The sequence below is a fragment of the Arachis hypogaea genome, chromosome 14 (genome assembly GCF_003086295.3).
Source record: "Arachis hypogaea cultivar Tifrunner chromosome 14, arahy.Tifrunner.gnm2.J5K5, whole genome shotgun sequence".
Classification (NCBI taxonomy): Eukaryota; Viridiplantae; Streptophyta; class Magnoliopsida; order Fabales; family Fabaceae; genus Arachis; species Arachis hypogaea.
In genome coordinates, this window is record NC_092049.1 from 111,655,040 (window position 1) to 111,727,128 (window position 72,089).

The 72,089-nt window shown below is 32.5% G+C and overlaps 5 protein-coding genes, 1 long non-coding RNA gene and 1 other non-coding gene across 10 annotated transcripts; 1 reads left to right on the top strand and 6 right to left on the bottom strand.

Annotated features, from left to right (window-relative positions):
* Window positions 1-23,165: 23,165 nt before the first annotated feature.
* Window positions 23,166-28,829, bottom strand: LOC112743707 (uncharacterized). Of its 4 annotated transcripts, none has more exons than XM_025793016.3 (13): window positions 28,413-28,829; window positions 27,649-28,324; window positions 27,259-27,343; window positions 27,086-27,175; window positions 26,416-26,489; window positions 26,129-26,213; window positions 25,961-26,015; window positions 25,328-25,469; window positions 24,740-24,821; window positions 24,607-24,654; window positions 24,340-24,412; window positions 24,126-24,229; window positions 23,166-23,685 (listed from the first exon to the last, which is right to left on the bottom strand). In XM_025793016.3, exons 1-13 carry the CDS (start codon window positions 28,501-28,503, stop codon window positions 23,569-23,571), a joined length of 1,722 nt encoding a protein of 573 aa, XP_025648801.1. In that variant the 5' UTR covers window positions 28,504-28,829; the 3' UTR covers window positions 23,166-23,568. The 4 variants fall into 4 exon arrangements, with proteins under 4 accessions (XP_025648801.1, XP_025648799.1, XP_025648800.1 ...); XM_025793014.3 differs by having other exon boundaries at window positions 25,328-25,458; window positions 25,926-26,015; XM_025793015.3 differs by having other exon boundaries at window positions 23,166-23,661; window positions 25,328-25,458; window positions 25,926-26,015; window positions 28,413-28,828.
* Window positions 28,830-46,414: 17,585 nt separating this feature from the next.
* LOC112743708 (uncharacterized) lies at window positions 46,415-51,887 on the bottom strand. Its single transcript, XM_029292177.2, is given in 13 exon segments — window positions 46,415-46,887; window positions 47,320-47,423; window positions 47,534-47,606; window positions 47,767-47,813; window positions 47,896-47,977; window positions 48,953-49,084; window positions 49,427-49,516; window positions 49,630-49,714; window positions 49,904-49,977; window positions 50,277-50,366; window positions 50,450-50,534; window positions 50,834-51,509; window positions 51,598-51,887. Coding segments are annotated over 13 exon segments (1,746 nt in total). The 5' UTR covers window positions 51,689-51,887; the 3' UTR covers window positions 46,415-46,770.
* A 137-nt stretch (window positions 51,888-52,024) lies between these two features.
* On the bottom strand, window positions 52,025-54,132 carry LOC112742934 (uncharacterized). Its single transcript, XM_025792176.1, has 3 exons — window positions 53,106-54,132; window positions 52,546-53,025; window positions 52,025-52,101 (listed from the first exon to the last, which is right to left on the bottom strand). The coding sequence occupies exons 1-3, from the start codon at window positions 54,130-54,132 to the stop codon at window positions 52,025-52,027; spliced, it is 1,584 nt and encodes a 527-aa protein (XP_025647961.1).
* A 2,061-nt stretch (window positions 54,133-56,193) lies between these two features.
* On the top strand, window positions 56,194-56,264 carry TRNAG-GCC (transfer RNA glycine (anticodon GCC)). Its single transcript has one exon. It is a non-coding gene; the product is annotated as a tRNA-Gly (tRNA).
* A 115-nt stretch (window positions 56,265-56,379) lies between these two features.
* On the bottom strand, window positions 56,380-59,264 carry LOC112743709 (uncharacterized protein At5g01610). The gene is made up of 3 exons (XM_025793018.3): window positions 59,039-59,264; window positions 57,496-57,550; window positions 56,380-56,921 (listed from the first exon to the last, which is right to left on the bottom strand). The coding sequence occupies exons 1-3, from the start codon at window positions 59,123-59,125 to the stop codon at window positions 56,551-56,553; spliced, it is 513 nt and encodes a 170-aa protein (XP_025648803.1). The 5' UTR covers window positions 59,126-59,264; the 3' UTR covers window positions 56,380-56,550.
* Window positions 59,265-66,623: 7,359 nt separating this feature from the next.
* Window positions 66,624-67,267, bottom strand: LOC112740519 (uncharacterized). Its single transcript, XR_003171206.3, has 2 exons — window positions 67,136-67,267; window positions 66,624-66,902 (listed from the first exon to the last, which is right to left on the bottom strand). It is a non-coding gene; the product is annotated as an uncharacterized lncRNA (long non-coding RNA).
* A 516-nt stretch (window positions 67,268-67,783) lies between these two features.
* LOC112740520 (la-related protein 1A-like) lies at window positions 67,784-69,396 on the bottom strand. The gene is made up of 6 exons (XM_029292492.2): window positions 69,275-69,396; window positions 69,124-69,159; window positions 68,862-69,002; window positions 68,695-68,758; window positions 68,008-68,085; window positions 67,784-67,850 (listed from the first exon to the last, which is right to left on the bottom strand). The coding sequence occupies exons 1-5, from the start codon at window positions 69,280-69,282 to the stop codon at window positions 68,059-68,061; spliced, it is 276 nt and encodes a 91-aa protein (XP_029148325.2). The 5' UTR covers window positions 69,283-69,396; the 3' UTR covers window positions 67,784-67,850; window positions 68,008-68,058.
* Between the last annotated feature and the right edge of the window lie 2,693 nt (window positions 69,397-72,089).

A 72,089-nucleotide genomic window follows, 5' to 3' on the forward strand; every position in this document is an offset into this window, starting at 1 on the left:
TGTAACATATTTTTCATTATACTCTTTTCACCACTCTTGCATAGTATCTCTTTTTTTCAAATGGTATATTTTGTGGAGCTACAACAACTTGTTGACGTGAGAAAAGTGAAGCTTCTCATCATGTTAGAGGCACTTGTAGTTGTACATGAATAGTGTGGTTTGCTTGCTATAACTAAACAACTGAAGATTCAAGGCCTTGCTATATGAGTAACTTTTAATCTTTTCTTTCTTTTTCTTTTATTCTAGTTCTTATTACTTGAACTGCAAGGATATGTCTAATACGAGTACAATAATTTTATGCACATTTTATATATTATATTTATATAAATTATTAGATTTTATTAAATAAAAATTAAAAATTAATACAAAAAAAAATATTGATAGATTTTAATAAATACATAATTTCTTAGTACATAAATAAATATCTTTTAATATACAATACTTAATTTAAATGACAACATAATTTTTTATTTTTAAATAAATAAATATAAAACATATTAATACAAAAATATAAATATTTTTTATTCATTAAGTTAATTATTATGCAATAAAATTTATATAATATTAAAAAATTATATTAAAATAATATTTTAAATTTTAATATAAAAGTATAAAATAATTAAATTTTATTTTATATTACTTGACAATTAATTAGATTATTATCTTCAAAATTTGTTATCTAACTATTTTGTTAAAAATATTATTATATAATATAATTTTTCTCAAAATATTTATGAAATTTAATTTTTTTACTTTATTTAATATGTATAACGTAGGTTTTACATAGCAAGTTTATTTTTATAAATTTATCTTATTTATTGACTTTTTCCATATATTAGTTATCGTTACGAAGAAATAACTTTTATGCATGAATAATGATATGGTATAGCGGCTAATGTAATTATAGAAACTACTATTTGTATTGGAAAAGGTTTTGAGATCCAACACTGTTTCTGTCAATAAATTAACTAATAATAATTAAACACTAAAAAATATTTAAAATTAAAAATAATAAAAATATCTAAAATTCAAGTAAAAAATTTGAAAATAAAATAAAATAAAATAAATTTAAAGTACATAATTTAAAATTTAAGATTTAAATTTTAGAATAAAAAATTTAGGGTTAGAATTTTAAATTTAGAGTTTAAATTTAGAATTTAAAGTTTAAAACTTAGAACTTAGGATTGTCAAAGTAATGGATGGTCGGTGTGGGTAGCCAATATTAGTTAGTGATTAATTGAAATTGTATCGTTGAAAGAAAAAAAAATGTAAAAGGATAAATGAATAATTTTTTAAAAAAATTGTGAATATTTTAAATTTCACAAATATTTTGATAAAAAGTTAGATTATATAATAATATTTTTAATAAAAATAATTAGTTAATAAATTTTGAATATAATAATCTAATTATTTGTTGAGTGATATAAAATAAAATTTAATTATTTTATATTTTTATGTTGCAGTTTAAAATATTATTTTAATATAATTTTTTAATATTATAAAAATTTTATTGCATAATAATTAATCTTAATGAATAAAAAATACTCATATTTTTTGAATTTATGTGTTTTGTATTTACTTATTTAAAAATAAAAGATTATATTATCATTTAAAGTATTATATATTAAAAGATATTTATTTATATACTAGGATATTTTGTATTTATTAGAATCCATCAATTCTCTTCTTTTATATTAGTCTTTGATTTTTATTTAATAAAATCTAGGCCTGCACACGGATCGGATCGGATACGATATTCGCAATTTTTTAGGTCAAATTCGATCTGTATACTTGCGGATCGGATCGGACCGAATATCGATCGAGTATATCCGCATAATTAAAAAAAAAAAAAAACTGTTTTAAGACCTTGTTTGGCTGTTTTTACAAAAAAGTCCAAAAAATCTATTTTTTCACCCCTTTAAGCCTATTTACTCCTAAAAATATTATTAATAAAAGTTCTCTTAAATAACAAAAAAAAATAGTAATAACACAAGATCTAAATTTAATTATTTTAAGTTAAAGTACAACATAAAAAATTAAAAACAAGATATCATAAATTATGATATTTATATGAGATGTGCGGATATGCTGATCTACGGATCGGATCTACTGATATCACTGTCAAATTCAAAATCCAATTCTACTATAGTGCGGATAAGATAATATCCGCAAAATTCAGATCAAATGCGAATAATTACTGTAGATTATACGAATATTATCCGATCCATGTGCAGTCCTAATAAAATCTGATAATTTATATAAATATAGCATATTTAATATACACAAAATTATTATGCTCATTTTAGACATACCCAATTACAAGAATTAAACCTCTCCCTCACTTAAATCTGTCACAAACAGAACTCTTTAATATATACAGGGATTTTACACATTGATTCTCAAATTTCTTCCTATAATACATAAAAAGGATATAATATAACAATACTTTTATTCTGTATATAAGTCAAGTAAACCATCCCAAACCGACCAAAAAAAAAAAAATCCCAAACACTACGCTAGTGTGAGTCTAATATTGTCTCTTTCATTAAATTCGTTTAACAATTATATTGTATCTTACACGTTATTAAGTCTCAAAAAAGTCCCAAAATAACATTCAAGTCATTGTTGTCTTTTACTCTATTTCTCTTTTTTCTATCTTTCAAATTTTTTACGATAGCTACTCTGTTTGTTATTCTACGGTAGATCGGGTACTGGACGGTTTGATTTGGTACTTCGGTTGATGAGAGGGGGAATCACCTGGTTCCGGGTTGCTGGGTTGGAGGAGGTGTAACCGACGTCCCGAGTTCTTCGTGTGGAGAGAGGGGGTGTCACCTACAAAGACACTCCGACGCTCTAGTTAGTCAGGTGTGCAAGTGAAAAGTGAGAGAATAGTATGTGACGTACCTTGGGGGAGGAGTAGGACCCTCCCCATATATATATACTGTGTCAGAAGTGGGTCCCACAAGAGCAGGCCCACCTTCCTCGAAGCTTCCTCATACAGCTGTAATGGAGAGCTGTCAAGGACGCGTGTCCGGGTCGGTGGTTGAGCTGCTCGCACTCGACCGTTCGGGTCGGGTGGTCTATGGGTCGGGTCGGCCCGCAAGATATTTGGGCCAGGCCGTAACAGTGCCCCCAACGCGCCAGCAATGATCGTGAGGGCCATTGGTGGCGTGTTATGTCCTTTCTCGTGCGTTGTCGTTAGGTCGGCCGTGGAGAGGACGTGCCTCTTGCGCGCGTGTCTGTTCGTTGTTGGGGATAGTTGTTCGTCGCCTCGTTCTTCGCGCTGGGCATTTAATGCTCATAATGGGTCATTTCAAACCCTGCGAGTAAAGACTCTTTTACCCTTGCCTTTCGCGCTTCAAGTCAGTTTCTTAATCCCCAGTTAGTTTTACGCTTCATTTTCATTCCATTTCCTTGCTTTCTCCTTCTTTCCTCTCAAATTTCCTACTGTAATCTCTGTGTCCTTGAGCATTTCGTCCCTTCTTGCTTTTCTCCCAGCCATCACAATCAATCAGGTAAACACTCATCTCTTCGCTCTCTGCTTTATGTTCATTTTTCCTTTATTACCAGTGTTTCTGTGTGCATGCTGCTTTTCTGGTTTGATTTGTACGCTAGATGACCTTAGTGTTAAGTAGGTGCGTTAGGGGGGTTACCATTCCAGGGCATTAGCTTTTTAGGCTTTTACTTGGAATCTGCTTCAGCCATGCTTAATTTTAGTTATTAAATAGGCTAAATGTAGTTTCTGGGCCTTTTCCGAACTCCCGACCTCGTAGACTAACCGAGTGGTGTCCCCACTGTAGGTATGCCTCGCATCGTCTCACGAGCTTCCACCTCAAACATGGGTTATGACCAGTACGCTTGGGTGACCTCCGACGTGAAAGACTCCCCAAACCAGATGGGCGAGGAGGAGCTTACCGAGTTCTGCCAAGCCGAGTACTTGTGCGGCGGGACTGATGAGAAGGCCAACTATGACGTTTTCGTTCCCGCCCCCAGCGAACGGCTATACGAACTCAACTTCAACTCCCCCCGGGTTGCCGATTGGATTTGGTTCTACAAGTCAATGTTCACCCAAGTGGGGGTTCGCATTCCTTTTTCTTCTTTTCAAATGGTGCTCCTTAACCGGATCTCCATGGCGCCGTCGCAGCTGCATCCGAACAGTTGGGCTTCCATCCGCTGTTTCGAGATGGTGTGTGAATACTTAGAGCTACCGGTGTCCGTTGATGTTTTCCTTTATTTCTTCAACCTCATGAATCCTTCCAAAGAAGGGAAAGCGAGGAAAAGTTTCATGTCCTTCCGATCTGCCCAGGGTCAGAGGATTTTTGGCTTGTTCGAGGACTCTTACCATGGGTTTAAGGACAAGTATTTCAAGGTGCGTCCAGTCAAAGGTTGCCATCCCTTCTGGCTGTCGTTAGAAGGGGCACGCCTCATCCCGACGTATTGGAGTTTCGGGGCGGGGTCCAACACCTTTATTAAGGTGACTTACAAGGGGATGTCCGCTGTGGACAAAAAGATTGCCGACGTGTTGTTGGCCGTTTTTTGGGAGAAACCATGTGAATCTCCACCTTCTGATGGATGACCGGGAGGTCACCAGAAATTATATTTGTGAGTAGCTCTAACTTGTATTTCTTGCATTACTGCTGCTTTGATTGGTTATGCCGATTTCACGACTAACTTGTCTCCCTAATTTTGTTGTACTGGGAATGTCTACCGAGATGACAGGTCTTGAAAATTTGTACAATACTTTTCTGGCCAGTGACAGTGACGAGGAAACAGTCGACGGGAAGTCGGAGGTCCCGCCCAAGAATAAGGGGAGCGAGGTGGTGCCCCCACCTCACGACGTCAAGATGCCGGACCGTCCTGCTGACGAGGTGCACTTTTCTCCTATTCGTGAGGAGGTGGTCGATACTGGGGGATCGACCTCCAATACACAAGTCGAGGAGGATGACTTGAAGATTATCCACAATCCCAAGAGGCAGAAGTCATCCTCCAGCCCTGAAGGAGTCCTAACCGTGATGGAGAGGAACTTCGACGCCGGGAACTCCATAGACTCCCATCTGCTTCCCGGTACGGAGGAGCATTTTCATGGCTCCGATCTCGCGGGGCAGGCGAGATGGATGTATCGCACTCTCCTCCGCGGCGCCGCCATAGCTCGGAAGGCCGAGTTTGAGCTGTCAGGAATGTGGTCAATGCGTAAGAAGCTTGAGACTTCTGTTGAGGCCAATAATCAATTTAAAGTGCAAGTTGAGATGCTTCAGGAGCAACTGTCCAAGGTGGAGGGGGAGCTTAAAGCTGCAGAGGAGAAGGCCGCGTCTGCTGAGGAAAAGCTGAAAACTTCTGATGCCACCGTCTCCCGTCTGACCGAGCGGGAGATGACTTTGGAGAGCCAGCTCAATGCTGCACAGGGTTGGGTGGTCGCTTTGGAGAAAGAACGCGATGCGGCCGTCTCATCGGCTAAGACTGCTCAAGCTGAAGCTGAGGAGTTTAAGAAGAAGTACAAAGAGACCGTGCAACAGGGGAAGAGCGCGATCCTGATGACTGAGGAGTCCCTTAAGGCTCAAGTGAAAGTCGTGGCTCCGGACTTCGACACATCGGCAATTGGGGTTTTTAAAATGATCAAAGATGGCAAGATTGTCGACATGCCGAAGAAGTGATCTCTTGTACCTTTGCATAGAGTTTGTAATTTTGTTGTAGCTTGTAGAATTGTGATTTTTGGATTATTTCGATAGTCGCTTGGTCGGTTTATGATTATTGTCTTTTTTCGCTTATTCGGCAGCGTATTTTATTACCATTTTGTTGGTATTGGCTTGTCGCTCGTGTGTTGTTTACCGTTGTTGGTAATTTGACGAAGCCAAGTCGTGGCTTCTCTATCGCTGTAGCCGTTTGTTATGGCGTTAACTTGGTCGGTTTCTGGGGTGATCAGTCCCGGGTTACCGCGCCGTCATCCCGTTTAACATGTATTACAAGAAATTTGTTGTTGTGGGATGTATAAATGGGAGAGTTAAATTTAACAAGTGAACATTAATTGACAGTTGAACAGGTCTATTGCAATGATAAGTATTTAACTAAAGAAAACTGTTTGCTGGTAAAAAAGGGGAAACGGGGTCTTACTGAGCTCGTCAAACCGCCTACTCGGTGTGTTTGATCTAAGAGTAAAATCTTCTTAAGTTGCCCGCATTCCAAGTTCTCGGGACTTTCTTGCCATCGAGCCTTTCCAATTTGTAGGCGCCCTTACCGATCACCTCTTTGACCCTGTAGGGGCCTTCCCAGTTAGCCGCTAGTTTTCCTTCCCCTTGAGTCGGCAGCCCGATGTCGTTGCGTCGCAAGACCAGGTCATCCTGTTCGAACTTTCTCTTGAGTACTTTGGCGTTGTAGCGCAGGGCCATTCTTTGATTCAGTGCTGCTTCCGATAAGTGGGCCATTTCTCTAGCCTCGTCTACTAGGTCTTTCTCTACAGCTTCCTCTACCCCTCCTAAAAGTAACCGTGGACTCGGCTCACCGATCTCCACGGGTATCATTGCATCCACCCCGTACGTCAGGCGGAATGGGGTTTCGCCTGTGGACGATTGCTCGGTCGTTCGGTAAGACAAGAGAACTGAGGCGAGTTTGTCGGCCCATGCGCCCTTTTTATTATCAAGCCGCTTCTTGAGGCCTAGCAGGATGATCTTGTTTGCGGCCTCAACTTGGCCGTTTGTCTAGGAATGCTCTACAGATGAGAACTTTTGCTTTATGCCCAAGCCGGCGAGAAACTCTACGAACTTCTTGTCCGTGAACTGCGTCCCGTTATCAGAGATAACGGCTTCCGAGATGCCGAATCGAGTTATTACCTGTCTCCATATGAAATTTCGACAATTGGATGAGGATATACTGGCCAGTGGCTCAGCCTCTATCCACTTGGTGTAGTAGTAGATAACAACTATAAGATATTTGACTTGCTCCGGACCAAACGGGAAAGGTCCCAAGAGGTCGACTCCCCACTGTGAGAAAGGTCGGGAAGACGTCAACAGGCTTAGCTCGGAAGCTGGTGCCTTATGAAAATTGGCATTCTCCTGGCACTTGACGCATTTTTTTACGAATTCTTTGGAGTCCTTCATCATTGATGGCCAGTAATAACCAGCTCTGATGAGTTTTCTTGCTAGGGCTTTGCCCCCGATGTGATGACCGCAGCACCCCTCGTGGACCTCTCTAAGCACATAGTCCATTTGGTCGGGGTGTAGGCACTTCAACAACGGTTGGCTGAGTCCCTTTCTAAACAATTGTCCTTGTATGGTCACGTATTTGGCCGCCTCCCTTCTCAACGCTTTGGCTGTCTTCTCGTTGTCAGGGAGCTTAACGCTTTCTAAGAAATCGGTTATCGGATCCATCCAGGAGGGATCTTTCTTTGTCAAGTAGAGGGTGACTGCTGGCTCCTTTACCAAACCCTAAATAAGAGACCGGTTGCCCGCCCCTGGTTTTGTGCTCGCTAGCTTGGACAGGAGGTCCGCCCGTGTGTTCCTTTCTCTCGGAACGTGCTGGATCGTGACCTCCTCGAATTGTTTGCTCAAATCTTTGACCACCTCCAGATATTTTTGTAACAGGGAGTCTCTGGCTTGGTAGGTTCCATTTACCTGAGAAGTGACGACCTGCGAGTCACTGCATACTTCTAGCCTGGTGGCTCCGACTTCTCGTGCTAGGATTAAGCCACCCAGGAGGGCCTCGTACTCTGCCTGGTTGTTTGATACCGGGAACTCGAACTTGATTGATTGTTCATATATGACTCTAGCGGGGCTCTCCAAGATGATCCCGGCACCTCCGAACGTCTGGTTGGAGGCACCATCTACGTGGAGCCTTCACCGTATGCTCGTTGTGTCGGATGAGTCCCCTGTTACTTCTACCAAGAAGTCATCCATGGCCTACGCCTTAATCGCATGTCTGGGTTCATATTGCAAGTCGTACTGGGACAATTCGATAGCCCAAGTCATCATCCTTCCCGCTAGGTCGGGTTTCTGGAGTATCTGGCAGATTCCCTGGTCTGTTCTCACGACTATCTGATGACCTTGGAAGTACTGTCGTAATCTGCGGAAAGAGGTTAGGGGTGAAAGTTCTAATTTCTCTAGTTTTCTGTATCTCAATTCTGCTCCTTGCAGTGCTTTGCTCACGAAGTAAATTGGCTGCTGAATCTTTCCTTCCTCTCGCACCAAAACCGCCGCCATCGCCTCCTCCGTTATGGCCAAGTACAGGTAGAGTGGTTCTCCGACCTTGGGCTTCCCGAGCACAGGTGGTGTTGCGAGAATCTCTTTGAAATGATTGAATGCTTCCTCGCACGCCAGGGTCCATTCAAATGATATCCCCTTTCTCATCAAGTTGAATGGTAGGGCCTTTGCAGCCGATGCCCTGAGGAAACGGGATAGCGCAGTAAGCCTTCCTAACAACCTCTGAACCTCTTTGACACAGCCAGGGCACTTCATTTGGAGTATTGCTTGACATTTTTTAGGGTTGGCCTCGACCCCTCTTTGGGTTATCATAAACCCTAGGAACTTTCCTGCTTCCATGGCAAAGGCACACTTGAGTGGGTTGAGCCTCATGCCGTGTTGTCTGAGGGAAGCGAACACATTTTCTAGGTCGCTTAAGAGGTCTTCAGGTCGAGTGGTCTTTGCGAGGATATCATCCACATACACTTCCACCGTTTTGCCTATGAGGTCACTGAATATCTTGTTCATTAACCTTTGGTACGTGGCCCCGACGTTCTTCAGGCCAAACGACATTACCTTGTAGCAGTATATTCCTCCCGGCGTTATGAACGCTGTTTTCTCTTCGTCTGGCCGGTGCATCGGAATTTGATTATAGCCAGAATAAGAATCCATAAAGCTCAGATACCGGTATCCCGCTGCCGCGTCGACGAGCGCATCAATATTGGGTAGGGGGTAGCAGTCCTTGGGACATGCTTTGTTGAGGTCGGAATAATCCACACACATCCTCCATTTTTCATTGTGCTTTTTCACTAGAACTACATTCGACATCCAGGTCGAGTAGTCGAGTTCTCGAATAAATCCTGCTTCGAGGAGGCTAGCCGTCTGCCTGACCACCTCCTCTGCTTTTTCTTGTGACATTTTCCTTCTCCTTTGAGCCACCGGTCTGGCCTCCGCCTTAACGGCCAAGTGATGTGACATGAGCTGGGGGTCTATCCTTGGCATGTCGGCTGGCGTCCATGCAAACAGGTCACCGTTAGCCCTGATCATTTCTATTAGAGGTTCCTTCAGGTCGTGTGGGAGGTTTCTGTTCACGAAGGTGAACTTCTCCTCTGTGTCACCGACTCTGAACCTCTTTAAGTTCCTTTCCGGCTCGGGTCTTGGCTTGTCGCCGACTCTGGCGTCCAAGTCGGCGAGGAACACCCCGGAAGCCTCTTTAGATTTCTTCCTCAAGGAGAGGCTGGCGTTGTCGCAAGCGACTGCCGTTTCCAAGACTCCTTCTATGGATCCCACAGATCCATCATCAGCGATGAACTTCATTACCAACATCTTTGTGCTGATCACTGTCCCGAGGTCGTTGATAGTCTTTCTCCCTAGGATGACGTTGTAGGCCGTGGAGTCTCGCAGAACCACGAACTCGGCCATTACCGACCTCCGTCCCTGTCCTAATCCTACGGATATCGGTAGGGAGATTATCCCGTCTGGCTTGATGAAGTGGTCGCCCAATCTTACGACACCGTGTTGGTGAGTCTTTAGATCGGCATCCCGTAGGCCCAAGGCGTTGCGGAACATGATATTTGAGTTAGCCATAGTGTCCACGAGGATCCTCTTGACGAGGCCGGTTCCCACTCTGGCCGTAATGACCATGGGAAGGTTTTTCGTAACCTCATTGAACCATTGGTCATTCGGACCAAATGAGATGGTTGGGGGCCCTCTTGGTGCTTCACACGGAGGATGAGGAAACCGCCAGGACTTTGGCGTCTTTCTTGTGTGCCGACCTTGACCTTGGAGCCGCGTCCCTTGCTATTACCACGTTCACTATGGTAAGGCCGTGTTCGCTGTCCTCCGGCTCATGACGTCGCTTCACTGCGCGGGTCTTGTCTTCTCCCTCGTGGTCGCAATCTCGTCTTCTCGGCTCTCTGATAAGATGGGAGAATTCGGCCAATTTTCTGTCCCGGATCGCTTGCTCCAGTGCGTCTTTCAGGTCGAAACAAGCCTGTGTCTTGTGTCCATAGCCCTTATGATAATCACAATAGAGGCTTTTGTTCCCCCGGTTCGGTCCTTTAGAGGTCGAGGCTTCGACAAGATTCCCTTCTCGGCTATTTGCTGATAAACTTCTATGATGGGGATGGAGAGGGGGGTATAATTAGTGAACTTCCCGACACGAGGAAACGGCCTGGACGTCTTGCTCGGACCGCCGTCTCTAGCGTGCTCCTTCTGCCTTTCTCCACCACCTTGCTGTCGAGATTGATTGTAGGAGGGCTGCCGCTTGTTGGCAACCACGACCTGACTGACTTCTTCATCGTTGATATATTCCCTGGCTACGCTTTGGATCTCCTACATCGTCCACACCGGCTTCGTGGTGAGATGCTTCCTGAAGTCCTCGTTCAGAAGTCCATTCGTCAAGCACAGACTAGCTACCGAATCAGTTAGCCCATCGATCTCCAAGCATTCGTCGTTGAACCGGTCTAAATACTTTTTGGTCAGCTCGCCAGACCTTTGAGTCACCCCGAGCAAATTGATCAGGTGCTTTGCCTTTGCAATTCTGGTCGTGAATTGGGCTAGGAAAGCGCGGCTGATGTCCGAAAACTTGGCCACCGAGCCTTGCGGGAGGCTGTTAAACCACCGTATTGCAGGTCCCGCCAGGGTGACCGGGAAAGCACGGCATCTCACTTCGTCTCCCACTCCCTCCAGGTTCATCCTGGTCTCGAAGGCCGTGAGGTGCTCCTGTGGGTCTTGGGTTCCGTCGTACCTCATATCCGTGGGCTTATCAAAGTGCTTTGGTAGCCGGACCTCGAGGATAGAACGATGAAACGGGGTTGCGCCCATGATCACGGGTCGCCGCATTCTCCTTGGTCTTCCCCCGCCGTCTTCCCGGTCTCACTCTATGGCGCGTCTCCTTTCCGGCCTGGTGTAAATGACGGGGTCACGACGTCTTCTTGGGCGTCCTTCTTCCTCTCGGACGCTCTCGGATTCAGATCTTGGGCTAGGGGTTCGCTGGGAGTGACTTCTCGGAGGAGAACGGGAGTAGCTGGGTTTGGAAGTTCGTTGATGATGTTCCCGATCTGCCAGCTGGCACTCCAGGTTCCACATTCTGTGACGCAGTTCTTGCATTATTCTGGCGTTGTTGCTGCCTGTTCCCCCAAAGGGGCGTCTTTCTTGAGATCGTGAAGACGGCTCGGTTCGTCGTGTAGGGGACCTCGTGCGCTCCCGGGAGGAAGCTACCGAGGCTTCCCCTCTCCGCTCGGCCCCATGGCCTGGTTCTGTGGAACCCAGTACGACGTCCATTCAGGCGAGTTTCCCACAGACGGCGCCAATGTACGGTAGGTCGGGTACCGGACGGTTCGGGTTGGTACTTCGGTTGATGAGAGGGGGAATCGCCTGGTTCCGGGTTGTTGGGTTGGAGGAGGTGTAACCGACGTCCCGAGCTCTTCGTGTGGAGAGGGGGGGTGTCACCTGCAAAGACACTCCGGCGCTCTAGTTAGTCAGGTGTGCAGGCGAAAAGTGAGAGAATGGTATGTGACGTACCTTGGGGAGGGGTAGGACCCTCCCCATATATATTGTGTCAGAAGTGGGTCCCACAAGAGCAGACCCTCCTTCCTCGAAGCTTCCTCATACAGCTGTAGTGGAGAGTTGTCAAAGACGCGTGTTCGGATCGGTGGTTGAGCTGCTCGTATCCGACCGTTCGGGTCGAGTGGTCTATGGGTCGGGTCGGCCCGCAAGCTGTTTGGGCCAGGTCGTAACAGTTATGTAAAAATAATGTTTAGTGATATTGATATTTTTTAAAAAAAAAAAATACTAAGTTGAATATTTAAATTTCTATATATATATATTAAAGTAAACTCTACAATAGGTTTATAAATCTCAATTACGATTCTTTTCTTTAAAATTTTGTCTCCTGTATGATCCTTTTAATTTTGTTTAACTATCTTATTATTTTGCAAAGTTAAATAGTTAATATTTAATTTAAAAATATAAAAATTAATAAATTTTAAATATTTAAAATTTTATATAAAAAATAAATTCAACAAAAAATCGACACTAAGGATAGACACGATAAAATTGATGATATAATAAATTCATTTCAAATTTTAGCAATGTAGAGACTTGGAGTATGATTTATTTTTTAAACAGTTTATTATTACTCTTTGATTTGGAAATTCACATCAATTTCTTATTGTCTATCTTATTCCTGCTCTTTATTGTTTTTCACATTGATGTTATAAAAGTAAGTTAAGACATATGCAATTGACCATTTCACGTAAGCTTTTCTTTTATCTGTTCATCATCGATATAACTGGTTTTTCCTTAGCTTTACCATCAACGGAAGATACAACACATGCAATTGATCATTTCCCTGCACTAAAAATTAAAATTAAAAGAAAAAAATTGGATAAGGGAAATCTTTGTGCAGCAATCAGAAAATAAATTACCCTACATCTTTTATACTTATACCGATCGACAATGCATATAATTTTGTGCTGCACATTTATTTCTCTTTTGTTCCACCACAAACGCCCACAACAGCAACAATCAATGCGTACTTTCATTATCAAAAGGTAAAAAACATTTTTCGCTAAAATAAAACAAACATGATAAATACAATGTGACCTCAAAATGATAATGCATAGTTTTGAGATGACTTTATTAGTAGGCGAAATAAAATAAAATACAGGTCAACAGCGGCCATATGGCCTCAAAGTCGTAGAATTTAAGGCTGGTAATTAATGAGTAGGGTAGACTAGGTAAAGGTTTAATTCTATTCGATAGTCATATATTTGAATTTTTTTTAAAATTCAATCCTTTATTCGTCAGTGTAGAGTTTCTTAACTCTAATCTTACTTACATTTTAAAATTTATTGTCCAATTCGACCCCATTTTATTTGTACGTAATAAATTATTTTTTAATCAAACACAATATTTAATTATTCTATATTTCATAAACATAAAAAATACAAAATTAAATCTATAATAAAATAAAATAAAAACAAAATTATAATTAAATTTGTATAAAATTACAAATATAAAAAAGTAGGTTCTATCTCTATTAAGTTCATTATACATATGTATAATAATATTTAACTATATACTATACTATATTAAAAATATAGATTAGTCGGATAGAGTTAAGTTTAAACTCTCACCCGATTTTATTCACAATTTAACTCGCTCCGCTCTTAACATAATTCGTTATGGATTGAATTGTCAACTCTATCTAAATGAGTTGAATCGAATTGAATATCTGTAATAAAATTAGTATTGCTAATCCTAAGAAAATAATTGCAATTTAAAATGATTCGCTTGGACCCAAAAAAACAAATTTGCTTTAAGAAATATTTTTTTATTGATTTTTTAAGAAATATTCATTTTTACTTAAGTACATATAACATAAAAAACAATTATAATTTTCATATAATATTAAATAATATTATAAATAAAAAACTAGTTGTGGTTATTTCTTACATAATGTTAAAATAAATAATTACATACTGATAGAGAGAAGTTCTTGTCTTGCAAGCCATTTAGAAAAATACTAATGTTATTTATCACAAAAGTAATGTGTAGATAGATATATATCTCAACTAGGTGTATATTAAAATTTAAAATTATTATATGTACATTATAATCAATTATTAAAATTAATTATTAATATAAAATATATATTAGAATATAAAATATACTAAAAATAAATTAAATAATATATATTTATATATAAATATAATGATTAATTTTAATATACACTTAATATAATTGATTAAAATCAATTACAAAAATTAGTTATTAGTATAAAATATATATTAAAATATTTTTAATATATATTTATACATAAATATATGATAACAAATAATATTTTATTTATCTTTTAAATATAAGGATGAGAATGTAAATTAGTGAAAAATGAATGAGATTTACAGTGTTATCTGATAATAATAGTACTAATATAAAAATTAAATCGTTATTTATTTTTTCTTTTGCAAATAGCAATGTTATTAATTGAGGTTTGGAGTTGTTTGATTCATTATTCTTGTTGGTGCTTGATGTGTGCGATTGAGCATCGACATATGGCATACCCAAAATCAAGATCCAAAAATGGCAGTATGATTGTGTTGTGCTTGGGTTGCGTCCAGTGGAGCAATGGTGGGGATGAAGGTGCATACATGTTGAAGCTGCTGAATGCACTGAAACCCCCTGGCTGGTCCAACACCACCCACATGTGCGAGTGGAGAGGCGTGACTTGCAACAATCAAAGTGGAAGAATTGAACAGATCTGTCACTGACGGGAAGAGTTCCTTCAGGCCTCAACGACTCCCTCTCCCAACTCACAATCCTCAATCTCTACAACAATTATCTGAGTGGGCCAACCCCACCTTCCTCCGACAAGTGTACCTCGGCTACAACAACTTCACCTCCATCCCTCATGGTTGCTTTCATGGTCTAACTAGTTTGCAGTACTTGACCTTGAGTAACCTCAAGCTCCCACCATGAAACTTTCCTACCGATTTGATTGCTCACTCCTCCCAACTCCAATACCTCTACATACCTCTCTTCTATAAATCTCACGGGCTCCTTACCAAACATATCTCATTCCTTCCCAGCTATCAAAAATCTTTATCTTCCTAACAACAACCTCTCCTCCATCCAATCTAACCAATTTGGAGGCCCTCTATTTGGCCAACAACACCAACCTCCCACCATGGACCTTCCCCTTCGATTTGACTCATTCCTCATTGAAACTTTCCTACCTGGACCTCAAGGCTACAAATCTCATGGGATCCCTACCAAACTTGTCTCATTTCTTCCCAGATTTGTACCTAGTTTCACTCTCTAACAACCACCTTAGCTTCATCCCCCAAGGTTGCTTCCAGGGTCTACCCAGTTTGCTGAGGCTCAACTTGGGAAACAACACCAATCTTGCACCATGGACCTTCCCCAACGTGACTCACTCCACACAACTGAAAGAGCTCAATCTTGTTGCTACAAATGTAACAGGCTTCTTACCAGCAGACATATTAAAATCGTTGCCGAACTTGCAAACAATTCTTCTCTCCAACAACCACCTTACTGGGGTTTCGCCAGAGTCTTTCGGAGGATCTAAGGTTGTCACACTGCGTCTCAACGATAACGGCTTTTCGGGTACAATTGATGTGCTTTCAAACATGGTCGACTTGTCTGAAGCTTGGCTTCAGGGAAACTCCTTTGAAGGCCCAATTCCTGACTTGTCCCGTTCTACAGCTTTGCTAGATCTGCAACTTGCCCACAATCTGTTAACAGGGATAGTTCCAGATTCTCTAACAACACTCGATTCGCTGCAAAGCATTTCTTTGAACGACAACTTTTTGCAAGGTCCTTTGCCCCAATTTGCCATTTATCCTGAGGAGAATGTGAATCTTGGTGTTAACACCTCAAATGGCTTCTGTCACAAAAATTTTGGACCTTGTGATCACAAAGTGACCATTTTACTTGAAATTGCTGCAGAATTTGGGTATCCAATTTTGTTGCCACGTTCATGGAGAGGAAATAATGCCTGTAAAAATTGGAGTTTCATTACATGTGATGACAAAAATAAGATCAGAATAGTCAATTTGTCAAATCTGAAATTGACAGGCACAATTTCACCTGCATTCGCCAATTTAACTGATTTGCGGAAATTGTATTTGGATGACAATAATTTGACGGGTGAAATACCTCAAAGATTGACAACATTGCCTAAATTTGAAGTTGTGAATGTCTCTAACAACCATCTTTCAGGAAATATTCCCAAATTCTCACCAAAAGTCAACTTTATTGCCACAGGCAATGATTTTCATAGTGGTTCCGACCATAGAATCTCAATTCCTTTGATTATAGGTACTTCTTCCTACCTTCACATGTACCATATAAGAATTTTTTAGAGAAAAGTTTTAATTTCAAATTATTGTTTTTAGTTATTTAATTTGATTAAACAATATATAAATACTATAAATTATCTTTTACAGATTTAAAAATAAAACTAATTCAACAGTGATGCATGATAAATATGTTTGATTTGCTTGTATCAAAGGTTATTTTTGTGAAATTGTTGTTGAATTTATCTTAAATTTTTTGAAATATTAGCGCCAAGAATATATTTGATGCAAATCGAAAATTTTTGGGACAAAATTGAACCAAAATAAAACTTAAAAATATTTTTAAAATTTTTAACAAATTTTAGGACAAAAAATATATTTTATCCTAAAATTAATTCATAATTTTATATTACATGTATTTTTGGTATTTACATTCTAATTTATTTTTTTCTAACTTTTTTTTAATTATTTGCAAACAATAAAAACAATAAATAAAGATATAAGTTTTTATAACTCTAATATAAAAACATATATATTTTTTTAAATAAATAGATTCAAATTCCTGAAACAATAATATATAATTTAATTTATCTTCCATTTTAGTTGGATGATTATATAGAATTATATATAAATTATCAAATAAATATTTTATAAAATATTTTTAATATAAAATACTTTAAATTTAACATTAGTTTATATATGATCTAATTAATTTTAAAAAATATACTTTATAATATAATTAATTTATTTTTTTGAGCATGGCGTAGTCTCACTCTAATATTAAAAAAAAATTTGTTGATCCTTTGCTTTAGTATTTGAAATATCGAACTTGATTTTTAAATTGTGGAATCATTTTAAACTTTTATCAACTCAATATAAAAATTATGAATGATTGAAGTTTTAACTATCCTATGTATATATTAAAATTAGTTATTAATTAATATAAATACATATTAAAGTATAGAAAAAGTATATTATAATATATAAAAAATAAATTAAATAATATATATATTTATATATAAATATATTAATGACTAATTTTAATGATTAATTTTTATGTACAAATGATTTTTTTTTGAATTTTTGGTGCATGTTTCTTATGAATTTTTCTCAAACAATTCAAATTATTGTTTGTAATTGATCTCCACTTCCTTGCATTGTACACGTACATACAGGCTTATCAGCAGCCAGTGTTGGAATTTTTGTAACATGTGTTGTGGTTATTTACAAACGCAAGAGGTTGTGGAAAATCATGTTCAAGAAAACAATTGTTGATCACAATGTTGAGAATTTGATACAAAGTGATGGGTTTATGATGCAAAAACGATACAAGTAAAAAAAAATGACTAATTCATTTCGTGAAAAATTAGGATAAGGAGGATTTGGTGTTGTATATAAAGGAAGTTTAAGTGATGGTCGTCAAGTAGCAGTGAAGATATTAAAGGAGTCCAAAAATAATGGAGAAGAATTCATAAATGAGGTTGCAAGTATAAATAGAACATTTCATGTGAATATTGTTTCATTTTTAGGATTTTGTTATGAGACAAATAAAAGAGTTTTGATTTATGAATTCATGCTAAATGGTTCTTTAGATAAATTTATTGATTAAAGGGTATCGTTTAGCGTTGTGTGTAAATTAGATTGTGATAGACTTTATTAGTATTGCTCGAGGACTAGAATATTTATATTGGGGGTGTAGTACTAATATTTTACATCTTAATATTAAATCACAAAATATTCTTTTAGATGAGGATTTTTGTCCTAAAATTGTTGATTTTGGATTAGCTAAAATATGCACAAAGAAGCAAAGCATTGTATCTCTATAGTGCGCAAGAGGAACGGTAGGATATATTGCACCTAAAATATATAATCAAATATACAGCGGAGTTTCTCGAATTTCTCGTAAGTCTGATGTATATAGTTATGGAAAGTTGATTCTTGAAGTAATAAGATGAAAAGAGAATAATAATAAAGATTTACATACCAGTGAAATGTACTATACAGACTGAATTTATAAGGAACTGGAGTAAGATAATCTTTCAGCAAGATGCTTGATAAACACAGAGAATGAAATGATGATCTAGTAAAAAAAGATTGTTTTGGTAAGCATGTGGTGTATTCAAGAAACCATCCTAAAAAAAAGTGATAGAAATATTAGAAGGACCACTTAATTCTATCCCATTTCCTCCGAAACCAACGTGGTTTTCTCCCCAAGGATTAAAGTTGCAATCTTCAGAAATGGCTTATGACAATACACATGAGGCAAATTCATCAACTTCAGTGCAGAATGATTCCATCAATCCAAATGAGTTTGCCTAAGGCAACAAAATTTATGTAATTATTGTGTAACATATTTCTCATTATACTCTTGACACCACTGTTGCATGGTATCTCTTTTTCTCAAATGGTATGTATTATGGAGCTATAACAACTTGTTGACATGAGAAAAGTGAAGCTTCTCATTGTCTTAGGGGCACTTGTAGTTATGGTTGTGTATGAGTAGTGTGTTTTGCTTTCTTGATGCCTTGCTATATAAGTAATGTGTAATCTTTTCTTTCTTTTTCTTTCCTTCTTCTTCTTGTTTTTACTTCAACTACAAATATCAAACCTCTGTTTCACTGTGCAATCTGTCACAAACAGAACTTTAATATAGTTTTTTAGTTGGATTTTGATTTTACACCATTGATACTCAAATTTCTTCCTATAATACATAAAATGAATAATATTTAAATTTTATTCTGTATATAAGTTAAGTAAACCATTCCAAACACTACATTAATTTGAGTCTCTAATATTATCTCTTTCATTGAACGCATTTAACAATTATATTGTATCTTACACATTATGTTTTTGAAAAGTCTCAAAATAATATTTGAGTCATTGCTGTCTTATACTCTATCTCTAGTGTTTCTATCCTTCAATCTTTCTATGAAGGCTACTTTGCTTGTTATGTAGAAATAATGTTTAATGATATTTATATTTTCTAAAATGGATTCTTTGCTTGTTATTCTCCTCCCTCACTTAATATTCTTCTTGATAATGATTCAGATTCCTCCTTACTTAAGCTCCAATGATGATAACTATAGAGGTTGTGCTAATGCTCCCTATGATTGTGGGGAGATTAACAACATTGGCTTTCCATTCTGGGGAGGAAATCGTCCAAAGCAGTGTGGACACCCTCTTCTACAACTCAACTGTGATAGTGATCATGGCTTCACTACTTACATAATCATCAAGAGCATGAGATACCAGGTTTTGGAAGCATACCCGGAAAACCAAACAATGAAGATAGCAAGAGTGGACTACTTTGAAGGCCTATGCCCTTCTAAAGCAGTGATATCATTGTTCTTTAAATAATGGTTTCTCCAATTCTATCACGGGGTTTCTTAATTGTTTCTCAAATGGCACTTCCAATGAATACTTTTATGCTCATCTTGGGGATCTAGGTGCTCCTCCTTCTGCTGTAATATGCACAACAAAGGTGTTTGTTCCATTGTTGTTGCAATATGATGATGATGAAGTGGACTTGTCATGGAACAAAATAGAACGTGCTATCCAAAATAGATTCTGTGAGATGGATAGGAAGTGTAGCAGAATGATTCAAGTGTATGAACTCAGGTGGAGCCTGTGGCTATGATTGGAATCCGAATCAAGCAACATGTTATTGCAAAGACCGGTCTAATTATTCAAATTTGGGTGATGGGCTCATCAAAACTTGTGATGCTTCTGCTACCTCACCACCTCATCAAGATGATCTTGTCCTTCCAAATTCAGGTATGTAATAGAGCAGCTTATTTTCACTTGAGTCCGTGAAAAAGAATTTGTTGATGGTCCCAACTCAAGTGGGACTCGCACTTTAAAAAGAAAATGGGTTAATATTCAAATTTGTTCTTGTAAGATATTTTTATTTTCGTCCCGAATGATTTTTTTTAATCAAATTAGTCCCTGAAAGATAAAATATAAGTTAAAATAGTCCTTCTGTCAGTTGGACGATGACGTGACACGCCACGTGATAAGTCAGTGCCACGTGGCAAGTTAGTGCCACGTGGCGGGTCAGTGACACATGACAGATCAGTGACACGTGGCATATCACTTGACATGTGAAAAAAAATTTTATAGTCAAAATAGTCTTTAAAAGTTTAGACGTAAATAATTTTCATTCCTCAAATTTTAAAAATTAGTCAAACTAGTCCTTATATAATCTTTTTTAATTTTTTCATAATATTAAATTTAAAATATTTTTTTATACTACTAATTTTAATAAAAATGTAATTGACAAACAAAACATTAGTAATTATATCTTTTCTTCTTAAAAATTTTTTTCAATAAAATTATCTCTCTCCTTTAATTATTCTCAAAATCTCTCTTATACTTTTCTATTCTAAAACATTTTTCTTACATTATTACATTTTGCTGGAATATCTATATATATATACACTCAAAATTGAAATGTATGTATTTATTAACCTAAACAAAGTTATATGCTCAAAATCAAAATTTATGTATGTTAACCTAAACAAAGTTATACCACTATTTTCTTTCTACTACATATTTTTTTTTCATTACGATATTACTTACATATAGGATGTAATGGTAGTGATGCTTAGAGTCAAAATTTAAGAAGATTCACAAATTTTGCTTCAATTAAAAATGTGTTGTTTAATAATAATAATAATAATAATAATAATAATAATAATAATAATAATATTTATTATTATTATTATTATTATTATTATTATTATTATTATTATTATTATTATTATAAACGAATTGCTTCTTAAGCGTAATACGTTTAAAGATCATAATAAATTTTTGTGTGTTTCATATGTTTGAGATAGATTATATAATTTTTCTTTTAATTTCACAAATCAATGAGATAAAATAAAATAGGAAATATTATACCTATGCATAACACATACTACTCGCACTAGTACATTATATAAATAGATATGTTTCCTATTAAAATAAAAGGAATTTTATTATAATTTTTGAATCAAAGGAATCACTTTTTGAATCTTAATATTCTAATATAATTTTTTTAAATATTTCATTTAAACAAGTTTGGAATTGAAGCAAAATTTGTGATCTTCTTGAATTTTGACTCTAAGTATCACTACCATTACATCCTATATGTAAGTAATACCGTAATGGAAAAAAAAAAGATGTAGTAGAAAAAAAATAGTGGTATAACTTTATTTAGGTTAATATACATAAATTTTGATTTTGAGCATATAACTTTGTTTAGGTTAATAAATACATACATTTCAATTTTGAATATATATATATATTCTAGCAAAATGTAATAATGTAAGAAAAATGTTTTAGAATAGAAAAGCATAAGAGAGATTTTGAGAAGAATTAAAGGAGAGAGATAATTTTATTGAAAAAAAAATTTTAAGAAGAAAAGATACAATTACTAATGTTTTTTTTGTCAATTACATTTCTATTAAAATTAGTAGTATAAAAAAATATTTTAAATTTAATATTATGAAAAAAATTTAAAAAATTATATAAGGACTAGTTTGACTAATTTTTAAAATTTGAAGATGAAAATGACTTGCGTCTGAACTTTCAAGGACTATTTTAACTATAAAAAACTTTTTCACATGTCAAGTGACACGTGGCATGCCACGGGTATGCCACGTGTCACTGACCCGCCACGTGACCTGCCACGTGTCACTGACCCATCACGTGGCGTGTCACATCATCATGCGTCATCATTCAACTGACGGAAAAACTATTTTGACTTATATTTTATCTTTCAGGGACTAATTTGATTAAAAAATCATTCGGGGACAAAAATGAAGATCGCATGATCTTTCGGGAACGAATTTGAGTATTAACCCAAAAGAATAATAATAATAAAAAGAGAGAGCAATGGCTTATAGACACGGGAAGGAAAAGAGAGAGAAAGAGTATCCTTCATTTTGAAAGAAAGAAACAGAGAGAGTGAGAGAAAAAACCACGACCGAGAAGGGAAAATTGGGAGAAAAGTTAAGTGTCATTTTGATCTCATTAAACTAATAAATTTGTTGTATTTCTTATAAAATTTTAGCATGTTATTTTTAGTATAGAGATGAATATTAGAATATAACTTGCTAGTTGTATTGTTTTTCTTTTTGTTTGATTTGAGATACCTATTTTATGAAGAATTTATGTTGATTTCATCCATTTTGATGATGTATTTTGTCGATTATTGAGATATCTTAATATTTTCTAAAAAAAACTGATTATGTGCCTATTATTTTGATAGTAAAAATTTTCATTAGACTAATAAGTCCTGTGAATTTTCTGTCTTTATTTGAAAATTTTCTCACGATAAAAATTTCAATATTTAATTATTTAATTTATGTCATTATATTTACTAATTGAAGTATTTTTGGAGTTTGCTTATTTAACTACATAAGTTGTGAAAAAATAATTTTGGTGTTTTTGCTCATAGACAAGTTCTTCTCTGAATCTCGATTTTTTCCAACAAACCTAGACAGGGTAATTGGAAAATGAGTCCAAAAACGAGGGTGCGAAATTGATATGAACATCACCATTTTTATTTCAGCTTTTCGTTTTTCCTATTTCCGTATCAATTTTTCACCAGTATCGACCAAAGCAACTCTTCACTAGCTATAATTTCACTCATATTCAATTATCAAATTTCTCATATATAATGAGCTTCTTAGTGCATGACACTAGAATATATGTAGGCAGCTATATAGAGGAAGAGGGTGGGACGTGAAGTAGGGAAGGGGAAATAGGGCCTTCTCAAAATCAAATTCAAATAAATAAATATAAAAAATCAAAAAGTAAAATAAGAAGCAAATTTCTTTTCTTTTTTTTTTTTTTCAGAATGGTGGAATCTTTTTTCCTATGATAGAACGGTTTTTCAGATTGATTGGAGCATCAAGTTTGGATTCTGGCTATGAGCAGTTTCTGTCAAAAGTAATAAAACTATAAAAGTAAGATTCAAGCATAATGATGGGGATGGTTCATCGTGATTCAAAAGTTAGTATACAAATACATACAACAATCTTCACCGTAAAACTAAATCGGAATATGGCCGGAGAGGTGGGTCGAGTACCTATGGGTTCGGATAAAACTGTTATCCATAAATACACTTATTATATATAATTTACAAAATATAATATATTAAATTAAATCTATAAATTATGACCCCCAATAATTTAACATATATTTAACCATAATCAAAATAATTTATGAAGAATAAATATACAAATTTTAAATATTAAAAATAAACCAATAAAAAATTAAAAGAAATCATGGTCTACTTAAAAAAACTACCAAGGTTAATATATGTCAGGGTTAATATGGAGGAGGGAATGTACTTGTGTTTGTGTAGATATTAGTTTAATTAGCTGACCTATATTGAACGGTTTTATATTTATTACGAACTTACCACATTTTGAAAAAAAAAAAAAAATATAAACCTGAGGAGACTGTTTATATTAAGGATTGAGGGTTCATAACCTTATCTACTGATATATATTTTTGGGGGACAGAGGGGTTTAGTTATGTTGAAGTACTTCGTAATTTATTAGCCTTCAAGTACATGGAAACCTGCTTTATGTTGCTTTTGCTTTGGCCTTCCATGCGACAAACTTCATATTTTCTTGCTTGTATCTTTTCCATTCACTCAAAACAGGTAAGATGACTGGCTGTATAACAAACAGAAAATATGGCTGCAATTTAGAAGAAAAGTAGAAAAAAAAATCAGTATATTTCAACTTGTAATATAAAATTATGAGTGAATCTGAGTTCTTTTTTGTGAAATGCTTGTCATGCTTGATCAAGCTTTCGAAATTATAATCGTGCTCATTTTCATAATCCAGTGACAGAAGCAGAAGAATTGAGAGTTACACGAACAAAAAGGAAATGACAATGAGCTATACATATCTCTTACAACTTTTATGTGCACGCTTTATGATAAAATGTCATCAAACTAAACCAGAGTTATGTTTACATCTTATGTTGACTCGTAATGTGTTCCCTAATTATGATGCCAATAGGAAAAAAAATGAGCCCTAATATGGTTGAATCATTCAATTATCGAGTGTCTCAACCCTCATATGCCTGTTAACTTATAGTATTTAGGACAAAGATGAAGAGTTAAAGAACCAACCGTATAGATGATAACAGAATGCCAATATGAATAATAACTGATAGACATAATTGAAGGATGAAAAAAGGAATCCTCTGCCAGAGATCTTGCTTGCCTTGATGATGCTGACAAGAAAAGAGATTGATCATGTTTAGCATTAGGCAACAGTATAAAAATCTTCATCAAAGTCACTAACAAGATTTTGAAATCAAACATAAGCTGAAAGAAAGCATACCAGCAGATGCATCATAAATTCCAGCAGATGCATTACTTTGAGCAAATTTTGCAGCTTCCAAAGAAATCATCACCTGGTCAAAGCCAAGTAGGCAACACATAATGTTAAGGAGGGGAGGGATTTAAAGTTAACAAGAGTATGAAATTTTCATTATCAGTTAATCAGTTAAAGGTGAATTAACACAAGCAACCTTTATCATTCTTAATACACTGGAAGATAAACTACAGTTTCCAACCAAAATATCATCCAATAAGCATTTACAATCACCTGTTTTCCAATTTCATCAGTGATAATCATCCTTGGCAACGATTGAACCTGCATGGAATTGAAGTTTAAGAAGCTTACGCTAGATACTAGCCAGATTGAAGTTAACAGACTCGGTAGATAAGAGTATACGTACCAATCTGGAAAGAGATCCAAGTGTTGCCGCACAAGAATAGAGATTAAAGCAAACATGATTCCGTGACAAAACATCCAACTCCCTACATATAATCACAATCAATGAGAACTAATTTGACAACATTTTATCTATTATGGACTATTTTCTTTGAAAAAATGGAAAAAATAACAAATATTACTTTACAGAGATAAATATTTAAGTGAAACAAAGACACTGCAATTTGTTATGCCTCCGAGAGTTGTAGCATCCCCCTCAAGCGTTGTGAAAAATGATTCTTACCCAAGTCTATTCTAAAGCAGGAATATTTGTCTTGTTGTTTCATTTAGGAACCGTTTATAGAGACCAAAAGCATACAGAATGGATGATAAAACTTTTTAATAAAAAAATTATATCCCCCATGATGTACACAGGAACTTGTAAAAGGAAATTGATGTGAAATATAATGCTCGTTCTGTCATTCAGCCCTCCCAAAATCATGTTGAAACATGTAGTCATGATCAAGCTAACAAGCTTCCAAAATTATTTTAACATAACAAAGAAAATTACTTTGTAAACCATGCAATTAATATTTTAACATATCACTCTTACCATTGTGTGAATCCTCTTTCACTCCCTTGGAGCACGTATGTGCCTGATTGACCAACATAGAGGTTATCAGACTTAAGACCAAGGAGTTGCCGCAACTGCCCCATTAGAATTTCAAAAAGCTTCTGGATATCCTGTTTCATGACTTGCATGATTCCATGTTCAGCAAATGAATTTATGAAAATTAACAATAGTGGGATATATGAATACCGGCATAAATCAGTTGCATAATATTCATTATCTACACCAAAATAAAATAAAACTTATGAAATTAAATGGTTTGGAACAAGAATCTATCAAGTATTTGTTTAAAAGTTATAAACATATTACACATAAAATAAAACTGTACTTTGTTTGTTTAGCCACACTTTGAAAAAAATAACACTTTTGTAACACATCAAAATCAAACCATACATTTTATCATCTAATGGTAAAAAAGAAGCATCTTCATATGAAGACAATAATAAAATCTCCATGGTAGTATCCACCAAAATAAAATACTCCAAATATTGCTTTACTTTCATTGTATATAGTGAGAAGTTTTTCCTATATGAGAGTTAACAAACTACTAACAGCGGCAATTCATGAGTGAAAGGAAAACCTGGGTTGAAATCATATGTTTGACTGAATCCTTACTTTCCAAATCTTTTTTACAGCTTTGGGGATTCCATACGACAACACCTCCCCACATCTACAATATTCCGAAATAGCCTCTTCATAACAACAATAAATTTGGCAATTTTATAATACATGTAACAATACAAAAACATTAAATAATGAGATTTTGAAGATGAGATAAATAACTGGGGATATAAATCCATTAGTATTAGACAGGTCTCCATTTGGAAGCTCCAACCGGAGAGGACATTCCTTTGCTGATGGTATATACCTGGAATTATGAACAAGAAAACTTGCAATCTAAGCTCTGTCTATATGCAGAACACAACTACTACATTGAAATCACACTAGAGAATATGTATAATGGTAGAGAGAATGAGATAAAGAAGTAATTCAAAAGTAAACTAAGAAAAGAATTATTAGGTTCTGGAAAGTGTAAGTAAATAAATCTAGGGTTGAGCTAAAAAGTATACACTACAAGTTGCAACATTTTAGATCTCCCACCGGCTGCAACTGAAGTATCCAAGTACCACTCATTAGAATTAACCTGTTCAACATAGTCAATTGACCACAGCTATATCATTATCATTTCTCAGGTAGACATTAAATGAAATTTGAAAAAGGACAAATATGAACACTCAGCAGATATGTTTTAATGCATTAGCAATGATAATGAATTCACGTAATACGAACCAGATTTACACAAGACTTGCATAAATCAAAAGATGAATAAACTTCTAAATAATCAAAGCATCAATTTGTGATTTATCTGATAGGCTGCGTTAGAACTAAATAGTAAGTACACTTAAATTCTAAATCATAAGTCAAGAGGCACAGAGAATGCGCACAAAGAAAGGAAGATCCTTGGTACTAGAAATGTGGCTTCCAAGCACTTCATCCCAGTAAGAAAATGAAGACTTTTGCGTATGAACACTCAGCAGATACTTTTTAATGCATTAGCAATGATAACAAATTTACATAATTTGAACCAAATTTACATATGACTTGCATAACTCAAAAGGTAAATAAACTTCTCAATAATCAAAGCATTGATTTGCGATTTATCTGATAGGCTGGGCTAGAACTAAATAATAAGTACACTTAAATTATAAATGATAAGTCGGAGCCTCAGAGAATGCGTACAAAGAAAGGAAGATCCTTGGTACTAGAAATGTGGCTTCCAAGCACCTCATCCCAGTAAGAAAATGAAGACTTTTGCGTATGATATAAAACCTGCCAATTACGAATAATTATAAAATCAATCAAATCTAAACCGTACAACATTTTTTAATTGTTACATGCAAACAAGAATTTACCTGGCTTTCAACTGTTATGTTTGCTATAGGTTGCAAAGATTGGATTACAGGTTGCAACAGAATCTCATCAATTTCACGAAAATTCCTACATTAAGATCACAACAGAAACTTCAAAATGATTACAAAGAAAACTAAGGTAATACTTTTAATGACAGGACATCAAATAAATAAATAAATAAATAAATTTCAACAACAATCTACAATGTAACATTTAAAGCCTCATTGCCATTAATCTCTGTGAACTCCACATTTCATTTCAAAGCAAGTTCTCTCTATGCCAAACTTTTTATAGCATATCTAGAAAAATTCCCAGTATAGCAAAACAAATGCATGTTATCTATAAAACACAACAAGAACACTCCATCGAATTACAGTTTTCACAATCCATACCAATCATATATCCAATCCCGCGGCTCTGCATTGAGCAAACTGAAGGAAAGAATAATCCTGCCATCAGCACCAACCGGCATGAACTCGGCACGAATCGAATCTCCTTCACTCCTACCATTCATGAACACCTTGGCAAAGATTTCAGCCACCCTCGAAAGCGCCTCCTCCTCCAAAACACGGCCGAGTATCCACGCGTGCCGATACTTCCCCACCACAGCCCTCACCTCTGCCTCCTTGTCGCCCCCATTCACCACCACCACACTATACACGTTCCCTCCACCATCCACATTCCCCAAACAACCCCTCAGCAACTCATCAACATCTTCATCATTAAACTTCCCGCCAAAAAAAGCAACTTCTTCACCACAATTAAACGGACACTGAACCTTCGAATTCTCCGTCCGCGTGCAACTTGAGCCCGAATCAATCACCACAGAGACCTCATAGGCACCGCAATTACCGCATTGCGAGGAGTTAGGGTTCAGTAGGGACATCTTGTTGATAATTGCTTCTGCGACGTCGTTTGAGGCGGTGAAGTTGAAACCAAGGAACATGGCTTGGAATTGGCAACGGAAGTGTAAGGGTTCGGAGTCCAATTGCGAAGAGAATGCTTCTATTCCACAGAAGGGGAGCGGAGAACGGTAGATTTCGACCGATTTCCATAGCAGCGGGAAACCTGCAAATAAACGGGACAGAAAGAAAGTCAAATAGTTGACCAACACTGGATTGAGTCAAAGTAGTTGACCAACTGCATAATCGGCTACCTAGGATGAATGAGAAGGGGACAATGACGGTGATGATGACAGGCTTGAGGCCGGGTTTGGTGGTTCGCATGGTTTTGGGGTCCAACTCCATGATCTTCTTGTTTCTTCTTCAGTGGGTTTTTGAGTTGAGTTGAGTTCAGTTTCAGTTTCAAAGGACAGTGGGTTTTAGATTTTTTAGTAACCGCTCTGCAAGCTGTTGGTGTGGCGGTTTCATTGTTTTTTTTTTATTTTTTCGAGATTCTCTATTTAATTGATACCGTGATCTGATCATGATTGTTTTTTCCTCCAAATCAACTCATTCAGTTCCAATCATGATTATATTTGGACTTGATTTTGAATCACTCAACTTTCTATTCCTGCCTCTCCATTATGGCCATAGAAGAATTCATCGCATTAGGAGGCATCATACTGCATACATGGATTTTACTTTATAATATTGTTATCCATATATATAATGAAAATCAGGTTATTCATGATTAATCGGTTTTATTCCATGTAATCGCGGAGATACCGTCTTGAAAATAATTTATGACTTAGGCCATCACATAAAACGATAGAAAAATATTTACAATTGCACAATATAATAATATTCCCTTCCAAATTAATAAAATCCTTACATAACATTATCAAAATGCAAATTAATGTAGCTTTTCAAAATGACAGGACATTACCCATGGTTCTGTTACTTTATATATAAAAATATAACATTAAAAGTAAAAACTACGAAAACGCGTTATATATATATATATAGTAAATGTCCAAAATGGTCTTTGAATTTCAAATTGCTATTTAATTTAGTCCTTGACTTTTTAAAATGACCAATTAAATCCCTGAAATTCGAAAAACTGCATCTCCGTTAGTTTCTTGCAGAAGTGCCGTCTAAACGTTGATGATGTGGCATTCCAGCTATACGCTGATGTGTACCAAAGTTGAATTTGATTCAAATTGGTACCTGAAATTGCTTAATAATATCCAAATTAGTCCATCTTCAATTATAAAACCCTAATCCCCAAATTATTGTCTTCTCTTCTTCAATCTCTCTACTGTCTTCTTCTCTTCTTCATCCTCTCCGCTATCTTCTTCTCTTCTTCGACCTCTCCACTATCTTCCAGTTCATTTGGTTTTTTCGTCTGCATGAGTGATGATGGGTGGTGGGAAGAGAAGCCAAAGTAGCTCAAGTAGGAACAACTCTGTAGGGAGACCTTATGGCAGCAAAAGAATGTGCAACAGGGGAAGTAAGAACGCCGTTTTTTGTAATTGCAGACTTTGGATGGTGATGAAGTACTCAACGACAACAGAGAATCTTGGTAAACTATTTTATGGTTGTCCAAACTAGGAGGTAAGGTTATGGCTCTAAAGAAAATGTTAAGATAGTTTCACTTTGAGTTTGGATTCACCTGCGTTTTTTACTTTGTAGTATGGAATCCATTGTAATTTTTTCTGTTGGGTTAATGGAGGTGAAGAACCAGTTTGTGCAACACCCATCTCACAAAAAATTTTGCATGAGTTCAATTGAAAAATGACAAATTTAAAAAGTGATGTTAAAACCTTGAAGATGATGATAATGGTTACCTTCTTAAAAGTGGAAAATATATTTTAGCTTAATGGACGAACCTGCAAGGATACATATAATTTAAATATGTGTTAAACTTAAAATTAATCCAACTGCATTAACTTGTAATTAAAATAGTTTTTAGGTAAGTGTACTGATGTTGTAGTTCAGGATGAATATAAATTGGAAGATAGCAGAGAGGACGAAGAAGAGAAGAAGACAGTAGAGAGATTGAAAAAGAGAAGACAATAATTTGGGGATTAGAGTTTTATAATTGAAAATGGACTAATTTAAATATTATTAAGTAATTTCAAGTACCAATTTGAATCAAATCCAACTTTAGTACACATCAGCATACAGCTGGAATACCACATCATCAACGTTTAGAAGGCGCTTCTTTAAGGGACTAACGGAGATGCACTTTTTCAAATTTCAGAAATTTAATTGGTCATTTTAAAAAATCGGAGACTAAATTAAATAACAATTTAAAATTCAAGAATCATTTTAGACATTTACTCTATATATATATATAACACAATATCATTTTCCTTATATGAATATGATCCTGAAATTAGTGAAAGGAAACAAAATTGGTACACAAATGATCAAATTGTAACTTCCTGCAGGAGATTATAGCGTTATTTACTATGTATTATCTATATATAGTAGTAACGTTAATTCTTTTTGAAGCTATAATTTTTATATTTATCCATTATTATAATTCTATCCATTTAAGATCGAGCAGGCTGATTTTATTGTAATCCAAATATTTTAGAATTTTATTTTAATTTTGAGGGTAATGTTTATCTCCGTATTGTTGTTAGCGTACATTTCATTTATACTAGGAGAAGAGGAAAGAGAAGAAAAACGTGAAAACCTTAACAATAATTCATAATAGACTGAAGCATTGAAGGACAAAAATAAGAACACAACACCAAAATGGAAATATTTGATAATAAAAAAATTAATTAAAATTAATTAGAATTTATCTTATTTAATATTTATTAATTATTATATAATTATTTAAAGTGTCTGTATTTCTTTTCATAAAAATTTTAATATAGTACAGGCTCATTTAGATACTTGTGACTAGTAAACTCAACTTTATGCTCTCCTTTTTGCCAAGTGTTGAATAATAAACCCAGCAAACGATTAAAATGAAATGAAACTATTTTTCTCAATCATTGTGAGCCAGAATAAGGAATACGCGGTATGAGAAAACATAAATAGAATGAGAAAACATAAATAAATAGATCATATTATAATGAATAAAAAGTAAAATATCACATTAAAAGAACATATCAGTTTACCCACTTAAGCAAATGATAAGACTTGAATTTTGTCATCTATATGTAAGGGTTTATTAGTCAATGGCAAATTTTAAAATAAAACTCAAATTTACGATGAATTAATTTTTAGATTATTTATTTTCATACTTTAAAAGTATCAATGAGATTAATTTAGAGAAATAAAAAAACATATATTTAAAAATAGTATAATGATAAATAAGTTTATAAATAACTAAACAAACAAACATAATAAAGATTGTTTCAATAAAAATTTTGAACAACATTAATAACTACCAATCAAATGAAAATACACATTTTACGTACAGAGATTCTAATATTACTAATTAAATTTATTTTTTTAATCTTATTAATTCACATTATTTACACATTGTTCAAAAATCTTGTTAATTACCTACACTTTTCCTATTATTATTTGACGTACAGAGGTTCTAAATACGCGTCTATTCAACACACAAAAGACTGAAAGAGTGCAGAGAGATTGAAGGGTAAGTAAAGGATGAAAATAACAATTTATTTTTGGAAATTACCTAGACAATTTGAACTTAAAAGAATTAATTTACTTATTGGGAAATAACTATAATAAAGTTGAAAGTAACTAGTATAGCATTATTAGTATTACCTAACATTATTCTCACCCCCTCTCTCTTTTCAAATTCTATTTAAACCCCACACTGACAGCAACAATTATGAAGTCACTCCAATTTAGTATTATTACAAGTGAAATAACCCGTGCCATGCACGTGATAAAACTGAAATTATAATTTTAAATTATTCTATTAAAATTAATTTGAATTGTAATAATTTAATTAATAAATAAATAATATGATGTGCATTGTTCGTATTTTTTTAAATATAGTATTAAATATATTAACTCGAATGTAGCTATTAAGTGTATACAAATTATATTTGAATTATGAATTTTCTAAATGAAATTATCCCGTTTAAAATATTTAAATTATGATTTCAATCATAAATTACAATTATGATTTAAATTTTTTTTATATAATATTACATTTTTTTTCTTCATTTTACTATTAATATGTTGATATTGCAAGTCTAAATTACAGTATTTTACTTAATCTTGACTGAAAAAGAAAATAGTTACGTGTTTCTATCATTTAATTTATTTAATACACAATGTGCTAATACTAACGATATTTTTTAAAAAAATATATTGATAAAAATATATATAATATAATTACAAATATAACATAAATAAATAAAATATATAAATAAATGCAAAACCAATATGTTTACCAATGTCTTTGTTAAATTTTATAAATTAGAGAATAAATTATGTATTTGGTTGCTTGGTGATCACATAGATGATCAAGTAATTGGATTGTAAATTGATCTCATAGTGTACATTTTATTTTTTTCTCATTTTTTATTGAAAGCGAGAATTAAGGGAGTAAGTAGTAATATATAAAGAAAAAAAACTTGCACAACAACACATCATTATAACCTAAAGAAATATTCATATTAAAAGTTTACATTCTACAATTCATGAAGATCAATCACAATGTACTGGTCACTTCTTTCTATTTTTGACCATGATATGAGTTTTTCTTTTCTAGTCAAGAATCTAATAACATCTAACTGAACAAAAAAATGAATTAAAAGTACCAAATTAAGGACAAATGAGTGAATAATATAAGAAATTATAACTTTGAACGTGTATAAAATAAAAAAATTTACTGATTTATTTTATATTAAATGATAAAACTAACATTAGTATATTAATAAAAGGATATACCTTTAAAAAAAGTCACAACATAATTTCAAATATTTTTATAAATAAACTGTTAAAATTTTTATTATCGATAAAATGATACTATTATACAATTTTTTGGCAAAACTTAAAATCAAAAGGAAAATAATTTTGTGTGGGTTAATATAAATTAATTACGTACCAAATAAGTAGGTTCATTTGTTTGTTCAATATATCAGCATGAGCAAGCAAATTAAAATGATTATCCAGAATTTTACGATTATCGACCAAATGTACTATACCTGACTCAATCTTAAAAGATATTTTGCACGTGTGTACAGTCAGAAGATATATTCCGCTTGATTTCTCGATCTCAAAATTTGAGAAGACATATACTTTCCTTTCTACCAATTCATTCTCAAATATTTTTGTCAAATAATTCTTGATTGAACAATGAATTTTATCGTATTGCAAAACAAATTAAAAAGTTATTAGCATTTACAAAGCTATTAAAAAGAATTGTCTTTGACTTGATTGAACAATGAATTTTATCGTATTACAAAATAAATTAAATATAAAAGCTATTAGCATTTACAAAGCTATTAAAAAGAATTGTCTTTGACTTGTGAAATAGTGTACTTATAAAATTAACTTAAAATATGAACTACAAATATTTATAAGAATTTAATTTTGATGCACTGACAGTGTAAAGTAGTTTTATACGTATATCCAATTACGTAATGACACATCAATAAAAATAAATACATTTCACATTGACCGCGTGAATGGTTATCCAAAAGAACAGATGTGATTGCACGACTATGTAAAATGCTTTACACTGTCAGTGCATCAAAATTAAACTCTATTTATAAATTGAACTTAGCATTACTTGAAAAAATTTAGTAAATGAATCAATTAATCTTATCATCTATTAGAACTATTTCTATGTAAACCGTCTTACTCTTGTCAAACTTGAATGGAACTTTTTATAGCCTTATAATTCTTGTCTTTATTTTTCATACTTTCTCTTCGTATAATCTACTATAGGTGATACTATTAATAGGATCGTAGTCAATAGTCATTAGGTATGGAAAAAAAATAGAATAAAAGCTATGTGAAAATTATAAATTTTTTAAATAATAAACATGAAAAAAATTTTACTGCTTATTATATATACTAATAATATGTCAATAATTTTAAAAATTTACTAATAATATTAATAGTTTAAAAATAATTTTACTATAGTTATAATAAATTTAGTTATTACTCTAAATAAATAAAATAAATAATATATTTGAAAACTAAAGAAAAAAAGATTAGCGGTAATTATATTTAAAATGTTTCTATGTTTTTTTTTTTTTTTTTGCTTGCTATTCTTTCGCTAACAAATCAAAAAAACTCTAAATTTAAAATATAACAATAAATATGTCATGTAATGAAAAAATAACAAACTATATATATATAATTGCTATATAGGGAGTCAATGCACAAAGATATGTTATCGTAATAAAATATTACACTATAAATAATTATATTTGTCAAGTAAATTTATTTATATTCTATATCTATTATATTATTTTATGTAAAATTAAAATCTACTCTTCTAATTTAATATTATATATATTTACTTTTTACATTGTCTAAAATTAAATTGGGATTATGTCTAAAGACTTAACATAGTAAACAGAATGTAATTAATATCTAATATTTTAATAATTAAAAACCTAAAATAAGTTAATAGATAATAATAATTAATACCTAAAATATCATATATATATATATATATATATATATATATATATTTGATATTGTCCAAAATTAAATTAAAATTATGTTCAAAGTCTTAATACTGTAATTGAGGTATAATTAATACCTAAAATTTTAATAAGTAAATATCTAAAATAAGTTAATTAAATAACAACAATTAATACCTAAATTATTGAAAAGGAATTTTTAATAAATGTGAGGAATAAAAATAAAAAAATTAATTAAATAATATTAGTGTTTAAATGAAAGAGTTGATAAAGAATAATAATTATAAGTAAAAATAGTATTTTTATTTTGAAAAAAAAAAAACTCATGAGAAATTGTTTAATAATCCATGTCATGTACATGATAATAAATTGTTCAATAATTCGTACTATGCACATGATAAATTTGAAATTATAATTTTAAATTATTTTATTAAAATTAATTTAAATTGTAGTAATTGGGTTTATTTTTTCTTAATCTAGTGTTATGTGTATCAACTCTAATATAGTTATTAATCGTTTTTGTTAATCTATTTTTTTTCTCTAAATTTATTATTTAAAATAATAATTATAAATATTAATAATTAAACAAACTATTATATTATAATTATTTACGTTTTATTCCCAAAATTGAAAACATACTATTTCTTTTTTATTTAATGGTTTTTATTTATACTACCAGTATATATTAATCGATTAGTCAATGATTTTTTTATTTATAGGATATATTTATTTATTTTGTTTAAATAATTTTAAATCTTTCCTTATTTAAGTACACATATATTAAGTCACATATATTAATTATTTTTTAATTTTTTGATCATAAATAACTTTTTTAGCCTACAATAATTATACTGATTTTGTTATTCCATTAATACCATCATATGCGTAATAATATTCATAAATCATACTAATTTTTGTAATATATATATATATATATATATATATATATATATATATATATATATATATATATATATATATATATATATATATATATATCAATTGTTTAGTTAATAATTCTAAATACTTCTTTACGTAGTTTATATATATTAATTGTATGTAAATATATTTAAATCGTATATATTAATTAGTTTTTTTTATCATAATTAATTTTTTTTTAGTATACAATCATTCAATAATTTTTTTATTCTTTATTATTAATGTTATCGTATGTGTAATTTTTATAAATTATAATAATTTTTTTATTTATCTATACATATATATTAATTGTACATATAAAAATTTAAATCACATGTGCTAATTATTTTTTTGTTATGATTATTTTTTATATATATATGATTATTTTTTATTCTACAATCGAGTAATAATTTTTTATTTTTTATATCCATGCATATTTCCCAATCCCTTTTTCATATGTATGATTAACAATTTTTTTTAAATGGTGATATTTTAATTTTTTTCTTTCACGTATTTTTATATATTAGCAAGAAAGCAAAACCATGTATTGTGACTCTTTTTCCTTTTTCACGCCTTAATCTTAATTAATCAATCTTGTGTCCAAAACAGATATTAGTTAATCTTAATTAAATTTTTAATAATTCTAATTTATTGATGAATTACATTTCTCTTAATAATTGCATTACTAATCTGAAATACAAAAAAAAAGTAATACATATATCAAAAAAGAAAACAAACTTAAAAAAAATCATATTAAAAAGTTTAAAAATAACATATCCATAAAGAATAGTCATAATATATAAATTAAGACAACAATTTAAATTTCTCTAAAACTAATTTAATCAACTACCAATATTAGAACTAAATTATTTAAATAATATTTAATCTATTCTAATCCTTAGATACGTATAGATTAGAGTCATTCTCGTAACAACCAACCAAAATAACATCATAAGATCGAATACTTAGAATTTGTACAAATTCAGACTATCTTCTTGTTAAAATTGTCAAATTAAATTGACTTTTATTCTCTTCAATGGCATTGTATTAATGCACCAAAAAACCAGTAGTTTCTGAAAAAAATACAATATGTTATAAAATTATTTTAATACAAAAAGCTTAAGAGAAAAAAATTTAAATATAGTGCCAATCTTTGAATTGCATCTTCAAGGTTGGCACGAATTTTTCAAAATTGAACCTAAATTGAGGAAATTCGATCTCATTATATGCTCCACTTCGAATATTTTTGGACAAACGTAGAAAACGTAGAGGGGAAGTGACTTGAACTTGACCTACAAAACTCCTTAAAAACAATTGTCCAATCAAAAAAGAATAACAGATTAGAAAAAAATGCTTTGATTCTTAGATTTAGACTCTCTAACTACAAAAAAACACTATATATAGCCTTTAGTAATATAAAAATAATTATAGAAATTAATTATTGCAATATCAATTTACCACTATGAACGTTAGTATCATATTTATAACAATTAGAATTATAAATTTATGTTTAACTTTTTATATAATTATAATTAAGATATTTTTTAAATCAGTATAATTATGCATTATTCATTAAATGCTAATTGTAATATAATTCTAATAAAGATATTTTTTAAAATAAATTTAGAAGAGAGAATAGTGCCTTTATTTTGAAAAGAAAATAAATTTATGAGAAATTGACACCTTACTTTCATTAGTTGGGGAAAAATCCAATTTTAGTATATTAAGTAGATTATTTTATATAATTATAATAAAGATATTTTTTTAAATTGGTATAATCATGCATTATTCATTAAATGCTAATTGTAATATAATTATAATAAAGATATTTTTCTAAAAATAATTTTAGAAGAGAGAAAGTGCTTTCATTACATGGGAATATTACTTTCTAAAAATAAAGATATTTTTTTAAATTAGTATAATCATTCATTATTCATTAAATGCTAATTGTAATATAATTATAATAAAAATATTTTTTTAAAAATTATTTTAGAAGAGAGAAGAGTGTTTTAATTACATAAAAATAGTACTTTCTAAAAATAAAGATATGTTCCTAAATTAGTATAATTATGTATTATTCATTAACTATTAATTATAATATAATTATAATAAATATATTTTTTATAAAATAATTTAGAATAGAGAATAAAAAAATTCATTTTGAAGGGAAAATAAAGTCATGAGAGATCGATACGTCACCTTCGTTAATTAGGAAAAAACCCAATTTTAGTATATTAAGTAGATTATTATTATCACTACAAATGCTTTAAGATGGAAGATGGAGTTGTAGCTTTCTTGATAATAATCACATTGATCCTTCTTTACATGTTTCCATCTCCACTCTTAGTTCTAATTTTTGCTTGCCTTCTCGTAAATTTATTTGTATAGTGGTGGGATTTAATTAAATCTGTGCTTCCATATATATGGCTACTAGTTTGCTTCCATTTCTGCTTCTGCTGCTTACAGTTATGACTACTTTCCCTCATATCTTTACTGTGAGGTATGGTGCAACAGCTCCAGCAGCATTAGCAACAACTCTTTCATGTGAGGTATATATAGTAAAAAATCATGAATAATTAAGAAAGCTCATTAATAGATTAATTCACAGATTATATAGTTAGTGTATTTGCATATATATATATATATATATAGTTTAACTCATTTTTAATATGTTTTTTATATTTTAACATATATTTTATATTAGTAAATAGTAATTGATTTTGGCATGTATTTAGCATGATTGGTTTTACATATATTACTTTGTGTAAATACCTTTCTATTTTTTCTATTTCTTCTTTTCTTACTACTGAATACTACTGATCTTCATTTATTATTACTCTTTTTTTTTTCAGAAAAAACCTCTGTACGAGGAAAATGTTTCTGGATCAAGCCCAAGAAAGGACAAACCCATGCATATCTCACTCTTTTATGGGGAAACCAATCATTTCTATAACAAACTGGGGGACAAGCATGATGCTGCTTCTACTATTTACAACCATGATGATGTATGTGAGGTGGCTGTTTTAATCCAATTCAAAACATTTATATATATATATACTATGCATTATTATTTTTGAGTGGTTCATAAATGGAATTATATATGTGGTATTTCTGTTTTTGTTTTGTTTGGTTTAGGGTGTGAATTATTCATGGAATGTGACTTTCCTGGCTGCTGCTGCTGCTGTTTCCAAGGAGCTAATGAAATTACTGCTCACAGTTGGTTCATCACTTTTTGGAAGCTTTCTCTATCATCACTACACCTACTAAAATTTACTCCATGCATTATTATTGAAGTTATTTGTAAATAAATAAAAACATAGTTTTTTCTTTAATTTTAGGCTTTTAATTTCTCCTGATGACTTAAGCTGGGCCGTGCATCATTTTGCTATTCTTGTGTTAGCTTGTTTAATACCTACCTGCTAGCATTAATTAGGAAAGGTGTTTGCTACGGTACGATGAAAAAATCATACGTACCGATATGTTTATAATATGGACAAATAATAATAAGTCATGTGGAATTTATTTTTCATATCAATATTTAATTTTTGTTTTTTTAAATATATATTATATCACCACTTTTACTAATACACCTATTTAACTAAATAAAAATAAAAAATATTTTTATTTAATTTTATAAAAAGTGTTAAACATCCTTTTTTTATTTGATTAGACAAAAATATCCTTTTAAATTAACGAAATTTTAGAATTCAATTAATCTTAATTTTATAGTTTCAAATAATTTAAACAACAAAACAAAAACATATTAAAAAAACAAAAAATCAAAATTTCTTTATCTTCTCCAATTTCTCTAATCATTCGTGCCCCCTCTAAGCAAAACATATCAAAGAAACAAAAAATCGATGGTTCTTCGTCTTCTCCAATTACCTCTCTAAAGCAAAGCAATAAAAGTCCCAAACCAAAACCCTAAGTTCTTTGCTGCTGCCGTCTAGAGAACAACTCAGCACTTGAGACCAAGTACTGGTTCAACGTCGGAGATAGGACAATATCACCTTCCGGTGACACTGGCATGTTGAGATCATGGGTGACAGATGAAGACTACAAGACTTCGCCAAGTGAAGTTGCCTCTGAGTTCGGGGAAATTACAAAGCTCAATTTCAGTTTGATCCCTAATTACACAGCACCAGACCTTGTCTACCGAACTCTACGGCACATGATGAGAGGAAATGCCGCAGTCAACTGGAGCTTCAAAGAATTTAGGGTTTTGGTTTGAAATTTTCACTACTTTGTTTTATAGGAGCAATTGGAGAAGATGAAGAACGATTAATTTTTTGTTTTTTTGATATGTTTTGCTTAGAGGGGGTACGAATGATTAGAGAAATTGGAGAAGATGAAGAAATTTTAATTTTTTGTTTTTTTAATATGTTTTTATTTTGTTGTTTAAATTATTTGAAATTATAAAATTAGGATTAATTGAATTCTAAAATTTTGTTAATTTAAAAAGATATTTTTGTCTAATCAAACAAAAGAAGGGTATTTAAGACTTTTTATAAAATTAAATAAAAAAAATATTTTTTTTATTTTTATTTAATTAAAGAGGTGTATTAGTAAAAGTGGTGATATAATATATATTTAAAAAAACAAAAATTAAATGTTGATGTGGAAAATAAATTCCACGTGAATTATTATTATTTGTCTATATTTTAAACGTATCATACGTATAAATTTATCATCATATCGTAGCAAACACTATTAGGAAAAAGTAATTCCTCTCTAGCTATAATAATGCTATATAAATGTTACACTTGTTATTTTTCTATTCGACTTCTCTTCTCTAACAAATAATCTTGATTAGTAAATATGTCTAAATTTGCAGTATAATACTATGAAATTTGCAGTATACTCTTCTTGAACAATAATTAAGGTTGCTAAAATCAGTTAAACGTCTCCTTAAACCTCATTTTTGCTTGTTTGACGTTTCCATTTCTTCAGAAAATTATAAATTTCAATGGAAATAAATTAAACTCACGCTCCAAGTCATGTGTTCTGTACACAGAACTAAAAAAAATAACAAAATTTCAATTTCGAAATCAAAGAATGTTTCTAACCAACTCCAAAATTAGCCAACTGAGCCAGTGATTTGTAATTAGCAATTTTTCTCTTTAATTCTTATTTCCATAATTGTTTGTAAAAGTTTTTCCTTGGCGCTTCCATAATTAGCAATATTTCCTTTGTCACTTACTCAGTAACTCAGACGGGCACATGATTCTCTCTACTACAATAATTCTCCCTACCAGATTTAGATTTGAGAATAGAAACTAATATTAAATTTTTTATTTATAATTTTTTAAATAATTAAAAATAATAGATATTTTTATATTATATTAAATCTTAAAATAAAGAATTGTATCATAATAAATTCAATGATAATAATTATAATAAAAACTGATTTAATAATCTATATTGTATATGAGAAAGTATAGGAGAACGTCGTTTTTTTTAACAATGTAAACAATAAATTAAAAAAAGTTAATTTAAATTTTAAAAATCAAATTTTGAATTAATTAGATATAATCTTTATTTTAGATGGTTAATGGGATTGAAATGTAACTTGTTGTTCATGTTGTTTGTATCTTTTATTATTCATCTAACAAAATTAATTTTATATATATTGAAGCATTTTCTTTAGTAAATGTTTGAATTTGTAATTTTTTTTTTGTGCACAATCACATAATAACAAAGTCCGTCATATGCAATTATTTTAGCTATTTTTTAAGTATTATTGTATTGGATTTTTTGTACGTATAGCAACAAACAAATTTATAAAGCAAATATAAATATTGACCTCTTTGTTGAATGATGCTCTATATTATAATTTTAATCTTGTGTCAAAACTAAAAGTATAATTAAAGAGATTTTTAATTTTGAATTTTGTTAGGTAGACAATGACTTTTGTAAACAATATGAACAATGGGTTTTAGAGTTGACCTAATAAAGTAAAAAATCATTTCACTCCCAAATTATTTTCTAAATCTTAACATTAGGATAACTATCTGTATACATAGTGAATTGAACATCCAGTCATTGTTAATTATACATGAGTAAATCAAATCAAAAGAAATAACAATCTAACTAAAAATAATGAATATAATCATCTGCATATATATCTATTACTTAAACATCTGACATACTCATTATTAACATTGTTTAATATTCTCATTATCTATCTATAATTTTCTTTTTAATAAGGTGAATTATATGGTAAAGATGTAAGTTTACAGATTTTTTTTAATAGAATGAAAGAGAGATTAATAAAGGTAGGACCCACATTTTGAATAATAATAAAATAATAAAAAATAACTATAAAAAAAATTATATTTTCTCTCTATACCATTCCAATCTGTACAGTAGAGTGCCCCTTTAATAATTCTTGTAAGAAATTATGAGATGGATAAGGTAGTACTATAATAGTAATAAGAGTATTGTTGATTATATATATAAGTAGATTATAACAATATGCAATAATTTGAATATTTATAATTAAAAATTATTATTATTATTATTATTATTATTATTATATTACAATTTTAATATAAATGTTAATTGTATTAACCGTTATTTTATAATTAAAATACTTAATGATCCGTAGTAAATATAAATAATTAAGAATATTAATTAATAGAATTTTTTTTTATAAAAAAAATATGATGTCATCTATTTAAAATGAGCGACATAGTCCAACAACAAAAAAGTTTTTTTAGTAATTGTCAATTTGCTATCTAATTTAAAATAGTTAACATAACATAATAGAAAATAACTATATAACATAAATTTATTTCATAATAATTTAGTATCAATTTTATATTTATATAATAATAAAAATAGATAGATGGAATGATAGATGGATAGATAGATAAATTCCTCTTGCTATATATATAACCTTAAGAATAACTCCGTTTATTGTAACTTTTTTTTTTAAAATGGAAGATAGGGAGATTTAAATTTGTGATCTCTTAAATAAATATGAGAAAATTATGCCATTTAAATTATAATTTATTAGTATTGTAACTTATTTTTTCATTCTCTCCTTAAAGCTTGTTTGGGTGAGCTTTTAAGAAAAAATCTTTTTTCGAGTTATCTTTTTTTAAAAGATCTTATGGAAAAGTAAAAGTAATTTTATGTTTGAATATCTCATGCAAAAAGATCCTTTTATCTATTAATTATGTTTGGGTATAACAATATAAAAGTATTTTTTTGTTTATTTATTACATAAAAAACATCTTTTTTCTAAGAGAAAAAGATCTTTTAAAAAAAGATGTAAATTATAGCTTCTTAAAAAAGATGTTTTTTTTTTTATTTTTCTAGTGCTTTTATTTTTAGTACTAGAAATTTACCAAACACACTAAAAAATAAAAAAAAGATCTTTTTTCATTAAAATTTTTTTTTTATCAAAATAATGACGCTCAAACAAACACTTAGATATGCTAACGCATTCAATTTCATTTTTTTCAAAATCCAAATTCTTTCGGACAAAACAGAAACAAAATTCTTTCAATTCATTCAGTTTCAAGTTCTTGATATAAACACAATTTTTATTTCAACTTTTTGTTTTCCCATTTCCGTATAAATTTTCTACCATTATCGACCAAAGCAACTCTTCACTAACTATAATTTCACTCATTCAATTATCAACTTATTACAGCACATGCAAGTTTTTCTAAAGAATACTTGCATTATAAAAGTTTATATATATATATATATATATATATATATATATATATATATATTGAGAATGAATTATTTATATGAGAATATAAGAATGTAATTATTATTATTATTATTGGATTAAATTTAATAATTAAAATTAAATATACTTTAGAAGTTAAAATTAAAATTAAAATTATTACTCCCTCTTTTTTTTTTTTTGGGCTAAAAGTGGGATTCTCTTCTACATTCTTTTCTCTTCTCTTTTTGTCTTTGGATACCAAAAATTAAATCCCTAATTTTTGAACATCTCTTTTTATTGTGTTATTTTTTTTACTATTAATTTTATCACTATCATCACTCCTCCTTGTATTCGTTACTTTTGTTGTTGTCACATCTCTTCTCTATGTTTTTGTTACTTTTGTTGTTGTCACATCTCTTCTCTATGTTTTTGTTGGTGTTCCCTCTAGTATCTAAGTTGTTAGTTAAGCCATTTATTCATATTCAAAATAAACAGAGTTGTATGTGTCATTTTTTTATTCATAGTCTGAATGAATGTGCATTTAAAAATAAAATATTTTTATATTAGTATAATTTCTTTAAAGCATTGCTGGTATATAATTTTTTAATTATGTGAAAGCTTTTTTTACTTTTTAGTTATATAAATCTAATATTTTATTTTATAAAATTTGTGTAAAATTAATTAAATATAAGTCTTTTTTTATGCATACAACAACGAGTCGTTGTCTTACTTGGTGTGGTTGGTTATATGGATCAAATAGTACCATTGAACTTTATTATATATTATATCTATAAAGAGATCGTTTACATGTAGATTTCGTTTGACTATTTCATGGATAGTCTTCTAAAGTCTTCCTCTCCCTTTCGCTCATTGTCCATCTTCCATCTCATCCACCCTCCTGACGGGGTACTCTGTCGACCTTCTTGTCACATGTTCAAACCACTTGAAACGCGATTCTACCATCTTTTTCACAATAAGTGCTACTCCAACTCTCTCTCTTATATCTTCATTCCTAATTCAATCCAATCGCATATGATCACTCATCCATCTCAACATCTTCATCTCTGCCACACTTGACTTATGTTCGTGTTCTCATTTGGCCGCTCAATACCCTGTACCTTAAAGTATAGACGATCTGATAGTAGTGTGATAGAATTTACTTTTAAGTTTTAAAGACACTTTTTTGTCACATATAAAACCAGACGCACTCCGCCATTTTGACCAACCTGTTTGAATTCTATGATTTACATCATGATCAATCTCACCATTATCCTGTATGTTGCACCCAAGATATTTAAAATTTTTTACAATTCGTAGGATGTTTTCTCTAATCTTCACCTTTATATTAGGGTTTTTCCATCGACGGCCAAACTTACATTCCATATTCCATCTTGCTACGACTTATGCACAGACTATACACTTCTAGAGCTCCATAAATCTAACTTTTTATTTAGATCTTCCCTTGACTCTACCATAAGGACGATATCACCGAGAAAAAACATGCACAATGGCACAGGCTCTTGGATATACTCTGTGAGTACTTCCAAGACTAATGTGAAAATGTATAGATTTAAGGAAGATCCCTGGTGTAATCCTATATCATTAAGAAATTCTTCAGTCACACCACCTTGAGTCTTCACAATAGTTGTAGCCCATCATATTTGTCTTTAATTGCACGAATATATACGATTCTCACTCTCTTCCTTTACAAAACCTTCCATAAGACCTCCTTTGACACCTTATTGTACGTTTTTTCCAAATCAATAAACACCAAATGTAGATCTCTTTTATTATTATAGTACCTCTCCATCATCCTTCTTAACAGGTATATAGTTTCAGTGGTGAAATTATCTGGCATAAAACCAAATTAGTTCTCTGTTACTTGTGTCTCTCTCTTTTTTATGCATATTAAAAAGAATTTTAATTTGTTTTATTAGGTATATTTTAATGAAAATTCAAGACAATGAAATTGATTCAGATGCTTGTTCAAATGACTTAAATGATACGTTAAACGCATTAGAAGAATGGATTCTAAAATATGAAGATGAATTGAAATCGAAAGTTGGCATGGTCTTTGATACGGCATTCCAAAATGTGAAGATGAATTAAAATCGAAAACGTAGAGAGGAGTTGTGGCAACGACACGAGCACAAGGAGGAGCAATGACAGTGACAAGACTAATAGTGAAGGAAATAAAGCAGTACCAATAGATGTTCAAAAATTAGGAATTTAATTTTTGGTATCCAAACGCAAGAGGAGAAGAAGAGGAAAAGATATAAGAGAAAATCTGGTATCCAAACACAAGAGGAGAAGAAGAGGAAAAAATATAAGAGAAAATCCTACTTTTGGTCAAAAAAAGAGAGATAAAGAAAGAGAGAATAATAATTTTAATTTTAGCTTTTAAAATAAATTTAATCTTGGCTATTAAATTTAATCTAACAATAATAATTGCATTCTCACTTCTTATATAAATAATTCATTCTCATTATATATATAAAAGTAATTGCATGCAATGAGCTCCTTAGTGCATGACACCAAAATGTATGTACATGCAGCTATACGTAGGATGAGACATGAAGTAGGCCGTGGGAGTAGGTTCTTCTCATGAAGTCGACACAAAATCACGAGAAAAGAATAAATAGGTCTTTAATTTTTTAGTCCGCAGACATTTAAATTTCTAACAATTTGAAAATACATTTAGATTCCTGACTTTTTTAAAACTTGGATACATCAATCTCTCTGTCCACTTGGGTCTGACAGACCCAACGAAAAAATCAAACATGGCTTCCGATGTACTGGTGATATACAGATGCACACGTAAGAGAATTTTTAAAATGGAACAAATTAAACCCAGAAATCAATGTCTAAATTTTAAAAAAGTCAAGGTCTTAAATATATTTTCAAATTCTCAAGGACATAAATATCCACAAGCCAAAAGATAAAGGACCTATTTGTCTTTTTCTCTAAGATCACATTGATAGATAAAATTCAGACAGAAATATTGTATCTTGGAACATTGAATTTGTACATTTTGTGTCTTTCCTAATAAAAATGTAGAGACACTAGGCAAATAGATACAACTTATTTTTTTTCTTTTTATTATCGCTATTAATTTTTCATAATTACATTTTTTATCATCCTAATTTTTTTTTTCTAAATTTTGTATGAAAGAAAAAATAAAGCTAAATTAGACTTTTCCTTATTTGTTCTATCTTATATTCAGTTTATCACTAAACAATACAAAAACACTAATCTTTATGTCTCTATCTTTTGTGTTATGTTCTTGATCCTCTATTATTTAGTTTTCAAAACCAAACATAGCCTAATATATAGGTAACCCACGCGGGCCACTATTTTGGAGGACAGAGGGGTTTAGTTGTATTGAAGTACTTAGTAATTCATTAGGCTTAAAGTACATGGAAACCTGCTTTATGTTACTTTTGCTTTGGCCTTCCATGCGACAAATTTCATATTTTCTTGCTTGTATCTTTTCCATTCACTCAAAACAGGTAAGATGACTGGCTTTATAACAAGCAGAAAATATGGCTGCAATTTAGAAAAGTAGAAATAAAAAATCAGTATATTTCAACTTGTAATATAAAATTATGAGGGCATCTTAGTTCTTTTTTGTGAAATGCTTGATCAAGCTTTCGAAATTATAGTCGTGCTCATTTCCATAATCCAGTGACAGTAGCAGAAGAATTGAGAGTTACATGAACAAAAAGGAAATGACAATGAGCTATACATATCCTTACAACTTTTATATGTGCACACTTTATGATAAAATGTCATCAAACTAAACCAGAGTTATGTTTACATCTTATGTTGACTCGTAATGTGCATTCCCTAATTATGATGCCACTAGGAAAAAAAATGAGCCCTAATATGGTTGAATCATTCAATTATCAAGTGTCTCAACCCACATATGCCTGTTAACTTATAGTATTTAGGACAAAGATGAAGAGTTAAAGAACCAACCGCATAGATGCTAACAGAATGCCAATACGAATAATAGCTGATAGACATAACTGAAGGATGAAAAAAGGAGTCCTCTGCCAGAGCTCTTGCTTGCCTTGATGATACTGACAAGAAAACAGATTGATCATATTTAGCATTAGGCAATAGTATAAAAATCTTCATCAAAGTCGCTAACAAGCTTTTGAAATCAAAGATAAGCTTAAAGAAAGCATACCAGCAGATGCATCATAAATTCCAGCAGATGCATTACTTTGAGCAAATTTTGCAGCTTCCAAAGAAATCATCACCTGGTCAAAGCGGGATTTAAAGTTAACAAGAGTATGAAATTTTCATATCAGTTAATCAGTCAAAGGTGAATTAAAACAAGCAACTTTATCATTCTTAATACACTTGAAGATAAACTACAGTTTCCAACCAAAATATCATCCAATAAGCATTTACAATCACCTGTTTTCCAATTTCATCAGTGATAATCATCCTTGGCAATGATTGAACTTGCATGGAATTGAATTTTAAGAAGCTTACGCCAAATACTAGCCAGATTGAAGTTAACAGACTCAGTTGATAAGATTATACGTACCAATCTGGAAAGAGATCCAAGTGTCGCCGCACAAGAATAGAGGTTAAGGCAAACATGATTCTGTGACAAAACATCCAACTCCCTACATATAATCACAATCAATGAGAACTAATTTGACAACGTTTTATATATTAAGGACTATTTTCTTTGAAAATATGGAAAAAATAACAAATATTACTTTACAGATATAAATATTTATGTGAAACAAAGGCACTACAATTTGTTATGCCTTGTAGAGTTGTAGCATCCCCCTCAGGCTTTGTGAAATTCAATTCTTTCCCAAGTCTATTCTAAATATCTAAAGCAGGAATATTAGTCTTGTTATTTCATTTAGGAACCATTTATAGAAGAACAAAAAGAATACAAAATGGGTTATAAAATTTTTTAATAAAAAAAAGTATTTTCCCCATGAAGATGTACAGAGGAACATGTAAAACGAAATTGATGTGAAATATAATGCTCATTCAACCATCCCAAAATCATGTTAAAACATGTAGTCATGATCAAGCTAAAAAGCATTATTTTAACATAACAAAGAAAATTACTTTGTAAACCATGCAATAAATATTTTAACATATCACTCATACCATACATTGTGTGAATCCCTATGAAACACGGATACTTCGTTGAGTTGCCGTGTCTGGGTGTCAAACACATTTCAAACACGACACTCATTGACACTCGTCTGACACACGTGTCTGTCGTGTTCAACAGTGTCTAATAAAAAATAAAAAATTCTTCTCCGGACGCACTTGAACACACCTAAATACCATCACGTGTCAGCGTGTCCAACCTTATTCTTAACACATATTTTTGAAATGAGTTTAGAAATAATATATATTATTATTTATTAAAACAAAAAATATTTTAAATACTTTTATATAGTTACAAGAAGACATTAAAAACAGTTAAAAAATATTTTATATTTTAATCCCAAAAAATACTTTATATTTTATATATATGCCGTGTCCCCGTATCTTATAAGATTTTAAAATTCATGTGTCTGCGTGTCCTGTGTCGTGTCGTGTCCCGTGTCCGTGTCAGTATCCGTGCATCATAGGTGAATCCTCTTTCACTCCCTTGGAGAACGTATGTGCCTGATTGACCAACGTAGAGGTTATCAGACTTAAGACCAAGCAGTTGCTGCAACTACCCCATTAGAATTTCGGAAAGCTTCTAGAGATCCTGTTTCATGACTTGCATGATTCCATGTTCAGCAATTGAATTTATGAAAATTAGCAGTAGTGGGATACTGGGATACATGAATACCAGCATAAATCAGTTGCATAATATTCATTATCTACACCAAGATAAAACAAAATATAATAAAACTCTTTCAAAAAAATTTACTGAAATTAAATGGTTTGGAACAAGAATCTATCAAGTATTTGTTTAAAAGTTATAAGCATATTACACACAGAATAAAAAACACCAAATGTTGCTTAACTTTCATTGTATATAGCCAGAAATTTTGCCTGAGAGTTAACAAACTACTAAACAGTGGCAATTCATGAGTGAAAGGAAAACCTGGGTTGAAATCATATGTCTGGGTGGATCCTTACTTTCCAAATCCTTTATACAGCTTTGGGGATTCCATACAACACCACCTCCCCACATCTGCAATATTCCAAAATAGCCTCTTCATAACAACAAAAAAATTGGCGATTCTATACAACATGTAATAATACAAAAACATTAAGTAATGAGAATTTGAAGGCGAGATGAATAACTCGGGATATAAATCCATTTGTATTAGACAGGTCCCCGTTTGGAAGCTCCAACTGGAGAGGGCATTCCTTTGCAGATGGTATATACCTGGAATTATGAACAAGGAAACTGGCAATGTAGCTCTGTCTAAATGCAGAACACAACTAGTACATTGAAATCACGCTAGAGAATATGTATACCAGTAGAGAGAATGAGATAAAGTAATTTCAATTGTACTGCTATTTTAGGTTCTGGAAAGTAAAAGTAATAAATCTAGGATTGAGATGAAAATTATACACCAAAAGTTGCAACACTTTAGATCTCCCACCCGCTGCAACTGAAGTATCCAAGTGCCACTCATTAGAATCAACCTGTTCAACATAGTCAATCCACCACAAATATATTATTATCTTGTCTCAGGTAGACATTAAATGAAATATGAAAAGGACACATGTGAACCCTCAGCAGATACTTTTTAATGCATTAGCAATGATAACAAATTTACATAATTTGAACCAAATTTACATATGACTTGCATAACTCAAAAGGTAAATAAACTTCTCAATAATCAAAGCATTGATTTGCGATTTATCTGATAGGCTGGGCTAGAACTAAATAATAAGTACACTTAAATTATAAATGATAAGTCGGAGCCTCAGAGAATGCGTACAAAGAAAGGAAGATCCTTGGTACTAGAAATGTGGCTTCCAAGCACCTCATCCCAGTAAGAAAATGAAGACTTTTGCGTATGATATAAAACCTGCCAATTACGAATAATTATAAAATCAATCAAATCTAAACCGTACAACATTTTTTAATTGTTACATGCAAACAAGAATTTACCTGGCTTTCAACTGTTATGTTTGCTATAGGTTGCAAAGATTGGATTACAGGTTGCAACAGAATCTCATCAATTTCACGAAAATTCCTACATTAAGATCACAACAGAAACTTCAAAATGATTACAAAGAAAACTAAGGTAATACTTTTAATGACAGGACATCAAAAAAATAAATAAATAAATTTCAACAATCTACAATGTAACATTTAAAGCCTCGTTGCCATTAATCTCTGTGAACTCCACATTTCATTTCAAAGCAAGTTCTCTCTATGCCAAACTTTTTATAGCATATCTAGAAGAATTCCCAGTATAGCAAAACAAATGCATGTTATCTATAAAACACAACAAGAACACTCCAAGGGAATTACAGTTTTCACAATCCATACCAATCATATATCCAATCCCGCGGCTCTGCATTGAGCAAACTGAAGGAAAGAACAATCCTGCCATCAGCACCAACCGGCATGAACTTGGCGCGAATCGAATCCCCTTCACTCCTACCATTCATGAACACCTTGGCAAAGATTTCAGCCACCCTCGAAAGTGCCTTCTCCTCCAAAACACCGCCGAGTATCCACGCGTGCCGATACTTCCCCACCACAGCCCTCACCTCTGCCTCCTTGTCGCCCCCATTCACCACCACCACACTATACACGTTCCCTCCACCATCCACATTCCCCAAACAACCCCTCAGCAACTCATCAACATTTTCATCACTCAACTTCCCGCCAAAAAAAGCAACTTCTTCACCACACTTAAACGGACACTGAGCTTTCGAATTCTCCGTCCGCATGCAACTTGTGCCCGAATCAATCACCACAGAGACCTCATAGGCACCGCAATTACCGCATTGCGAGGAGTTAGGGTTCAGTAGGGACATCTTGTTGATAATTGCTTCTGCAACGTCGTTTGAGGCGGTGAAGTTGAAACCAAGGAACATGGCTTGGAATTGGCAACGGAAGTGTAAGGGTTTGGAGTCCAATTGCGAAGAGAATGCTTCTATTCCACAGAAGGGGAGCGGAGAACGGTAGATTTCGACGGATTTCCATAGCAGCGGGAAACCTGCAAATAAACAGGACAGAAAGAAAGTCAAATAGTTGACCAACACTGGATTGGGTCAAAGTAGTTGACCAACTGCATATTCGGTTACCTAGGATGAATGAGAAGGGGACAATGAGGGTGAGGATGACAGGCTTGATGCCGGGTTTGGTGGTTCGCATGGTTTTGGGGTCCAACTCCATTATCTTCTTTTTGTGGAGACTTCAGTTTCAGAGGAGAGTGGGGTCTAGTAACTGCTCCAGCTGTCAGTCACCAAAAAAAAAAAAAAACTGCTCCAGCTGTTGGTGTAGCGTTGCATGGGAATAGAAAGGGTTCCCAGTTTTTATTTTTTCGAGATTCTCTATTTAATTCACATCGTGATTCGATAATGATTGAATTTCCTCTAAATCAACTCATTCAATTCCACATTTCCACTTCATTATATTTGGATTTGATTCAATCACCCAGCTTTATCTTCCTGCCTCTGCCCATGTCAATCTCCCGAGTCGTAGCCATAGTTTTTTATTGCGGATGGCGGCTCATGGCGGTGAGCCAAAAATCCGCCATAAAGTTATAGCGGATGGCGTTGCGAAAAATGGCGGAAATGGCGGATTACCTAAAATATACATATATATACAAAAAAAAACATACAGAAAAATTGCAAATATAATAAACTATAAAATTTATCTATATAAGCAACTTTCTAGTCATAAAACATCTAATTAATATAGCAAATATAGTAGCAAATTTAGCAAATAAATATAACATCAAGTTCAAATCATAACTCAAAAGTCATAGCAAGCCATAAAATAGAAAACATAAAACATAAAAACTATAAAATCATCTACATTCTAGCTCTCATCAAATTCATCCAAATTAACATGATTATTATCGTGTCCCTCTACCCCCTCATCATCCTCTGAATCAGTATCATTGAATTGAATCTCCTCTTCTTGTTCTTCTTCATTTTCAGAATTCTCTTCATCTTCAAATTGTGGTTCTTCTTCCTCTTTCACAATTACTGCTTTTCCTTTTCCTTTTTTTGAAGCCTTAGACCCACTTGGTCCACCCTTTGCACCACCTCTTGCAGTTGCAGGTTCTTTTCTTTTTCTATTTTGTTGTCTTCTAGTATATGTCATAGGCTCATGTCCTCCCATTGCTTCAAAAACAAGGTTCCAACTCAAAGTGTTGTCATCTTGATGAACCAAATCAGCATCATCATCCATATTATCATCATCTCGAAAGGTGGCAGTCCCAATTTCTCCCACTAACCACTCATTACACTCATCAATGTCATTGAGTGCAATAGGGTCAACTTCATCTTTAAGGTTGTACCTCTCGATGAGTTGTTGGTTATACTTTATGAAGACCAAGCTCTCCATCCTTTCATGATCAAACCTATTTCTTTTCTTAGTATGAATATACTCAAATATACTCCAATTGCGTTCACATCCAGAAGCACTACAAGTCAAGCTCAAGATCTTGATAGCAAGGTCTCGCATGTTTGGAGCTTCATGCCCATATGTCCGCCACCAAAATGCTATAAAATTAAAATAAATTTATCTAAGCCTTTAATCGAACTAAATTTAAAAAGTTTTGTAAAATTTATAACAATCTTACCGGGTGAAATCTTTTTCCTCTGAGATTTTGCAAAGGATGATCCAAAAAGTCCATAGCCTGCCTTATATAATGTTTGCTCCTCCAATATCTTCTCTTGCACAGCTATACTTGGCACCAATCTAGTGATGCACTCAAACCATCCCTTTGTAACTTCTAAATCCAATTCAATGCGAGGATTATCATAAAACAAATCCGGATTCAGAAAATGACCAGCTGCATGCAACGGACGATGAAGTTGGCAATTCCATCTGTTGTCAACGATTTTAAAAACTTCAGAATATTTGTTCACATCATTAGAAAATGTTTTCATGATGCATTCCTTTGCCTTTTCCATTGCTTCATATATATAACCCATTGGCGGCTTCTTCTCCCCATCAACAAGTCGAAGCACCCGAACAAGAGGCCCCATGATCTTAAGGGTGTACTTGACATGATTCCAAAAGGAGGGCCTAATAACAATCTTTGTTGCCTCCCTCCCCTTTGCCTCCCTTGACAACTTATTCCTTACCCACTCATCCGAAGTGAACATTCTTCTTAGATTTCCTTTCTCCTCATAAAGCCTTTCCAAAGAGAGAAATGAAGTGGCAAATCGGGTGACTGCATGCCTCACCAATTCCTTGCCATTTGTGAATTGTCTCAACATGGATAAAGTGCTAGAGTGGCTATAAGTGAAGCTAACCAAAGAAATGACACTTTTTATGGTTTTTTGGATTAACGGTAACTTCCCAATGTCTTCAAGCATCAAATCCAAACAATGGGCAGCACACGGGATCCAAAACAAATTCGGTCTTTTCTCCATCAGCAACTTACCGGCTAGAACATAGTTGCTCCCGTTGTCTGTTACAACTTGAACAATATTTTGCTCCCCAATTTTCTCAACAATACCATCAAGAAGCTCAAACATTTTTTCACCCGTCTTCACATAATCAGAGGCATCAATTGACTTCAAAAACATTGTCCCAGCAGGAGAGTTTACAAGAAAATTGATAATGCTCCGTTGTCTCTTATCCGTCCAAGCATCTGACATAATAGAGCAGCCATACTTTTTTCATTGTTCCTTATGACCCTTCAACAAGTCTTTGGTGTATTCTAATTCCTCATTAAGGAGTGGCACCCTTAGAGCATGATAAGTGGGAGCAGGTAAATTAGGACCAAAGCTTCCAACAGCCCACAACATTTCTTGAAAACTCTTCAACCTCACTGGATTCAATGGAATCCCAGCTTGGTAGAACCACCGGGCTATGTATCGATGAACTCTACGAACCGCTTCCTTATTACATGCTTCCTTGATATTCTGTTGCCTCAATTTCTCCTTTTTATTTCTTGCAATGGCAGTTTCGGGTCTTTTCATATACAAGTCCATTGGACCTCTCATAGAACTTGCCCCCCCTCTAGCTGCTGCCATTGGAGTTGGATTTGGAATTTCATCAATTCCTTGAGCATCTTCCTCTGACAATCCAAAACCCAAACTATCTAAATCAAGCTCCCTAGCATTGACACTTTGTTCCTCAGTGCTTGCCGGCGTAGAACTTTGTCTTCCTCGATTTTTTTTTCTGGTTGTAGAACTCCCATAATTCAGCAATAACATCCTTTGGGACCATTTTACATCCAGCAACATTCTCAGGCTTAATCATTAAGTGCTCCTTTGCCCGTGTAATTCCTCCTTTCGTAATTTTTCCACAAAAATTACATATGGTGTCATTGGTATTTCCCTCTTCTACAGCAGTAACATATTTTCACCCTGGATCAATCCTAGTGGCACGGACAGCAGCTGCAGGACGAGAAGCAGTTCCAGCAACATGGCCAGCAGAGGCAGAGGCAGGGGCAGGGATAGGGACAGGGGTAGAGGCAAGGGCATCAGAATTACGGGCTGGTCTAGAAGTTGACATGATGAAGATGAACTGAACTGAAAGGAAAAAGAATTGGAGGAAGAGAGGTTTATGAGGGAAGAGAAGGAGAAGGAGACAGGGAAGTGAGTGAACTGAATGAAAAAAAAAGGGAACGGTAACTTCTACAAACCAGAAAAAAAGGGAATTGTGGTGATGAGCGGCGGTGACCACCAGCAGTGACGGTCGGCGACGAACGGCAACAGGTGGCAGCGACGGGCGGCGACGGACGGCGACGGGCGACGGACGGCGACGGGCAGTGGCCAAGATCGTTTGTGATTGGAGGCAGAGAGAAGAGAGAAAGAGAACAGAGAGAAAGAGCCGTTTTTTATGTTTAGAGAGGAAGGCTCGTTTTTGAACTGCAGTGGCTGAACGTGGGTAACTCTTTCATTTAGGGTTTTGCAAAATTACCCAATCACTCTCGAAATTTTTTAAAAAACCCGAAAAAACCCGCCATTTTCGCCATTCTCAATGGCGGACCGCCATGGCGCCACCGCAATTACGGCGCCTTTTGCCCCGCCGTGATAAGCACGTTGCGGTGACCTACATATGGCGGCGAGGTCAAATTCCGCCACGCCATTCCGCCATGGCGCCGCCATGGCCGCAATTTTAAAACACTGGTCGTAGCCTCACTTCAAGTGCCGTCAAACTGTCGTAGGTTTTGAAAATCCAAACGGTTGTTATTCAACAGATGGATATTAGATTTAAAAATTAATTTTTTTTTGTAAATTTATAGTGAGGAATGCTAGGGGCAGCAACTTTTAGGATTTATAGCCATCAAATAGTCATCAATGAGGTTTTTAATGGTGTAAGATTAGTGCGAGATTTCATCCAATGGCTCACTTTTCTTTGATGGTTATATGCTGGCCAGAATTTGATAAAGTTGCTGGCCTCTAAACTTTTCCATTTATAGTACCGTCCTTTTAAAGCAATGTTCTGACTTCTGAGAATTGGAAATTGAAAATTAGTCATTAAGTAATTCGATTCAAGATAAAAATTGGCCAACAATAAAACAGTTAGAAATTCAAAAAAAATAATTTAATTTTTAGCAATTAACTGATTTAAAATAATAAAATATAAAAAAATATTTTTTTACAAAATTATATATTCTATATATAAATATACTATTTTCAGAACCTTGTTTCAATGTAGCCATTACAGCAACAGAGAATATTATAATTTTCTATAAACAGAACATAAGAGCACCAGTGGTCTAGTGGTAGAATAGTACCCTGCCACGGTACAGACCCGGGTTCGATTCCCGGCTGGTGCACACCGTTTTTGTATTTTTGCTTGACTTTGTTTTGTAGTGATTCCTATATGCAGACTCCAACCAATAAGGATTTTTCGGCTATAAATATCCATAGGATGAAATACAAAGAGTAAAATGATCGACCCACACAGCAAGATCTGAATTTACTATTATGTCTCAGGTTCCAACAAATCACAACATTGAACAGACAATTTATATAACTTTCAAAAAAGAAGAAAAAAAAATTATATCACATATTGTCAAATTACAGACACGAAAGATGGTGTATATATATATTCTTAATCCATCAGAATTTTTCTACGGTCACACCATCCCTTGAAACCTCATATGCTTCTCTGCTCCTTGTTTTCTTCATACCAGCAGTGAAATGGAGCTTTGATCCTTCTGATGAAATCGCGGTCACTTTAGTCCAGATCAATACTTTGGTCTTCATTCCCTCTATATCCGCCAACTTCCCTTTTTCGAGATAACAAGTCACGGTGGTGGTGAAACGCAGGACCGACGAATCCTTGTAGCCTACTTCACACACTTGAGGAATGTAAACGACGAGCTTCCTTGTTTCTTCATTGAACTCGTAGTTCGTTGTGTCACGAGGAAAGATCCCTACAGGAAGATCATACTCCTTTAGCAACTCAGTCAAAGGCTTTTGCATCTTTCCTGTGGACATAAATCTTCAAGTTAGAGGGCGGCAATATTATCAGAAATTACACGATGACACTCGCCAAGATAGCAACAAGTGGAGAAGGGTTTCAAACTCGATTTTGAAAGGATTTAGCAGGTTTTCAAAATCCGTAGTTGTACCTAAATAGTTTCAGTTAGTATGTATGTGATATCTAACATATTATTGATAACTTGATAACATGTAAGGATCCTACAAAGCATGTTTAATTCCAATACAAAAGCTCTAAGAACCATTTCAGGGTATCTAATTGTTATTAGCAGCATAACTAAAGTACTATGATCTTGAAAAGCAGTGGCTGGAATTAAACTCCCACTGTTTACACTAAATAGTAATTAGTGATTCTAATTTCAAAATTTTCAAGATACTTAATACTCACCACATGAACATAATGACACTATAATGTAGGTTCAAGCACATGTAAAATGGCCTTAGTAACTCAAGGAGTTTATTTATACTAAAGAAATTGCTATGCAGTACACATTTCACACCCTACATTAGTTTAAAAACAAATGTTTGAACAATAGATAGAAAAATTTAAGAAATACAAACCTTTTATTTTGTTCACCAACCATCGGGTTCCGCCTCCAATACTGTCTGACAGTGACTATTCAACAACGGATAAAGAGTTATCTAAAAATTAAGCAATTGAATCTCATCTTCAACATTTAGTAATAGTCTAATGGAAACATTACACTCCCAAATCCCAATACTAACAAGTCACAAGTGATTTTAATCATCAGCAAGAGGATAAATCAATCTTAAGAATTGCACCATGCCACCATCACTAATATCTATATATCTTATGTTACAGTTTACACAAAGCAATAAGAATACAGAGCCAAACAAATCATTAAGTCATAAACAAAATAAGATCTTTCTGTCTGAAATTTTTAGCAAAATAAAATGAACAAATAAAACCTGTCAATACCAAACTGATTCGAGGCAGAACTAAGGCTTTCAGTGACACTAATCGTAATTAACTCTCAGTCAAAAGTCAAAACTAACAGTTATAGGTGCATCAATCTACTGACCACTGATACAGATAAAGAGTTCACCAAATTGATTCTAGAAATAAACCCCTGCATAAAATGGCAGCAGCTCTTACACACAACTTTCCAATGTTCTGTTCCCCTCTCTATCCATTTCCACATTTTTTCTTCTTAAAACATTTTATCTCACTTGAACAAAATCTCATTTACGGGTTTGTTTGGCTAGAGGGTAAAAATTGAGTTGAAATTTATGGAGATCTCGGATCTCATCCCCAAAACTTTTCACCCCATTTTTAAACCCCCAACCAAACATAATGTCATAATCTCAATCGCGTATTCCCCTCGGCAATAAAATATTTGAGATTCTCAACTTTTCTCGGAGATTAATGCCAATGACACCCCTGATTTTGTTTTAAGAATTCCAAGCTAACTAGTCAACACCTCTGGCTTTAATTAACTACAACGTGTAAATTCAATTGTGGGCGTTGCAAGAAGAGAATTACAATCAGGGCAAGGAGGCACCAACTCAAATTCTCAATTGAGTCAACTCAATCTTTTACATTGTTATATCAAACCAATACCCCTGATAAAGGTTACCCCTTGATCCCAAAAGGGTTCACCTCCCTGCTGATATAAAAACAAACCAAAACCCTATCAATTTCACTTGATTAGAAACATTTCCTACCTTCTACTTATCTCAGTACACCTTCCCCCCTCCCATACCTAACCCAAATGTCCATACAAGAAAGAAAAAAAAAAAAACCTAAAACAAACCAAACATCTCTTCCTAATTCGTTTTTCAGAGACTGACTTACTATATAATACATAGAAGAAATTTAAATTAAAGAATACAATTTTCTAAATTTTGGCATAATGCACAGATCGTGAGAGGACATGGATAATCAACAATTGAGCTTCAAGAAATACTCATCAATCAAAGCCATGAAACCAGCATCAATAAAAGCATAAAAATCGAAAAAGTTTCGATTTTTTTCATTTGATTAGCCAGAACTCAAGTACCCAGATGATCAAAACCTGAAATTTTGCAAAGAAAAATGTAGAGTGAAAGAAAAAGAAGAGAAAGAGTGTGAAGAATTAGGTACATTGATATCATCACCAACAGAGTCAAGTTGCTTGGTAGCCTTGCGGTTGAACCAGTAGGACCCAACTTTGTTCAGAATCTGATCCATTTCTCTCCTTCAATCCTCCTTCTACTCTACTGCAAGATCCACCACCGCAGTCTTAATTCTTAAGTCTGCACTCTTTTAATCTCTTGGTACTTTGAAGTGCAAGCCTTAGATAATTACCTTTTTTCCTTGTATAAACCTTTTTTTTTTCAATTATTTGGACAATTATATAAACTAGAGTGAGGCCCGCACAATGCGCGGAGAGGTAAATTATTTATACTATATAGTATATTTTAATAAATGTTATATTAAAAATATTTTAGAGAACATATTATAAATAGATTTTGAATTTATTTATTTTTAAAAAAGACATAAGTTATTTATATTAGAGTTATACAAAACTGCATTTTCTTTTTTTTTTTTCATTTTTTGATTTGCATTAATGGCTACACTTTGTCTTTTCTTGCGGTTTTTTTGTTTGTAAATAGTGAAAAAATAAATGAATGAAAATGAAAAACATATAAAAATTTTATATTAAATTTAAGGAATTTTTGACAATTAGTATAAGAGATTAAGAAATGAAGAGTAGTAAGAGTCTTAATATGTATAAGTTGTAGAATTTGAATATTTGTAACTGAAATTTTTTATAATTATTATTATTATGACACTTTTAATGTATGTTTATTGCATTTAATTAGTACTTGATGTTTCAATTGAATAATAATAGATAAGAGTTTTTTGTTTTAATTTTTTTAAAACATTTTACTAAATAGTGATTGGTTGATTTTCATCTAACAATTTTGGTTATTAACTCTTCCGGTCATTACCAGGCAAATCCTTCTACAACAAAGAGAATAAGACATCGATAGTATATAGGGAGCAATAATTTTAAATGCACATTAATTTTGGTTGTGAGTGTTGGACATAACCGTTTACAAAAGAGGAATACATAAACTTGTGCTACTTGCAATGAGTTCACAATTAAAATGTTATTATTTATAACAAATAAATAGGACTATTGAAAATGATATTGAATAATGAGAAGAGTAAACGGCAAAGTTAAAAATCTTTAGGAAAATACTTGAGACAAATTTCCTATGTTGGCGGCGTCGAATGGTGACGTTGGTCTGAGACTCAAAATCGAGCTCTGGCAGGGAAACCGCAAGAGGAGGAATGGAGTTTGTCCTGATTTCTGCAATTTATGCAATGCTGCTCTGCCAGAAATGGACATCGCGATGTACAATTTGTTTTAAGGAAAAAACAATGGCTCATGGGACCGGAAGAGGACGGAGGAAATAGGATGGGACTGGAAGAGGACGGAGGAAATAGGATCTTGGTATGGAGAGGTGTTAAGAGGGTGAGGGTTTGAGAAAGGTAATAAGCTCTTTGGTTTTGAGAGCTTTTTGTTGGGGTAAATGTTAATTTGTGTTTTTATTGTTTTAGAAATTAGGATTGATTTGGAAAAAGTTAATTTGTTGGTTTTTATTGTGTTTTTAGTTGTTTTTTGTGTTTTTTTTTATGTGAAAATAAAAGTTGATTTGGCAAGATTTGAGTGGTGGATTCTAAAATTTTGTCAAGTAAGCGTTGGTGCTGACATGGCATTAGTAGAAAAAGAAAAATAACTTAGAAGTAATGTGGATAAACCTATGTACCTACTTTTATATATTAAGAATAGATAGACTATATATATGCATTTAATTTTGATCTGTTATTTAGTGTTTGAAAAAATGTACATGTGAACTCAGTATAAATAAATATAAACTTCAAAATTTTAATTTTAAGAAACTACAAATTATCATAAGAAGCAATATTATTAGAATTTAATTTTGATATTATCAGTATAAAATAATTAATTTTTATATTAATTACATAAATAATCAATAAAAATAAATATAATTAAATAATTATATAAAATATTTTATACCATTAATAAATCAAAATTAAACTTGTATTATTATTTAGCTTAAACATTTAAAAGTTCTACAGATATAACGATTTCATTAGATTGTAATATAAAAATTATTACCAGAAAAAGTGATCATTCTTTTAGAGGTGGTCTTTTAAAAAGTGATAATTTTAACTTGATTTTTAACATTTTAAATTTTTTAATTTTTATTTCAAAAATTTTTAAATAAATTTAATGTTATTTTACTGTTAAATTTGACACAAATAATTAATAAAATGTGTGACATAACATTGACAATATTACTGTTAAGTTATACCTTTCTCTTTATGTTAGAAAAATATAATCAAAATTTTTTTTGTAATACTTTTTTTTTCTCGATCTATTTGTAAAAAAAAATTAAAATTCTATCAATCAATCATCAATAATCCAGAATCTAAGAAAAAATTTTTAAATTGGTGATCATGGATCAACTTATCTAAGTAATAAAATCAAATATTATTTACGTTTTAATATGTTAATTATTTGTGTCAAATTTAACAATAAGACAATATTAAATCAATTTAAAAAAATTTTGGATTAAAATAAAATATTTAAACATTTTAAAATTAAAATAAAAATTTAAAATATTAAAGACTAAATTAAAATTTAACCTAAATATTAAAAAACTAAAATAATACTTTACCCATAATATAAATAGTCTTATGAGTATAATAATTTGATTAGATAACAATATAATACTTTTACACACCATTAATATCTAAATTCTATCATTCTTTTTTTAACTAGCATTCCAAATAAGGGAGAAAATACAATGTTACTTAAGAAAAGAAAATTATACGGTACAGATCAAAAAGTATACAGATTTAAAGATATGTTTATGTGGCAAAACTTAAACCACACATTCTAAAGCCACACTTTTCACTTAAAACTGTAACTCTTCACAAAGAAAAGTGTCACCTAATGGGAAAAAGTAAATTAGAAGATTTAAGAGAAGAAATAATTAAGTTATCAAAATTAATAGACCAAAAATTAATGATTTTAACTAATGTTAACTGTAATGACACCGAATTCTTAAAATCAATACAAAATGATTTTTCTCAAAATCTTTATTTTACTATAAGTTTTATTGAAGGACTTCAAAAACCTGAAAAAACTTATTTTTCACACGGAATTTCTAAAAAATGTTACCATGGAAATGATTCCCCACATCTTTATCATACTTTTAACCCACAATTAAATTCTATAGTAGATATGCTTGAAGAAATATTAGTATCCATAAAATTTCAAAGAAATAAGGAAAAAGAGAATCCCAAAGAAGAAAAATGTCAAAATATAATCAACATAACAGATTTAAAAGTAAAATCACCATTGAAATTATGAATATTGAAGAAAAATTAGAAGAAGTTACAATGCTTTTTAAACAATTAAAAATGGTTCAAGAAAATAATATTATGGAACATGGATTTCAAATAGAAGAAGAATTAGTAAATTCTGAAAATATAGAAAATGAAGAACACATCCTAGATTATTCAAGTGACGAAGAACCAGCAATTCCAATACAAGTAAAAAATAAAGCTGGAACATCTAAGGATAATCAATCTCAATTTAAATGGGAAATATATTTTGATAATTATGCTTTTAAAAAAGGATTTATAAATAAAGATTCAAAATATACAAAAATACCATCAAAATACGTTCCTAAAATTCAGGAAATGAAAGGAGAAAGAATGCTTGACTTAGACTGCAAAAAGAATGAAAATTTTTTTTTCGAAAATTGGTTGAATTCCTTTTTATTAGAAGCCTTTACTAATCCAAAACTTAGTGAATTGTCTGGAAGAGATATTTGGAATTACATAGGGTTTCATACTAAAGGAACTATAAGAGATTATATGACATCAATAGAAAACCAAATAATAGAAGAATTAGCAACAAAAACAACAGCTTATGATAAGATATTATATATAATGATGATTCTATATAAAGAATTTTTTGGAAAAAATATTATAGATCATAGACAAGAAGTCTATAATAAAGAATATCAAGAAGCAAAAAACCATTTAGCTAATATTCAGATATATGATCTATGTAATGTGGAGTCTTATATATGTGAATATAGAATACATTATTACAAATTAAAAGAGGAAGATAAAAATCATTATCTTAGTATGTATATAACAAAACTTCCATATCCTGCTAATGAATTTATAATGGGAAGATTTATAAGAGAAATAAATAGAGGGACAATTGAAAATAATTTTGGTGGAGCAACCTCTGCAATAAGAGAGGAAATAAAAGAACGTTGTATGCAAGAAGCAACTCAAAAAAGATTTGCAAATATAATTAGAATTTGCTGTCAGGATAATGAAGAGATACCCCAAAAATATGGGCTTAATAAAAATTTCCAAAGAAAAAGAAAATACCAATTTAGAAAAAGAAAATACTATCCAAACTAGAGAAAAAAGAGGTATTTTAGAAAAAGAAATAACAATAAAAATAAAAGACAAAAAAGTGATTATTGCCCGAATAAAAAAGAAAATTGTAAGTGTTGGTATTGCCAAGAAGAAGGACACTATGCAAATGAATGTCCGAAAAAGAAGGATAAAAAGGATCTTACTAAACAAATAGAAATTGCTAAGTCTTGTTTTATGGAACCTTTAGAGGAATCTGATGATAACTTAGACTATATTTTTGAATATGTCTCAGAAACAGACTTAGAGACTGAGTAATAATGCCACATTTATTACTATAAAAATAACAGAAAAGTTTATAAATGCTTTTATAGATTCTGGAGCAACACAATGCTTCGCTAGTTCAAATATAAAACTTGATTGGAAAAAATTAAAGAAACCATTAAGAGTTAGAATAGCTGACAAGTCAATACATAAAATTGACCAAAAAGCAAAATGGCTGAAATTTTTATTCAAAATTATAGGTTCATTGTTCCATCTATATATATGTTAAATTCTGGAATGGATTTTATCATAGGAAATAACTTTTTAAAGCTATATCATCCATTCATTCAAGAATTAACATATATAGTTTTAAAAGCTCCACACGATTCTTCAATAAATCAAAAATCAAAACGTATAAAAATACCAACTACTACTATAGATAAGATCTTAAAATTTAAAATATTTTCTATATTAGAGACATGTTATTTAAATTTATACTTTCAGATAAATATTCCAAAAAATAATCCTGAAATAAAGATAGAAGAACTTTTGGATGAAATTTGTGCTGAAAATCCTTTAGATGTTAAAAATACAAATAACGAATTAGTAAGCATTAAATTAAAAGATCCTACAAAAGAGATAAATGTTCCAAATAAAATTCCTTATTCCGCAAGAGATAGAGAAGAGTTCTCATTAGAATGTAGAGATCTTTTGGAAAAAGGAATTATAAGATTAAGTAAAAGTCCTCATACGGCTCCATCCTTTTATGTCGAAAACAATAATGAAATTAAAAGGGGAAAACGAAGAATGGTTATTAACTATAAGAAGATGAATGAAGCAACTATTGGTGATGCTCATAAACTTCCAAGAAAAGATTCTATTTTAGAAAAAATCAAAGGAGCAACTTGGTTTTCATCTCTTGATGCAAAATCAGGATATTGGCAACTTCGTTTAGACGAAGAAACAAGGAAATTAACTGCTTTTACTTGCCCAACAAAAGAATCAACAAGTGTGTTGCTCTATGAATGGAATGTATTACCATTCGGATTAAAACAAGCCCCAGGTATTTATCAAAGATTTATGGAAGAAAATCTAAAAGAGTTAAATGAATTTATTTTAGTATACATTGATGATATACTAATTTTTACAAAATAGGATAAAGAAGATCATCTTCAAAAATTATTAATAGTTTTAGAAAGATGTAAAGAAAAAGGATTAGTTCTTAGCAAAAAGAAAGCAAGAATAGCAAAACAAGAAATAGAGTTTCTTGGATTAATTCTATCCACTCAAGGAAAGCTAAAACTTCAACCAAATGTTCTAGAAAAGGTAAATTTATTTCTTAATAAAATAGAAGATAGAAAACAATTACAAAGATTTTTAGGGTGTATAAATTATATTTCTGATCAAGGATTTTTAAAAAATATAACAGAATACACTAAAAGCTTATTTCCAAAAATAAGTACTAAAAAAGAATGGAAATGGGATGAAAAAGATAGTATGCAAATTTAAAGAATTAAAAAATTATGTGAAAAACTTCCAGAACTTTATATTCCAGAAGAAAATGACTACTTAATAGTAGAAACAGATGCTTCAGACATAACCTGGTCAGGATGTCTAAAAGCTAAGAAAGCTATAAAAAGTTTGGAACAAGAAAAAGAATCACTAGATTCTAAATATTCCCCAAAGGAATTACTTTGCAGGTATATTTCAGGGACTTTTACTCCAACAGAACAGAGATATACTACTCATGAAAAGGAAACTCTAGCAGCAATTAAATCTCTTAAGAAATGGAAAATTGATTTACTACCCAGAGAATTTACATTAAGGACAGATTCAAGTTACCTAACAGGTTTCATACGATATAATTTAAAAGTTGATTATAATCATGGACGATTGGTAAGATGGCAATTATTTTTGTTACAATATCCAATAAAAATTGAATATATTAAGGGTGACAAAAATGTTATTGCAGATACATTAACAAGAGAATGGAGTTCGTCTACAACGCATTAGATCAAGAAATTCAAAAATATGAGCAAGAACTCAAAAAATGCAAGCATTGTCAGCAAATAAGGACACAGATCCAATCTCTCAAGAAGGCCATTGAAGCAATGAAATCAACACAACAAGCAAAACCATCAGAGTTCAGCCAGCTAAGCATGGTGGACAAATCAGGTGAAGAAAAAATTTCAGAAAATAAAATAATTGCTGAAATCATTAAAAAATCCACCCAAGATAAAAAATATTATGTAATTTATAATGGCTCCATGAAAGGAGTATATGATGCCTGGGAAAAAGCAGCACCATTCACACATCAATCAAGGATAATTCATAAAGGAGTGTTTCTAACACTGGAAGAGGCAAAGGAATCCTTCAAGGAATATGAAGCTCTCCATCCAGAGCAAACTCTAAAAAGAGCAGATAAAGCTCCAATTCAAACCCAGAGAACACAACTAGAAAATGGATTAATACAGACAGATTTACAGACGGATTTAGTCTTTATTACAGACGGATTTTTGGTTACCGACGAAATTACCGACGGATTTTGTCCCTCTGTAAAAGTCCCGTCGGAAATTATTTACCGACGGATTTTTTTCCGTCGGAAAATTACAGACGGATTTTTAGCAATTACCGATGGATTTTCCCTCTGTAAATTTTCTATCCATTTTCCAAAGGCGACGAACTTTCCGACGGATTTTCAGACGGATTTTTTGTCTGTAATTACAGACGGATTTTCAGACGAATTTTCCGTCTGTAATTACAGACGGATTTTTCGACCGATTTTCCGTCTGTAATTACAGACGGATTTTCCGACAGATTTTCCGTCTGTAATTTGAACTTTGGAAAATCATCCCGTTCTGATTACAGACAGAAAATCCGTCTGTAATTCCGTCAGTAAGATAAAATAGAATTTTTTTTAGATTTTTTCATTGCAAAATGAATACTTTAAATTTGTTTTCTAAATTTACTCCATCAAACACTGTAAATTGAAAAAAGAAAGCCAAAAATCACATAAATAAACATAATATTCATTACATGATACCTATAAAATTGGATGTTATTTTTCAACATCATTGGCCAATATCTCATTGTCTTAATAAAAAAATACCAAAAATAAATAAGATGACCATCCCAATGTTACATGAATGTCACAAATTACACTTAGCACTTAAAGATAGAATAATCTAAAATATTAATAGATAACTAAGTTGCATTGGCAGCATCAAACTCCATATTGAAAGTTAATTTTGACATCTCCTGACTGAAATAGAATTAAAACCCAAATTAGAATTGGAGTGAATTGGAATGCTTGAATAAAAATAAAGCATATTATTTAAAGCATTTTGCACTCAGGAAGTAGTCTCTTTTGCATGAACAATTTTCTATAAAAGAATCGGTACATAGAGAATCACATCTCTTCTTAGAAAGCAAGAACCATGAGCTTCTTAAGGGAGGGTAAAGGAGGTACTGTAGTCAAATTTGGAGACATAATACCTCCACATAGTAGCTGAATGCTTGCTAAGTAGTAGCATTATCCAAAATAAAGTATACCTGCCATAACAAAGTACAATCATATACTTTAATACCAAAATATACGAAGAGCTAAACAAAAACTCTCAATTGAACCATTATCAAATAGTGGTTGTATACTTTAATGCCCCATTATCATAAGTAACTAAAACTCACAAATCCAGCTGTTTATAGGCATTCCTTGAGCTGCACGGCCAGTATTTAGAGCATAACCATTCATCAGAAAGCTGTCTCTAGAAAGTGGATTCTGCGTAGTTATCACTGTATGTATAATCAAATCATTTGTTTATTCATTGATCATATAGTACTATTAGTTTGCAACCAAGGAAACAATTGCAATAAACACCTTTTTTGTATATATAAAAAGGATTTTGGAAAGCCTTTCAACTTCCCTGAAATTGGTGAGGAAAGCCACCCTTCCATCTCTGGTGGAGCCCAACCATGTACCACCGCCGAGCTCATCCCTTCCGCCCAATATAATGCCGCCGGCCCACCATCCTAACGGCTCTGTGGGCCTGTCAACAATAAACAAATGGTTTTCGTTAGTCACCCAAGTTAAAATCAATCACATGTTTGTTACAAAAAAAGGAACCAACACAAGCACTCACCGGTAATAGAATTCGTCCCTGTTGAAACTCATCAGCTGAATCCAATGCTTATTTAACAATAACATCATCACCTGCAATTGTGATAATTTCTTATTAAAAACACAAAACAAAACAAAAACAAACAAGATAATTGAGTTCAGTAATGTGATTGTGAAACAGACCAGTGTTTAATTTGATACTAAGATAAAATCAATTTTCGAAAAAGTACCAAAAGTAACCAAAACTGACCAGTCTCATTATACGACCTTAGAACAGTAACCACAGCCAAATCAATGATCATCAACGACTCAAGGAGCCTCCAATTTTCTAGATTCAGGCCAAATCAAACGCAAAATTTTCACTACTCAGCAACAATTCAGCAAAGCTAGCGGCAGAAAATTCAATAATCACATATCTCCAATTTTGAAATTCAGATTCAGAACATAAAATTGCAGAATTAGAGTCTACAACAGCAAAAGCTTCAGAATTCAGCAAGAAATCTAAAACTTACAGAAGAAGTTCACATCAAAGGAGAAGAAGGAGACTCATCAGATTTCAATTTTACATTTTAACCTCAACAACAAATAAAATCAACAGAGCTGGCAGATCGAGCAATAATTCAGCATTCATTTTTGTCTATTTATGCAGAAAACGAAGAAGAAGCGACAGATTTGGCTGAAGAAGAAGAATTAGCTTGGCTGAAGAAGAAGAAGAAGAAGAATCCCACCTAGTTATGCAGGCAAAAATACAAACAGATAGAGGACATCCATTATATTAGCTAGACATTTCTACCATTATTTACAGGAACTCATACCCTTGATTCTATAGAGATCTAACAAAAAGAAAATTGCACAATTGCAGCAAATTCACTATAAACTGAATAAAAATAATAGTAACAAAAATATGGTTGTTCATAGGAAGTTGACAGAAATCCACCTCACTGCAACCGATTCCAAGTTTCTTTCGATCATTCAAGCATCGTTTATGATATTTCACGTACCTGAAGGGAAGAATAACCTCATGAGAAATTCTGAAATTACAACATGTTCAATATAGTCCTAGACCTTATTACACGTATATCATAGCCAAGTATCATAACATACTTCTGCTGTTGGAAACCGTTTTCTTCTAAAAGTTGGTTACTTGGATGCTGAAAAGGTGGGAAAGATTTTGGCATGGAGCCCACAGGAGGACTACTCGAAAGACCACCATGTGGCGAACTACTCAATTTGGAGGGTTTGAGACTGCAAAATTAAGAGAATAATTGGAAAGAGCTTTTCAGTGATCAAACTAAAGAATCAAACTACCAATACAAAGCTAGTCCAAATAGGACAGTTTTCTGAGTTAAACAATCATGATATATACCTGAATTTGAGTTCGAACATTCTCCAGTTCAGATTCCTGAAAATGTATACAGAGGATTGCAAGATGTATCAGGAACTGAAAATATCAATGTGAAACCTAGTAACAGCAGAATTTGAGCACAAACTATTGAGAATATGAAGTGATAACTTGCCTGCTCATGCAAAGCTTCTTTCAACTGAGATACAAGTGCCGCTCTACTTGCTTCAATTAATTTAAGACTTTCAACACACTGTTTCAAAATATTTTCTTGCTGCTCTAGTTCCTTAGACAAAGTTTCTCGCTTGGGATCCTTTGCTGAAAAGAGAAAACAACATAAGAACCCTGGGTTTCAAAACTCAGTTGTTTCCATGTCCAGTAGTACTAAGGAAAGTAAGGCACACGGAACTTTTTAATTTCCCATTTTTACCTTGTAGACCAAGTTATCAGCTCGTGTTTCCAGGTTTTCATTGTGTTCAAACATGATAAGTTTAACAGAAACCTTTTAAGTACACTTACCATTATGCATTTGGTTCCACTTGACTTTAAAAGCTGAAGAGGAACAAGAGTAGCAGGTTCTAGAGCCTGAAATAGAAAAACAGATCAGGAAAAAAAAGGTCCGAAGTAGCTTATTGCTTATTGCAGCAACAAATACATATATGGACTTCTATTCTATTTTATTTTATTTATCTAATCACTAACACAAGTTGCATTAAAGACTTTACACCCACGCCATCACTAACTCTCAATTCCTAAAGCAACAAATACATATATGGACCCTGCATAATCAAATTTCAAGGGAAGTTGAGTAACTTAATTGAATAGAGAATTAATTTTCAGCAATTCACATGGCATTCCTATACAAGGATACAACAAGAACCAAGCAAAGAGAAGGTCCACCCTATTTATGGAGTCTCTCTTAGAGATGTACCAGGTGGTCCAAACCCACTTCATAATTGATCAGCAATCTATCAATCTGCCGCTTATCAAGTTAGACAGATTTTTTTTGCAGGCCTATAGTGTGTAAAATATTCATTTTTCCATTAAAGATGTAAACATAATCATTTTGATAAGATATCATAAGTCAGAAATAACTTAATCACATGCTAGTTTAAACCAAAAGTGTAGTTATTTAAATATCAAATAACAAATAACAAATAACTTAGAGCTTGGATTAAAATTCAAACCTGATAACTTAGTGGAGCTGATCTTGCAAATCTATTGAATGAAGCTGCTATATTGGCTGGTCGTCGGGGAAAGACAGCAATCTCATCTAAAGACAGCAATCTCTTCGTGAATTCATCTTCTGTGACACATGAACACAAATCTTAGAAGCAGTTTTAGCAAACTATTCTCAGATGTTGTTTTGAAAGATGCATTTCTACTTTCTTGCAAAACTTTGACCCCTGGTCATGATCAAAATCCACTAAAACCGGGTGTTCTCATTGCAATTAATTCCAGCCATCTGCATATGCTACAACATCCTCATAAACATGCATTAATTACATTCTTGATTAATTCCTCTGAAAAAGAAGATTACATATATATTACAGCCAAATAGCTTTAAATCAATTAGAATGAGACCAAAACACATATAGTGAAGCATGGAAGATAGCCCCATCAAAAGCATAAGCAATGTTTAGTAAGAAACTAGTCATAACTTGAGTAACCTATTCTTAAAGTAAGATAGAGTTATGAAGCTCAAACAATGCCATAGTGGAAAAACGATAGGAGAAAGAAAACAACAAACCTGAGGAATTTCAGCAACATATTGCCTAGGATTAACCTACTTCACTGACAATTGACAATTCTTCACACACCAAAAAAAAGTAGCTTTTAAAGAAGCTTTTGCCTTTTGGTATAATCTAGAAAGTAGCTCAACATACCAATTTATTAGTAAGCTTTGTATCTTAAATTAAGAAGCTCAACTAAGGATACACAAACAAAACTTTGTAATTTGAAAATGATGCCAATGGGGTTTAACTACGCTTTCTTACTTGGCCTTTATGGATTATAGATCAGCAGAGTGCACTAGAATTTCAGAATATACTTATATGAACAAATATGAACAAAATTATGAACAGCAAACAGACATTTTATGAACAAAATTCACAAAGTACACAGCATTCAATATTATCAGTGCTTATGAACAAAATTATGAACAGCAAAGTGACTGTTTAACAAACTATGAGCAAAATTATGAGCAAAATGAGCATTCAATGTTCTCAATTTATCACAGTACTCACCGGCTGCGAGGAGGAAGGGCGTTGTTGGAGAGCGAAGGAGAGCGCTCGAACACAACGGCGACACAGAGAGAGAAGGAGACCGCTCGAACAGAGGAGACGGCCAACGAGCTTCCAAACAACGGCGAGGGAGCTTCCAATCACGGCGACGCAGCTTCCTACGACGGCGACAGATCTTCTACGGTGGCGGTGGAGGCTGTGTCTGTGTAGGGGCTGCGGTGGCTGCGCCGCTGCGGGGATGCGAGGCTGTGGGGGTTGCGGGGAGCTGCGAGGGCTGATGCGGGGGCTGCGTGGCTGCAGTGGCGGCAGAGACTGCGGTGGCTGCGGGCTGCAGGGAAAAGAGTTTGAGGGATGAGGCGAAGAGGAGCGTGAATGGAGTGTGAATGGTGTTCGAATGGAGTGTGAATGGAGTGTGAAATGGGTGGTTATAAAATTAGGGTTTTCAATATTTTCGACGAAAAATTTAAATTACAGACGGATTTTTCGTCTGTAATAATTAAATAAAACGCAGCATTTTGTCTATTTAATTACAGATGGATTTTCCGTCTGTAATCATTTCAAATCCGTCTGTAATTATTTTTCATGGAAAAAAAATTAATTTTTCCGACGGAATTATCGACGGATTCTCTTTTCCGTCTGTAATTTATGCTAATCCATTTTTTTTGTTTTCCGACAAAAAATCCCTCTGAAATTCCCTCTGTATTTCAGTGGGATAAAATCCGTCGGAAATATCCGTCTGTAATAACT

Coding starts and splice junctions, on each gene's coding strand:
- LOC112743707 (XM_025793014.3), bottom strand. CDS start 28,503: ATGGAGTTGGACCCCAAAACCATGCGAACCACCAAACCCGGCCTCAAG. Junction 27,344..27,648: donor CGGGATTGGATATATGATTG/GTATGGATTGTG, acceptor ATCTTAATGTAG/GAATTTTCGTGAAATTGATG. Junction 24,655..24,739: donor TTGGATCTCTTTCCAGATTG/GTACGTATACTC, acceptor AATTCCATGCAG/GTTCAATCGTTGCCAAGGAT.
- LOC112742934 (XM_025792176.1), bottom strand. CDS start 54,132: ATGTCAGATGCTTGGACGGATAAGAGACAACGGAGCATTATCAATTTT. Junction 53,026..53,105: donor GAGGAAAAAGATTTCACCCG/GTAAGATTGTTA, acceptor TTAATTTTATAG/CATTTTGGTGGCGGACATAT. Junction 52,102..52,545: donor TGGTGCAAAGGGTGGACCAA/GTGGGTCTAAGG, acceptor TGTATATTTTAG/GTAATCCGCCATTTCCGCCA.
- LOC112743709 (XM_025793018.3), bottom strand. CDS start 59,125: ATGGATCAGATTCTGAACAAAGTTGGGTCCTACTGGTTCAACCGCAAG. Junction 57,551..59,038: donor CTGTTGGTGATGATATCAAT/GTACCTAATTCT, acceptor GTTGTTGAATAG/TCACTGTCAGACAGTATTGG. Junction 56,922..57,495: donor GTTGGTGAACAAAATAAAAG/GTTTGTATTTCT, acceptor TTATGTCCACAG/GAAAGATGCAAAAGCCTTTG.
- LOC112740520 (XM_029292492.2), bottom strand. Junction 69,003..69,123: donor ATGTTCGAACTCAAATTCAG/GTATATATCATG, acceptor TTAATTTTGCAG/TCTCAAACCCTCCAAATTGA. Junction 68,086..68,694: donor TTGGAATCGGTTGCAGTGAG/GTGGATTTCTGT, acceptor GCCTGAATCTAG/AAAATTGGAGGCTCCTTGAG.